The following is a 70360-nucleotide window of genomic DNA, read 5'->3' as shown; positions in this document are numbered from 1 at the left end:
GGTTGACACTTAAAATACTCAATAATACTCACAGCATACCTGAAGCCGGGAAATGGGGGAAATGCGCCTGGGACGGCTTCAGAAGTAGCATCACAAATGAGAGAACATTTAGAAAATTCCAGACGGGGTGCTCTTGAACCCTCTCACCATCTCTGAAAGCATAACTAGTCGATCAGTGGCTCAACAGGTAGATCTATAGTTAGGCTAAACTCATTTTTCAGGCATCTAACCGACCGGGTTGACACTTGACACAGCGTGAGAAATCGGGGGTGTGGCGTGTGAGCGTGTGAAACTAATCAAATGTGTGTGTCTCACGGCCAATGCGTGAGAGTTGGCAGCTATGGCCCCTGATTAACGAAGGAAGTGAGCCACAGGAAGAACAGACGCAAGCAGCAACTACAAACTAAGAGTCCCAAATACTTGAGCCTTTATTTTTCTTACTCTCTATCCAGCTGCCCCCAAGCAGCAGAGGCGGAGCCACGGAGTGGCCCACTCACTGGTCACTCGCTGGCCACTCGCTGGTCACTCACTGGCCACTCACTGGTCACTCGCTGGCCACTCCCACGACCAGGCCATCATTTCGGTGCCGCTTAAATCTCCGGTGTTTTTTTATTTATTTATTTAAATATGAGGCATCACATGTCATGCCACATTCTATACAGTTAGCTAACATAAACACTTCAAGATGGAAGCTTAAAGCAGAGGGGTGCACCACATACTGTAGGCTGGTTGTCTGACAAGCTGTTGTCGAAATCTAGAAATAACGACACACAAGCAAATGGCTATGAAACATCAACAGCCTATTTTACACAAAAAGTTTACTAATGCCCTAACTGCCATCTATTTGAAATGTTATCAGTAAACGTTGTGGCCTAATGACATGACATAATGACATTAATCTTTCATTCGCATGAGGCCCATAGCATCACAATGAATTTGAAGATCATGCCAAAAGTTTGCTTGTAAAAACATAAATATGTAGGTTACAAACATACCTCTGCACTGGTACACACACACACACACACACACACACACACACACACACCATTCTCATCTTCAAACAAATTCTGGCTCCGCCACTGCCAGGCAGATGGGCCCCCCTTACGCGCTCGGTTCTCAGTCTCCCTGTTAGAAGAGAGTACTTTCTTATCTCCACCCAGGCACCTTACTGCTTGCTGTAGGGGATTCTTCTGGCTCTGGGCTCTGTAGAGCTCCTTGAGACTATATACATTTTTATTGGCACTATAAATTGAATTGAATTGAACCAAAGTCATTTTAGGCAAGTCCCTCCACTCGGCGGCCATATAGCAACACTTTTTGGGCACTCATCAGGCATCCTATTCAGCAGAAATGCGCGTGCGCAAGGCTTCACGACACCAATCTTGCTCCAGCGGCTAGTTCACAACACATGATTGGGAAGATATGTCTTCACAACACACCATATGATTGGCTCAGTGTATTCACATCACACCACATTATTGGCTCAATGTATTCACATGTCAACGTTTTGCCGAGGAAGGGGTGTGATATGTGTAGTAATTGGCGTTACAAACTAGCCCCATGCATTTCTATGGAGGGTGTTTTGAGTGCTGTGTCTCCTCATTAGAAAGTCTCTGACTGAACTGAAGTACAAGATTAACAGAATCCACTAAACGCATTTGAACAGGAATTATGGAACACAAGCCCCAAACACACCAAATGAGTCTGAACTGAAGCCACATCGTTGACTAGACTGTCCACTCAGTGCTTCACCATTCCAGTTTATAAATGACCATTACCTGCATAGTACATTACATGTGCACTGGCAAAGCCCCGCCAGGCATTTCTCTAATGTCAGTGTCATGACTGAGTGTTTTACGTCATTACGTTTTATTTCTCTCCTGGTCGTGTCTCACTAATGGAGGACTGAAGTCTGACGAAGTGTCTCCCTGCTCAGGTGGACGCATCCACTCTGACCCTCTCTAAGCAATTGGAGTGCGTCAGGCATGTCAAATGGGAATCTGTCTATTACGGAAGAGAGAGAGAGAGAGAGAGAGAGAGAGAGACATTGCGGGATGCAAGTCATTGAAAAGTAGTGGACATGCCGTGAGCATATTAGTAGCACTTTCCATGTAAATAGTTGATAGTTGATGAAAATATCCATTTCTGTAAATGCTTGCTCTGTACTTGGGGCAAAAGAAATGGAAAAAATGTGCCTGGATTTAGTGTAAATGTGTGAGGGTGTAATCCAGGTCAGTCACTAGGAGGAGAAATAAATAGATAAATAAATAAATAAATAGATAAAGATTGTAATTCTAAGACTTGGTAAAATTGCTCCCACCATTTACGAGAATTAGTTCAAGTGGCGACAGATGACTTCATAGGCAGGACTGACTGATTACATTTTCCCCCACGCCACGACACACACACACACACACACACACACACACACACACACACACACACACACAAGGCTGTTCTCCCTTCACACGGCCGCCTCCAGTAGAGTATCCCTTGGAGCCATCGTCTCCATCAAACATGAACATCACTTCCCCATCCCTTTCCCTTCTCCCTCCATCCATCCATCCTTCCATCCTTCCCTCTCTTCTCTCTCTCTTTTTCTCGTTTGCTCATTAGCGGTCTCTTTTTCACCAGAGGGGCCATGCTGTGTGGAGTGTCGTTTTGTCAGGCTGGGTAAGTGTTCGTGTTATCTGTAGGGGCTTGGTGTCTCTCCACTGTTGTGCATTTGGGACCCCAGGAGCCTTCTGTGATTAACAACACAGAGATGAACTCACCGCTGAGGGGACACTGCAGAGTGTGTGTGTATGTGTGTGTGTGTGTGAGAGAGAGAGAGAGAGAGAGAGAGAGAGAGAGAGAGAGGAGTGTGTTTGTGTGTGTGTGTGTCTATGTCTGAGGAGTAAGTGTGTGTATGTGACTATGTGTGTAAAAGTGAGTGTGTGATTATGATGAGGGTGTGCATTTGATAGTGTGTGTGTGTGTGTGTGTGTGTGTGTGTGTGTGTGTGTGTGTGTGTGGCCATCAAAGGAGAAACAAGGCATGACAGAGCACACACACCATGGCCCCTCCAGGTTGCAAAGCTGATTGGATTTTTTTAATTCTCTTAACACTCAAAAGTACACACATACACACATGCATAAACACACACACACACACGCACACACACACAAACATGTTGCCTGAGTGTAGTGAGGGTCGCCTGATGAAGCCCTTCAAAGCCCGCAGGCTATCTATCGCCTGATGCAAGCGATCCCAGTGGTTATCTCACCTTTAGCTCTCTCTCTCTCTACCTCCCTCACTCTCTTTTTCCCTCCCTCACTCTCTCTCAACCTCATTCTCTCCACTCAATCCCTCTCTCTCTCTCCCTCTCTCTGTCAACCTCTCTCTCACTCCCTCTAGCTCTCTTTCAGCTTCTCTGATGGGGGGCTAGGCTAATCAAGACCCACAACTCACATCTAAAAGATGGAGGGATGGAGAAAGAGAGAGAGAGAGAGAGAGGAAAGGGAGGGGAAACTGTTTTTCTGGAGTGTGTCTGTATCATTTACCAGCCAATTGGGTGCCGGAAAAGGACAGATGTGAAACAGGAAGTACTTTTGTTTCTATAATGTAGGTCAGATGATCAGAGAGACCTATGGGATTTAGGAAGAACTGAGAGATACAGAGAGAGAAAGAGGGAGGGAAAGAGAGAGAGAGAAAAAGAGAGAGGGAATGAGAGTGTAAGAGAGAGGGCTGCTTTGACTCAACCACTGCAATCTGCAGAACGGTTGCAGACTAAAAGCAGGCCATGTATTCAGCATACATTAATGTGAGATGGTCTGTTCGACATCCATAGGGAACTTATGATTTATGTTTCAGGAGAAGAGAGGAACAAAACACAAGATAAATGAATCAATTAAAATTAATATGTAATGACAATATTCTGTATAATTGTGCATATTTTTTCATATAAATACTACAATATCACATATGTAATTAAATATTATACTTATTCATTCATAGTGAAAGCATTAGAAAATCTAAATCAACCTGACGCCAGGTCATCTAAAACATCAAAGCCCCAGCACATGAGGAACATGAGGTCTCCAGAAGGGACCTTGGAGGTGGAAACTGAGTTAATAATTCAGTTCCAAGATGGGCAGTTTCACAAGCCTCCTAATGAAGTACTGAGTGTGTGAGGAGTGAGTGTGTGTATGTGACTATGTGTGTAAAAGTGAGTGTGTGATTATGAGGAGGGTGTGCATATGATAGTATGTGTGAGTGTGTGTGTGTGTGTGTGTGTGTGTGTGTGTGTGTGTGTGTGTGTGTGTGTGTGTGTGTGTGTGTGTGGCCATCGAAGGAGAAAGAAGGCATGACAGAGCACACACACCTGATTAGATTTGCATAGATCATGCATAAACACACACACATGCACACACACACACACACACATACACGTGATTAGATTTGCATAGATCATGCATAAACACACACACATGCACACTCAAATCCATTTTCTGGTCCATCAAAAACAAAGTGCAGTAAAAGAAACATCTTTAACTCACTAAATAAACAGTTGTGAAAAATGTGGAAAAACAGAACCTCACTGATGACAACCTAATACAAAGGCTGGAATGCATAAACATTTCTCAAATATGCTGCGTAAAAAAGTGATGGCAGACTATGTGGCCTCCTGCATTTCCTAATACAAAACACAGAAATGTAAGCACTTTCAATGACCCATATTGATGTCTATTTTCAACAGCTTTCAAAGACCTCTGATTTATTTTTGTCAAACTCTCATACCCTCAAGGATTTCAAGGGCCCATGGGAAACCTCCACCTGTATTGAGCCGCAAGCATCTGCCGGTCAGGGTCTACCTGGAGAGTTCTTTCCGGGATGGTAAATGAGTATCTCCAGGATGGAGTTTGCTTCGAGCCCAACAACTCCATATAAGGGTATTATGTGGTTGTGCAGTCAGGCTAGGTATGGGGATGCTTTTAGGTTTAGTAAGTAATGGACAATGCCCAACATATATGGAGAGATTCTTCTTCTTTTTCTTCTTATAATAATAATAATTTCATACATTGATTATGATGTTTAAATCATTATTTGCCCATTAACTGTAGCCTACATTAGGTTAGGTTTACAAAAACAACACTTACATAACCCTATATATATTGTTTTTACATGATAAAATCCTTTGTGACTTGTATATTACAAGACATAAAACAACACCTATCTCAAAAGTCCCTGAAAGGCTCTGAAAAGTTTTAAGGATATAACTCTCAAACCCCAATCACATCAGGTGTTTGGGAGGTCCACTTCCCTTACTAAGATTAAATGCCTGTCTGCAGTAGGAGTTTTGCTTCCAGCCACACGGCTTCATATTGAGTCAGTGAGTCTACTCGGTGTGTGTGTGTGTGTGTGTGTGTCTGTGTGTTTATGTGTGTGTTTGCATGTGTGTGCCTGAGTGTGTGTGTATGTGCCTGTGTGTCTGTGTTCATGTGTGTGTGTGTGTGTGTGTGTGTGTGTGTGTATGTGCGTCTGTGTTTGTGTGTGCGTGTGTGTATGTGCGTCTGTGTGTGTGTGTTTGTGTGTGTGTGTGTGTGTGTGTGTGTGTGGAAGGGGGGATGAGTGAATGGTGCTGTCACTGTGCCAGAGGATGGCTGCAGGAGGCCTATGGTTGTGACGGTGGTGGTGGTGGTGGTGTATGGAGCCTCCCATGGAGGTGAGAAGGGACCGGAGGAGAGGAGCCTGCCTGAGGGGGCCCTGCTGAATGAAGGCACTCTGCTCCAGACACTCAGCCACTCTGCTCTGATGCGCTGGTAGAGAGCAGCTTTGAATTCCCCAACAGGCTCAGGCACTGCACCAGCACAAAGGTATGGTATTACAGTGAAGAGGAAGGACTTAGAGCTCTCTCTCTCTCTCTCTCTCTCTCTATCTCTCTGTGTGTGTGTGTGTGTGTGTGTGTGTGTGTGTGTGTGTGTGTGTGTGTGTGTGTGTGTGTGCGTGAGCTACCCAAGCAACAACATGTCCAAACACAGAGCTGGGCTGTAGCATATTTATAACTGATGTAATGAAATGCAAATAAGACTTAGATGCACTACTGCTTTCACATTGATGCATGGGGGGGGGTAGCCATCTTGGATTTCGAGGTCAAGTTCGGTGAGGCTTCCCCAACTAGGGGTTGTTCTAGTTAAAAATCCCAACTTGCATGTGTTCTGTTTCTCCCTAGTCTGCAGCAGCTTCTCCATGTGTGCTCTTCGTGCTGCTCTCGCTGTGTTCCGTGGTGTGTCCGCCCAGCCCAGCCTCCCAGCAGTAATGTGTGTGATGTGTCCTTAGAAAGACTCCGAGTCGCTAATGCACTACGACACGAGGACAAGCCAGCGCTCTCCAGCGACCTCATTTTTAGCATACAGACCAAGGCCCACGAAAGAGGCAGCATCTCTCCCTCTCTCCTTCTGTCCAGCATCTCTATCACTTTCTCTCCCTCTCTCTCCTTCTGTCCAGCATCTCTCTCATTACTTTCTCTCTCTCTCCTTCTCTCACTCTCTTTCTGTCCAGTATCTCTCTCTCTCTTTGTCTATGTGTTTGTCTGTGTCTCTCCATCTCTTTGTGTCTCTCATCTCATCTCATCTCTCCATCATCACTGCTGATCAGGCTATCGCACCTCTCCCCCACATGGTGACCATGAGTAGTGTGGCAACAATGGCTTCAGCCAACGCCATCAAGTCAAGTCAAGTCAGTTTTATTTGTATAGCGCATTTAACGTGCACAGAGTGCAACCCAAAGCGCTCCACATATAAAGACATTGTCATTGACACATAGACTAACTAAGACAATAGCGGATTTGGGCGGCGGTAATCAGCCAGCGCACCATTGACACCAAGACATACAAGACAGACAACAAACAAATTAATAAATAAATTAAATAAAAAATAAAAATAAAATGAAAATGTCCAAGGGCAATGATGACTCGCGTGAAACTGCGCACAGCTGTGTCTCCACAACCGATGCATGCAACGCCAACAAAGTTCTTTACACTCACTGGCAGTCTAGAGATAACGTGAATGTTAGGCCTTGTTATAGTCTGGATATCACTGGAAGCATAACAGTCCGAAGTCATGGGCAATCTTGTAGATCAGCAACTTGGTGGACTTTTAACAGCGACCGTTTGTTGGTCCGTAATGCAGAGTTCTTCAACGTTAACGTTAACGTTAGTCTACTCAATCCAGACTCCAGGCAGTTGGCATGGCAGCTCACTGGTCAGAAACAGCTCGGCGGCCTCAGCAGATCTTTCTCAGAGTAGCTCCAGCTGCTGTCCCGAGAAATCCCCTCGACCAGACAGTGAAGTGCAGCACCGGCTCACAGATGGATGGGAAGGATGTAAGAGGCCCAGGACAAAAGCTAGCCATAGCAAGCTCCCAATGGACAGACGTTAACAACATCAGCAGACTTGAAAGCAGTAAAAAGGACTAAGAGAATAACACAAAAACTATCAAAAATAATGTAAATAAAGAGAGAAAACTAGACAAATTAATACAAAAAATAAACGTGACATTACATAAAATTACGAACATTACATAAAAACAAACAAAAACATGATGCCAGACGGAGCGGCGTGTCTCGCCAGCGTCCCCGTAACCTAGCAACATTGTGTGTGTGTCTCAGTCTCTAGCCACACGACAACCCTCACAGAAGCACCCCTCCTCCTCCTCACCCTCCACTCCCCTCATCCCCCCCATCATTTCAGCGGATCAAGTAAGTTATCTTTTAAAAAAAGGCAAGGCAGCCGGGCCTGACAGACTGTGTCCAAGGCTGCTCAAGGCATGTGCTGCTGAACTGGGGAAGTCACTGAAGCACATCTTCAACTGGAGTCTACGTCTCGGACAAGTTCCAACACTGTGGAACACATCATGTCTCACCCCCGTCCCCAAGAAACCACACCCCAGCGAGCTTAATGACTTCAGGCCTGTCGCTCTAACATCACATGTGATGAAAACAATGGAGCGACTGGTCTTAGGTATGCTCAGACCCCAGGTACGCCATGCACTAGACCCTTTACAGTTTGCATACCAGGAGAAAGTGGGCGTGGACAATGCCATCACTTATCTTTTACACAGGACACATTCTCACCTAGACAAGGGGAAAAGTGCTGTGAGAATCATGTTCTTTGATTTCTCAAGTGCTTTTAACACCATCCAACCCCTCAGACTGGGAGACAAGCTCTTGCAGATGGGTGTGGACGCTCACCTGGTAACCTGGATTACAGATTACCTGACCGAGCGACCACAGTTTGTCAGACTGAAGAACTGCCTCTCTGACACTGTGATCAGCAGCACCGGAGCGCCACAGGGAATTGTGCTCTCTCCAGTCCTGTTCACCCTGTACACATCTGACTTCTGCTACAACACTGAGTCATGCCACATGCAGAAGTTGGTAACACTTTATTTTAATGTGTCGCTGTTACAGTGTACTTACCTAATTAGGTACAGTGGTACAACCTGTGTAACAACATGTACTATCAGGTACTATCATTGTACTTGCATTATGTATTTGTGGGTACCTACATATAGTTGTTACATTGTAATACTGAGTGCTTTTACAAAACTTTGCCAATTTGCCTAAATTTTCATCAGAAGCAAAGAGCTGACCTGAGACCTGCTGGATGGGGTAAATCTGGTCATGATAGATTTGATATACAAAGCATTCTTAGCTCCAGTCAAGGCCTCATTGTCTTCAGTGTACATGTAACAGCTGTGCTGCTACAACCTTGTTACTCTTTGATACAATGGAATAAACCTATTAAGTGTACCAGTTAATTACTTACATGTACATATGACATGTATGTTATGTCTTCGATGTCTTGGAACAGGTCTACTAATTCACTACATAGTATATATCAACTGTGTTGGTACACACTTATTGCTCTTTGATACAGTGGCATAAACCCATTAAATGAAGTGTACCAGTTAGGTACTTACAATTACATATTACATGTATGTTGTGTCATTAGTGTCTTGGAACATGGCTGCCATTACCCTACATACTGTAGTACATGTATCAACTGTGTTGGTACACATTTATTACTCTTTTGGTACAGTGGAATAAACCCATTAAAATAAAGTGTACCAGTTAAGTACTTACATCTACATATATACATTCTGTCAATGATGTTATGCATCCTGTAATTGATGTTTTGAAACGTGTCTGCTGTCACACCACACAGTACATGTGAATTAGTAGACCTGTTCCAAGACAAGACCTGTTCCAGTTTATTCCACTGTATCAAAGAGTAACAAGGTTGTAGCAGCACAGCTGTTACATGTACACTGAAGACAATGAGGCCTTGACTGGAGCTAAGCATGCTTTGTATATCAAATTGATCATGACCCGATTTACCCCATCCAGCAGGTCTCAGGTCAGCTCTTTGCCTCTGATGAAAATTTAGGCAAATTGGCAAAGTTTTGTAAAAGCACTCAGTATTACAATGTAACAACTATATGTAGGTACCCACAAATACATTATGCAAGTACAATGATAGTACCTGATAGTACATGTTGTTACACAGGTTGTACCACTGTACCTAATTAGGTAAGTACACTGTAACAGCGACAGATTAAAATAAAGTGTTACCCAGAAGTTTTCTGATGATACTGCAATTGTGGGGTGTATTAGGGACGAGCAAGAGGAGGAGTACAGGAGCCTGGTGGAGGACTTTGTGCAGTGGTGCAAACTCAATCACCTTCAACTAAACACTTCAAAGACCAAGGAGATGGTGGTGGATTTCCGCGGAGTCTAAGCCCGCTCTGCTACCAGTCTCCATTGATGGGGTCAATGTGGAGGTGGTAAGCACCTACAAGTATCTGGGTCTCCACCTGGACAATAAACTGGACTGGTCAGCCAACACTGATGCACTCTACAAGAAAGGACAGAGAAGGCTGTACTTCCTGAGGAGGCTGCGGTCCTTCAATGTGTGCAGCAAGCTCCTTAGAATGTTCTATCAGTCTGTTGTGGCCAGGGCCCTCTTCTATGTAGTGGAATGCTGGGGAAGAAGCACAAAGAAGAAGGATGCTGGGCGACTTGACAGGCTGGTAAGGAAGGCTGGCTCTGTAGTGGGAGCTGAACTGGAGTGCATCACTTCAATATCTGACAAAAGGACCCTAAACAAACTGATCAACATCTTGGACAATGAATGTCATCTGCTCTACAGCACTATCAAAAACCAAAAGAGCTTGATCAGCTGGAGACTTCGCTCACTGCCATGCACAACTGAAAGGCTGAGGAAGTCATTTGTTCCTAGTGCCATTGAACTGTTCAATGCCTCACTAAAGGGAAGATAGGAGGAGATAAACTTCTCTGCTTAGTCTGTCTGCCTCTCCACCCTCTCCATGTCCATGTTTGAGTACTGACTGCCCACTACTGCTTACTACTGTTTTACTAATGTACACAGCCTAATGTTTTCACTACTGTTTTACTGCTACACTGTTTTTCATGCTATATTAGCACACATGATCAATGGCTGCGGTCAGGCTTCTGCTACAATACTGAATGAATGAATGGCTATAACCCTATTACCTCAACCTGTTCTTGCACTGAAATAGTTTTTTATTTTACCTTGTCTACATTATACTTTACTCTCATATTTGTCCATATTATTTATGCTGGTCTCTAGACCTTATACTCTTGCACTGTTGCACTGTTGGACTAATGTTGGACTACTTTTTGCACCTTCACCATGACTCTCACTCTCTTGAGCACCTTGCCATGCACACATAACTAAGGACTATGGTTGGACTACTTTTTGAACCTTCACCATGACACTCACTCCCTTTAGCACCTTACCAGTCCCGGCCCTGTCACTAGAAGCGTCTTATGCTTGATCACCCTCAAGCACATTGGACTTTCTTAATTTAATTTATATAGTGTATTTCGTATTTAGTTTTGTTAGTTTTCTTATCTTTCTTATCTTCTACTGTCTTTATTGTACAGTGGAGTTTAGTTAAATGTTTATACTTATACTTATGTTTACCATTTCTTCTGTAAGTGCATGTTGTGTGTGATGTCTGCATGCTACAGAGACCCTTGAATTTCCCCTTGGGGATCAATAAAGTATCTATCTACTGTATCTATCTATCTATCTATCTATCTATCTATCTATCTCTCATTTTCTCTCTCTCTGTTCCTCTCTCTCCGATACTATTGCTCTGCAGTTTAGGAACAAAAATGTGAACTAAAAGCCAGACATTAAGACAGTATAATTCAGCCTTGTTGGTCAAATGGAGCCTTAACACTAATGTCTGTGGTTGGTCTTTGTCTCTCTATGGAGCGTTTTGCCGCTTACAGGAGACATCTATTCTGGCAGCTTTTCCCCAGAAAGGACCAAACGTTTATAACAGTCTTCTCCACCCCATGCTGTTTGTGTTTATCCTTAATTCATAAGCGTCTGCAATGGGTGATCCATGGTTTTTAAGCAAGACTCGGTTCTATTAAAACCGACACAATCAAGGCTTATTATGGGGGAAATGCATAACCGTAAAGAACACCCCCCCCTCGGTCGAGGCCTTGGCTGCAGTTTTAATTGAAATCAGCGCTGCAAGGAGATGGGTTTGAAATGAGAAACTGTAAAATGGGAGCAGGAGCAGATGTCATATCGGTCTCTTCAAATTAGGTGCCGGCGAAAACAGCCCAATAAAAATCCCCTCACTATGGTGATTCTCGCTCAGGCTATCAGTGGGTCTGCCGCAACCACCCAGCCCCCCACCCCCCCCCCCTCCTCCACACACACACACACACATACACACATTGTACAGCCCTGGCGGGTTTTCCATCAACTGCAGTAGGTGTGTGGGCTGAGACTGAAACATCCACAGCTAAAACCTGCTGCTGTCTCTCTTATTCTTCGCTGTTGATTCATGAAATTCATTTATTTATTTACTCATTTTGCTAATCTAAATCTAAATCTAATTCAGATCTGACATGGATGTCCTGACTCTGATCACGCTCTGAGTAGGGGCTGTGCCAGGATAAGTGCAGTGCCGTGGGAGACGGGCGTTCACAGCTCGGGTTCGGGTCGCTCTGATCTTCAGCCTCCTTTAGTGATCCAGGAGGCTATCACAACAGAGCAGGTGTTATCCTGGTGTGGGTTATACACACACACAAGGACGGACACACACACACACACACACACACACACACAGACACATAAACACACACACACACACACACACACAGAGACGCACAACACACGCACGCACAAACGCATATACACACAAATACACACAGATACATGCTCACACGACACACAGACATGCACAGGACCACATATACAAAGACACAGTGATGCGCACACTCATGAACACACATAAATAAACAAGTACACACGCACACAAGCAAACACGCACAGGCACACGTGTGTAGACACATAAACACACACACACACACACACACACACACACACACACACACACACACAGCCCAGTCTCAACACTGCCCAGCCTCTCCCCATCTGTTCCGTGCATCACAGACTAAACAACAACAGATTAAATGCGATGAGGGGAAATTGTTTAAGAAAGGCTTTTAGGGAAATATTTCACTTGGATTTCTTTAAAGCTTTATGGCCACTCAGATAATTAGCTTTAAGGGCATTTTTAACCCCATCTTGGTTGGTAGCAAACCAACTCTACATTCTTTACTTCACCGATCAAAAGAAGACTAAGACTAAGCTTCCAAGACCTTTCATGTATGCCAGCCCTCTTGTATCCTTGGGATCCGGCACTACCCTTATATACATTGTATATTGTGTATAATGGCACAATATATATTCTGTTATTCAGAGTTATCGGGAGCAATACTTCCTTTCTCACTTCCTTCCCAGAGCGGCAAGCGAGGCACATACATGTCTTTTGAGGTGTTCTGATTGGTTAATACGGCCACATTGTGTTGAAGTGTTAAGGTAGAGAATATGAGGCCCCGGCAGGTCTCCGAGTCATTTACATAATTCTTAGACATATAGACATATCTATTTCTGGACAAATTACAGACCAGGATATATAGCAGAGCAATGACATTTCATTGTGCATGTGTGTCTCATCATCTTTCTGTCTGTTGACATAATGCATCAGAATGGAAAGGCTTGTCACTTCATTATAATCTTTGGGAGATAATCAATTCTTTTGGCTGAAACTCCACAGGGCTTTGGTACAGTCTCTCCCACGGAAAAGAGACTTTTCTGTATTGGAGGTATTGTCAAGAAACGCCCTGACAAGGATAATAAAGAGAAATGCTTGTGTATATTGAAATGGAATAGATGCTGAACACTGCACCATTGAGAGAAAACACATCCACAGAAAAAAAAACATTAGTGCTGTCTCTCTCTCTCTTTTGCAAATGTTGAAAGATGACTATTGAGTTGTTTAAATTCTCAGAGGAAGGTACCTTGTACCATGTGGAAAGGCCAGAAATAGACACACAGTAACTGCTCACCGTGGCAAAAAAAGGCCATACTTATTACATCATGCATAACAGATGGCATTTCTGTTTCCTTGTAACAAACATTATGACCCTTAGGTGCCACCGTAGCACAAGTTTAAAAGGCTGCAGCCAGAAATACAAAACCTGGGCTACAATAATGAGGCACAAGGTACTTTCAGGTTTTATATGACAAAGAAGATGTGGTGATCAAACTGAATCCTCACCTAATCATATCAGCTGACTTGTAAACTAGGGGTCCAATAACTTGTGTTTGGTTTGGGTCTCAGGTAACACACATACCAATAAGCCCATTCCTGCTAGTCACGTTGGATAAGAGTGTTGGATAATAAATAATGTTAAAAACTCAACTTCAGTATAACATAGACACACAGAGGCACACACAGAGAGAGCAAGATAGAGAGAGACAAACACACACACACACACACACACGAAATGTGAGAACAGCAATTCCAAAAGTGCCTGCAGTGAAACCAAAAATGTTAGCGGTAGCACAGTCAATCCGTTTTTGAGTGCCACTGAAAAAGCAGGCTACAAAAACGGTCTTTCTGAACATGGTGACCTGGGTATCAACACTTTTCTTTTCTCCCTTGCCTCTCTCTCTCCTTCCACAAACACTGTCTTTTCTTCCCTGCCTCTTTCTCTCTCTCTCTCTCTCTCTCTCTCTCTCTCCTCCCATCAACACTAACTTTTCCTCCCTGCCTCTCTCTCCTCCCTTCAACACTTCTTTTCTTCCCTGCTTCTCTTCTCTCCTTCCATCCGGCGGCAGGTGCTCTGAAATATCATGAATGTGGCCACAAAGCCGCCCGATTGAGGCTGTCTGAGGAAACTCACACAACAACCCATTTTCTCAGCGGGAAGGCTCCACTGGTGAGCGAGCGGTGGTGGTTGGCAGCCACCGACCGCTCAGTTCCACCAGCAGAGGGAAATAGACGGAGGCGAGTGAAACCTCTCACCAGGACTGCGTTATGCACCATTAATTTTACACGCCGGCCCAAATGAGACGTTGATGGTTGAAATGAGACATGCTAGATGATGGCTTCAATGTTCTGTTCTGGAGTGCCTGAAGGTACCAGGTGTTTAGTGGTTATTAAAAAGACTTCCAGGGGAAGTCCATTAAAGTCTCTCTTTCAAAGTCACTCTTTTTAATTCTGCTCAAAGCTGCATCGACCCACCCACCTCTCTCTCTCTCTCTCTCTCTCTTTCTCTCTCACTGTTTTCTCTCCCTCTCTTTCACTGTTTTTAAAAAGTATGGTACGGTACTCGAAGTATGGTATTGTAGTGTGGAAGCAATGATTTTACTAATAGTATTGTAAATATGGCGAAAAAGGTATTAAATTGTGTGGTGATGGTGATGATCTCCTTATTCTTTGCATGTTGTCATTATTGCTTTTTGAGTAAATGCCAAACCATTGTTATTTGTTTAAATGCCAATGCAAAAATTGTTTGAACATAATGTTCTTCAGGTAAAGTATTCTGTATATCTGTCACGTCGTGGGATGTCATCCTTTAATAAACTTTTGTTAGTGTTACATGGGTTGTGAGATATTTTGAAACCTTACTGGCTTGTATGACCTAAAATATTCCCTCTGTAAAAAAAAGAAAGTGTCGGAGATGCACTTAGCAGTCTTCTCACTGCCTCAGCCTTGGCATATCTGTCTAAAGGCCAGTATACCTGAGTCATATAAATGTGATAATTTGTCTTAAATGTCAGACCAATCATGTATCACGAACGACACGACTTCTGCCTAAACCCCTAGTGAAGCTGTCACCGTGACAGCGCCGTTTCATAACGATGCGTGCAGATTGGGTGCAAGGTGCTTCCGCAGTGGAAGCAGAAATAAACCAACATCCCCCAATTGTTTTTCTTTGGAACTTTTGTTTTTTTTCCGTTGTTGTTTACGCGAGTGTATATATGGGCTTGGATGGGCAGTGCATCACAACCCTGTTCTTGAAGTGCCTCTTTCATCAAGCTGAAAAGGAGGACAAAGTATCCAGCTGAGGGAAACTTGCAAAGACACAAAGAGGCATTTATTTCGGGTAATGGGATTTTTGTCAGTACATAATGTACACAGAGAAGCTTGTCACAGCAATCACTAGATAGTGAATGACAGGGGCCATTATCTGCCAATGCGTTTGCAGTGTGTGGGCCGAAATTCTGTTTATGTGCCTATTCAAAGCACTGCCTCTCTGGAGGTGAGAGCAAATGCTGCTACGCTGACCTGAATTGGCCCAGAGGGGCTGTGTTGGTACGCGTCAGTGTCGGTACCGGCGACAGCACCTGCAGCACCAATCAGAGCGAGCAGGAGATGAAGGAGCCGGCCGCCGCCCCCCCCCGCTTGCGTGCATGGAGATTGACCAAGGTGTCGTTGGCAAAGCACCAGGGACTTTCCAAAAAAAAAAAAAAAATAAAGCGGGTTTCCATGGAGACTGTGGCCTGTCGGCGGCCGCGTGAAGTAGAGGCAGAAGAAATGACAGGTCAATAGGCCTGTGGCGTTGCGTGGCGTTTCCAAGGGCCGACTCGACCCGCAGCGTGACGGTGTGGAGGACCTCACACTCTCGAACCGCGGGAGACAGAGTCGAGGACGAGATAGCAGAGAGGAAGAGCAAGAGAGAGCGGAGATGGAGAGAGGAAGAGAGCAGAGGAAGAGAGAGAGATAGAGAGGTAGAAAGCAGAGGAAGAGAGTGAGAGAGGGAGAGGGAGAGAGCAGAGAGAGAGAGGAAGAGAGCAGAGAGAGAGCAGAAAAAGAGCAGAGAGAGAGAGGAAGAGAGCAGAGATAGAGAGAGAGAGAGAGAGAGGAAGAGAGCAGAGATAGAGAGAGAGATAGAGCAGAGAGAGAGAGATAGAGCAGAAAGGTAGAAAGCACAGAGGAAGAGAGGGAGAGAATAGAGAGGGAGAGAGTGAGGGAGGGGGGGTGGTGGAGCAGCTGCTGGATGTATGCTGCACTGATGAAGGGCCCAGGGCGTCCAGTGGAAAAAATTATTCTGCCAAATCGGACATGTCCCATGTCTCTCGCCAGTTTTGTTTCAGCAAGCTGGAGAAATTAACCTAGTGTGGTGAACAAACGACTGTAAAAAAAACACAGACTGCATGGACGGCGACACGTACTTACTGTGCAGTAATGAGGCCAAAGTTGGTCTAACATCCTGGCAAAACCACCTGAGTCTGCGCAGAATCTGCCTTATTTGGTTGCGTTTCTGTGTTCCTTGCGGTGGGTTCACTTTTGACTGGCTGTATGTTGGCCATGTGTCTAACAGCCAATGGTAATTAGACCCCGGAGAGCCTTGACATTAGCCACATCTGCCTGAAGCCTGGCTCCAATCTGGCCCAGACATGGCATCCTTGATGTAGGCCTGATGTGTTTCATAGTCAACTATTGTCAGGGATGTTGGGTTTCCGCTGTTAAATAGGCCCTATGGCCTATGTTATGTTCTGCATAATTACAGGGAACCCAGGAGAGAAATTAAGCCCATATTATGCAAGACTGGTGTCTACATAAAAGCTCCCTTGGCAATGTGGTGAAACTAAACAAAATGAAAAGCCTAAAATCAAATGCTTCAGAGTACAATTACTTGTTTATTACATTATAATGCCATTAAAGCTTTCTATTATGCTTGTTATGCCTGACTAGATTAATCCACTGGCCTGATAATGCAGTACTTGTAATGGCAGCCTTTTAGAAAGGAGTATCCATCCATCCACTAATCTACCCATCCATCCATCCATCCACATATCCATCCATCCATCCATCCATCCACCCATCCATCCATCCACCCATCCATCCATACACCCATCCATCCATCCATCCATCCATCCACCCATCCATCCATCCATCCATCCATCCACCTATCCATCCATCCATCCATCCATCCATCCACCCATCCTGCCGTGCATCCATCCTGCCCTCCCTCCTGTGAGGTGTTATTTGCGGCTAGTGCAGTTAGGTTGTTGTGTAAGTGCTGAGTGTTAAGAGTTTGTTTCCTCCCAGGCACCTCACAGGATGTGTGGTTGCTTATCACCCTGAAAGTGCAGTGCTGAGCAGGGGATATTTGTTACCATACACGTAATTCACATCAGGAAGAGGCGAGGGGAAAGGGAATCACTTGCACCTGCTCTAAGTAAGTGCTAAGGGTATTACACAACTGCTATCTACTCTCAGGTAACTCATGAGTGCTTATTGTGCTGGCCCATTATGCTCCATTGTGTAACCGACAAGAGACTATTTATGAAGAGAATATTTAATATCTATCTAATGAACCTGCATAGAGGGTGCCTTGTGATTACATGATAACCCAAGGTTATCTAATCCTGATAGTAATCTGACCCCCAAGTCCAAAATATGTCTAAATATGTCCAGATATCTATTCTAAATCTATTTTCTTTTCTCAATTACATGGAACCAACATATTTGGGTAGGTTGTTAGAAGATTAAAGTTGGACCAAAACCAAGACATACTTTTTCAAGGTGAAAAAGATGACTTGGTGTGGTGCAACTGTAGTTCAATCTGTTCATCATCAATATGAACCAACTCCAGACATGTCAAATCTATGATGAAAAATGACTCGGTGAAACCGTGGTTGCACCCTTGATTAATATACATTAAAAAAAAATAAAAAATGGTTTGACGAGAACATTCTGGTTCAGCTTTGAACGCATTCTAAAGTTATGCGATGTTCTCAGTAAATACAGACTGATGACTGTCTACAAGGCTGCTCACTCCCCCCACTCTCTCTTTGATGTTGTTGGCTAATTGGTAAAATATTTATTTATTTCTGGAAGAAAAATCTACAAAATAAATATTTTTTTAAAAGGAGGAAAGAAAAAAAGGACTTAAGATATCCTTCAAGCTTAGCCGGAACGCTTCTGACTCATTAGCGGAGTCATTGAGAATAATAAATATCTGGAGGGATGCACTTCAATTGATATTCAATCACTCGTTAAGGCAGAAGACACCTCAGACATTACTGCTCATTCTCCAGCTCCACAGGTTTCAACCAGGTCTAATTAAACCTGAATTAACGGTGGTCTGCTACTTAGCATTTAAAACGTACACCAGACACTCTGGACGCCACGTCAATGGAGCCGGATTGGGCCGAGATCCGGAGTTGGCCCTGGCGTTGGTTGGAGCTGTTTGGGGCATGCGCTGCCCCCAGTGGGAGGGAGGAGTTACGATTATGCCAACTCAGCAGCGAGTACCTCCATTTGGCTTAAATTAGAAAGCTGTAACTGCCCCGGAGTAATTGATGATTATTTTATTTCCTCGGATTATTGACTTAAGTCGTTAAGAGACGCCGCAGGAGGCGTGTGGTGCGTGGGCAGGGGCAATGTGGGGGTTTACTCGAGATGATTTCCTCAGGATGTGGAAGTGCTCTCCGATTTAATGGAGACCCACTTTAACAGACACATTAGCAATCATTAGAGCCATGAAAACTTGATAGAAGTAGATCTTAACCTGCACTTGACCGCAGCCACAACAAACAGAAAGTGTTTGTTCATGTGTGCATTAATTTATTTATTTATTTATTTATTTATTTATTTATTTATTTACGGCTGTTGTTGTTGTAGTCAGCAAACCCTACCACCATGCCCACCACATCCCCATGTGCAGGGGCTAGGCTAGTGTTCCTCTCAGGGCGCTCACGAGGACCTCCTCTTTAGCAGCGGGGGGGATCTGACGCCCAAGTCAAGGGCACACGCCGCACCGCACCGCACCGCACCACACCACACCAGTGTGTTTCCAGGGGTGGTGGGGGGGAGGGAACATTCCCACCGCCAGATTTTTCACAGCTGGTCAGAGATTCATACCATTGACCTTCAGCCCTGTAAGCTTCTGGGCTACAGTCTCCCAGCTCTCTGCCATGACCTCTTCTGCAGGAACTGCACAAAATGGAGCGTGGGCTAAACCGCAGCGGAACTGTGAGATATGAACATGACTGCAGGACTAGCAGAGCGGCTAGTGTCCGGGGATCATGAGTCATGACCTCCCTTACTCCCCACATTTGACATGCTCAGGTTATGACATACATGCTGACATACCTGTGAGTCACACAGCTGCAGCCTTCACGTTGGGTTTAATCCAAAGTCCACGTACGTGAACCAAAGGCCACATACCACCACCACCTACAATTACCAATGACCAAGTATAACCATTGTGTCCTATGTGAATCTCAATGGAGAGATGGAATTCTACTCTTGTTACAGCCTTGCTCTCAGCAACCTCTGCCTTTCATGGAGAACCAGGACGTGTCATAATTCACCTGAGTGGAATCACATTATACTGTACGTGAATAGCTCAAGTGTGTGTGCTTGTATTTGTGTGTGTGTGTGTGTGTGTGTGTGTGTGTGTGAGTGTGAGTGTGTGTGTGTGTATGTGAGAGTGTGTTTGTGTGTGTGTATGTGAGAGTGTGTTTGTGTGTATGTGTGTGTGTGGTTGTGTGTGTGTGTGTGTGTGTGTGTGTGTGTGGAAGGCGGCTGAAAGTGAATAATCTCCATTGCTTCTCTTTGCAAAAATGCATGCCTGACCTTTCTGTAGTCTTTTGAGAAAAGCTGAAACATCCCACCTAACCCCCCTAGACCCACCACACCCCTGGTGTTAAAACCCAGATAATTGTTCATTGTGGGAAAAGGTTGGGTATTACAAATCAGCTTTTGACAAGACTTACTACCATCCCTCCTTATAACACCAGGATTATTCAGATACAGCCAGTCAAGCCACTAGGCTCGCTAAATCTAATTATGGCTCTACACTGGGTTTTTTAGAGAATAAAAAGACAAAATAAGGTAACACTTTATTTTAATGTGTCACTGTTACAGTGTACCTACCTAATTAGGTACAGTGGTACAACCTGTGTAACAACATGTACTATCATATGGAAGCATATGAGTAGCTTTATTCAAATGAGAATGCAATCTGCAATATGCAATTCAAAAAGACATTACATTATGCAATTGACAATTCATAATGCAATTTAATATTGCAATTTGCAATAATATCCAACAAATTGTATTTTAATCTGCAAAGTGACAATGAAATCCTAAAATCAATTCCAATAATTTTGGTTAAAAAATAGAATAAACATGGATTGAATTGCATTCCATTTTGCCATGGTACTTCAGTCTCAAAATTCAAATGGCAATTCATTTTATTCAAATGGAAAAGAAAAAGCGCCCCCGTGATTGCATTGCACTTTGGTCACGCTCTTTGTGTTGCAAAATTCAAATGGCCATTCAATCTGCCAAACGCATTGCTGTCTGTCAAGTCACTCGTCAAGGTGGGAACTAGGCTATGTCACTTATATGCTTTAATGTGCTGTCAAGGTGGGAACTAGGCTATGTCACTTATATGCTTTAATGTGTCGCTGTTACAGTGTACCTACCTAATTAGGTACAGTGGTACAACCTGTGTAACAACATGTACTATCAGGTACTATAATTGTACTTGCATTATGTATTTGTGGGTACCTACATATAGTTGTTACATTGTAATACTGAGTGCTTTTACAAAACTTTGCCAATTTGTTTAAATTTTCATCAGAGGCAAAGAGCTGACCTGAGACCTGCTGGATGGGGTAAATCTGGTCATGATAGATTTGATATAGAAATCATTCTTAGCTCCAGTCAAGGCCTCTTTGTCTTCAGTGTACATGTAACAGCTGTGTTGCTACAACCTTGTTACTCTTTGATACAGTGGAATAAACCTATTAAGTGTACCAGTTAATTACTTACATGTACATATGACATGTATGTTATGTCTTCGATGTCTTGGAACAGATCTACTAATTCACATGTACTGTGTGGTGTAACTGCAGACATGTTTCAACACATCAATTACAGGATGCATGACATCATTGACAGGATGTATATAATATGTCCATGTAAGTACTTAACTGGTACACTTTATTTTAATGGGTTTATTCCACTGTATCAAAAGAGTAATAAATGTGTACCAACACAGTTGATACATGTACTACAGTATGTAGGGTAATGGCAGACATGTTCCAAGACACCAATGACACAACATACATGTAATATGTAATTGTAAGTACTTAACTGGTACACTTCATTTTAATGGCTTTGTGCCACTGTATCAAAGAGCAATAAGTGTGTACCAACACAGTTGATATATGTACTATGTAGTGAATTGGTAGACCTGTTCCAAGACATCGAAGACACAACACAACATACATGTCATATGTACATGTAAGTAATTAACTGGTACACTTAATAGGTTTATTCCACTGTATCAAAGAGTAACAAGGTTGTAGCAGCACAGGTTGGAGCTAAGAATGGTTTGTATATCAAATCTATCATGACCAGATTTACCCCATCCAGCAGGTCTCAGGTCAGCTCTTTGCCTCTGATGAAAATTTAGACAAATTGGCAAAGTTTTGTAAAAGCACTCAGTATTACAATGTAACAACTAGGTACCCACAAATACATAATGCAAGTACAATGATAGTACCTGATAGTACATGTTGTAACACAGGTTGTACCACTGTACCTAATTAGGTAGGTACACTGTAACAGCGACACATTAAAATAAAGCGTTACCCAAAATAACACAGTAAATCAGCTATTTATAAAAAAGGGTACTCTACTTATTCCTCAAGATGCACAGCTTAATTTCGCACATGACAACACATACTATTCACCATTAAATGTGGCACATTGTCTTAATTGTGAAATCCCTATGATTTTTTCACAACAACTATTTGTCGCATTAAGGGTTCTATTGGTTAATAGGTTATTGTTAGAGTGTCATGTGTGCCCCTGTGTGTGTCTATGTGTGTGAATTGGTTGGGTTTTTATACATTGTGTGTGTGTGTGTGTGTGTGTGTGTGTGTGTGTGTGTGTGTGTGTGTGTGTGTGTGATTCAGTGTCTTGTGCCAGAGAGGATAGGGATGTTTCGTCAGGCAGCCTCATACCATCTTTCCATCAATATTCTCCACAGCCGATTAGGAGCAGCGTTGTGTGCATATTAAACACTCACGTCAGAAGGCTTTTCTCTTGCACAGCAGCCACTCCACGACGCCTTCCACGTGTGTTTGTGTGTGTGTGTTTGTGTTTGTGTGTGTGTGTGTGTGTGTGAATGAGTGAGTGAGTGAGTAAGTGTGTGTGTGTGTGTGTGTGTGTGTGTGTGTGTGTGTGTGTGTGTGTGTGTGTGTGTGTGTGTGTGTGCAGCCTTCCTCTCAAAGGATTTAATTTGACTGTCTCACCTGGTCCTGGGCAGCAGAATACCAAATCGTAAACGTGGGGCTGTGGACATGAGGAGGTGGGGAAGGGGGGCAAGAGTTTACTTCAAAAATCCCATTATTCCACAAACTCATGACGGCTCCCCGCGGACTGATGAGAACCCCCTGGCAACAGCCAAGTGGAAAGTGGTGAAAGGGCAAGAGTGCCCCCTAGTGGAAGAGAGACGCATGACAGGCATGTCTGCATCATTCCAGCCCACCCTCCCATTTTGAAATACAAGATGTCTTCCCACAGTGAGGCTGAGTCGTGTGCTGTGGAGTGTGGAGAATGTGCACTCACTGAGCAGAAATGCTGATAGTCATCAGATAATAATCTGTAACATGGTCAGGACATGGTCATCTGAACTGGCCAGACAGACATGATGTATATTCATGTCTCACTCATTTATGCCCACATGAATCTGTGCAAGGATGAGATAAAAACATAAGTGCTGTATTGTATAGTTTCTCTGTGCAAAAGGAGAGAATAGTATCTGGTGCTAATGTGGCTCATACTTCTTATCATCTTTTGATAGTGTGAAAGCTAAAATACTTCTTAGAGGCACTTTCTTAGAAAACCCTAGGTGTTATTTCACCTTAACATAACGTTTCCAAAATCATTTTGATGGCACATTACCTAATAACATGATGAACAGCACTTTTGCCATTGTCTGAGCAGCCTTCTATAGGTGATTACTGACCTAGCAACTTTCTGTGTTTGGCTAAGAACACTGCCCCCCTCCAAAATTGAAATAGAAATGGGCTGCTATGCTACAGGAATTCGGTGGCATCTTTCTACAGACTGCTGTCAGTGCGTTCCCTCTATATTCTATCGAAGTTAGCCTATGTTGCAAAAAATGCATATTTTGTTTGTTTATAATTGTGCTTCTCAACTGTAGGGGGACCCCGAGAGTAAAGCTTCTTTAGTGCTGCTTTAACATGCATGGATTAGGCTGCAGATAAACATGGATCATAGAGTAAACTTGTACAGAGAGAGAGAGAGAGAGAGAGAGGAAGAGAGAGAGAGGGAGAGAGAGAGAGACAGACAGACAGACACACACACACATAACATGTGAGATGTAACAGACAGACACTTTTTGAGTTTCTAGAACAAATAAAAACAAATGTAGTCATTTTTCACAATGTCATTGTGGATTTGCATTTAAAAACACACACAAGTTTCACCTTATCCTTCATCAAGATCACGCCCATTGGCCATGTTTTGAAATCCGATACGATACCAGGGATTACAAGCACTGGAGCACTGCTCTTGTCCTGAGTTGCTCCTTTCATACTGTGGCATACTGTTTAATACAGTACACTCTAAAACCACATGTTTCTATTCCAGAGAATTAAACAGTTGTCAATAATGTGTCTTTTTACTCTATCCTGCTTTTTTCCTGTCCCCAGGCTCCTCATGTGGGGAAAAAAACATTACGTTTTTATTAAGTGAGGGGGAAAGGCATATTGAATGGAGACATAGGAAATGATCAAACATCACCTGACACACATTCACAAAGACCACACGGTTCCACCTTTTCTAACTGCCCAGCATGTCATGTGTCGCCACATGAGATGAGGAGGGAGGAGGCACGGGGAAGTGTTAGATGACACTAAAGAGCTGAAATGTGCCATTTGACGTGCACTGCTCTATGGCTGGAAGTGTTTTATATAAATTGTCAGTTACTCATGAAAAGTGGACTGTCAAGCGTGGTGTGTTTCCATTCGCTGGGTTGCCAAATGACACCTAAATGGATGCAAATGTAGACATCACCACTTACAGCAGGTCCTATGTCTTCTGTCAGCAGCCTGTGTCCTGCATTCTCATTTACATGTGATGCGACTCTTATCCAAAGTGACTCAGCTGACGTCCGACACAAGCAAAAAACGTTCAAGCGATCAACAAGATAATATTGAGAGAGAAAGTGGTGTGAACATTCCACCTGATTCCACATTCCACTCAGATTCTCCAGAGAGGTAAGGGGCAAGGGGTTTTAATATTCATTTTTTTAATGTCATGAAAGTGCATTAACTCACAATTATTTTTGCAAATACATTCCTGCAGGGTTGCAAGTTATACGTTGAAGTTCTCATTTGTGTAATCAAATGAAATTCCCCAGTGGGAAAGTTAGCTAGTTACCACTGTGTGAAAACAAGGCAAGTAACTGTGAAGCTAAAAAGCTAGAAAGCTAATTCCTGCAGTGGCATCACAGTGGTAGTCAAGGCGATTACACTGTGAAATATGAGGCACATGACATTCAAATACTTTCCAGAGTCACTAAGTCACCAAGGAAAGGCAGCTTAAAGTGATTCACAGTTTTAATGAGATGGATATGTTAATGCACGCTTCTCCCCTTTTATATCTGACTCCACTACCCCTTCCCTGTAAATGTATGCCATGACATTTACAGTTTAAAACATAATTTTTATTCAACTCACCAAAAATTAGTAGAGCTACATAACTAAAGTTGATATATGCGTTTATGCATGTCTGCTGAACATAGCTGAGGTTTCCAAATTACACTAAATTAAAGAAATGGAATAATCCTGTGACAATATAGCTTCCCTTTCCGATAGAGTATGTCCTTGTTCACTTGTTCAACACTTCTCTCCATGCAGTTAGATTTGCACTGACTATACTCCGTACTGTGGCAATGTGTAGCTTTCTACACAAACGTGACCATTTTACAACTACTGTACATCAATATGTGTCTGTAGTAGGTGTGGAAAATAATCTGCCTGGAACGCCCCAAAGATACAAATCAGTGATGTTGATGAAGATATCAAGTGTGACATATACATGTCATGTTGTGAGTACAAACACCATCCATGTTGTTGGTCTGAACAGGAGTTGCTGAGCAGCCGGAGGACTGACTGAGTCTGCTCTGAACATACGTACAGGACATAACACACACAGTCACACCACACGGTAAGAAATAATTTTCTTTTCCACTTTAAATGCACATCAGACACGGCGATCAGGACCCGGGGAGCTGAGAAGGTGGGTGAAGAGATGGCCTTAGCGCCGTTCTTCTGCTGCGCTGATCCTTCTACATTATATGGTTTGAAAGAGATAGCTGTGTGTTTATGTTCAGCTTAGCAAGGCTGCTCATAAGGAACAAGATTTCTTGTCTTATCTGATCTCGAAAGCCAGATAAAATTATAGGGAAGGCAGCATCAAAGATAACCCCAGTGTCCTCAATATCAATATCACAGCTTCTCTTGTGCGGAAAAAATATATATATATATTCTTTTTTTGCACAGTGTGTAATAGCATCTCTTTCATTCAGAGGTCTTTCACTGAAGCTAACTGTGAAGTTAGAAACACGGATTGATAGTGTTCGTTTGCCACTGAATGGCTTTAATTCCCATAATGCAGCAGAATAAATTGGTCCCAAGACAGACATGAGTGAGTGCAGATGGGGATGCACTTGCTTTCTGCTCAGTTCCTCATAATTGGACACAAATGTGTTTCTCCTCTTTCATCGTAAAATGCCTGAACGAGTTCCTTTTGTGTTCAATTTTGCACTTTTGTTTTTGCACATTAGCTCTACGGTTACAGGAAGTGACACACCCAGAAAACCAGAGGAGCCAGTTCTCCAAAATGAACCAAAAAGGTACATAAATATTACAAATATTACTTTCACATTGTTTTGCCTGTATTTATGTATCTGTATTCATTTACATATATGTATTTTTGTTGTTATGTTCATAGACCCTACTCTCTTCAATAATTCCAAAATTAATTCAGCAGTCCACTAGGCTTATGTCCTCCCATTTCAATGACAAAGCACTCACATTTGCATGGATAAAAACATGTTGAAAGAGAAACCCTGGTTTCATCCTGTGTAATTGATCTGTTCACTGAGTTGAAACAGGCTTAATTTCATTGTGTGTAGTGCTACCCTCTGATCAGACCGGCTCTGATGTGCGTCCAGTCATGTCCTCCTGTCTGCCTTCCCTCAGCAGAAACCGTCCTTGATGATGTCTACGCATACAGCCTGTCCAGGGCGCTGATTAAGGTGGCACCACCGGCTACTGTGGGCCTGTTCTCCAACTGCCCGAGCCGGACAGAAACGGTTCTGAAGAAAATCAGGAGTGAGTAATGCTGTTTGAACATCTCTGCTTGTAGCCCCTAGTGGAGTTCCCCAGCCAGCCTCTTTGATATGCCAACATAAAGTGTTTGTCTATGGTCATGCCATCTGTTCTCTCCGCTTGCTTGCTTCAGTAGGCAGATTTCTGTGATCTGTATGACGGCGTTGACTTTAAAGTGACAGCATGATGGTGTTCTTCCTCTTCCCACTCCTTTCTTCTCCTTTCTTCTCTCTTCTGCTCTGCTTCTGGGCATCTTCCCTCGATCTCAAGCTTACATGAACCGAGAGGCGGAATGGCGGGATAAGAAGCACAAAGACGACAGGCCCAATCCAGCTTCCAGAAGTTTCCTCTCCCTCCTCCTCTCCATTGTCTTCTTGCGGCCCATGTGGAGTGAGGAAGAGGAGCGGAGGAGGAAGAGGGTGCGGTGGATATTCGTGCGGTTTAGCGCTTGGCACTTTGCGGGCTGTGACAAGCTCTGGGCAGGCTTGGTGATCCGCCTCTTCAAGGCCCTCCAGAAGGATTTTGGAGTGATCCCGCTGTCTGTGTACCGGTCCAGCCAGCATCCTTACCCTAAGAAGATCCAGAGGGGAGGCAAGGAGACCAGCTGGAAGTTCAGGAAGTTTCTCTTCGTGCCACTTTGGTTAGCTGTTCTATTTGCGATTGTCATAAGCATCGGAGCGAGCGTTGTGCTTATCAAGTCCGGCTTCCAAATGAAACGTGAGATCGCACTGACCTGGACAACGCTAATGGAGTCGGTGGCCATCGGAGCCCTGGCTCTTCCTGCCATGGCAGGCCTGCGCTTTTTCTTACTTACATTCAAAAACCTGTTCTACAACCAAGGCAGGAACATTCTGAAGAAGATGAACAGCACAACAGTCAGTGATCAGCTGGGGTTTATGAACAAAGTGAGGAAAGAGGTAGCTGTGTTGGCCGACTTCATCCACTTCATGGAGATCTTTGAGAAGAGGAAAGTGCGGGTGGTTCTGGAGATCACCAACCTGGATCGCTGCAGCCCTGATAAAATAATTCAGACACTGGAAGCCATCAATATCCTGTTGTCAGGTGACAATGTGCCATTCGTTTCCATTCTAGCTATAGACCCAAGTGTTGTTGTGAAGAGCTTGGAGAACTCTATTTTCTTTGCCAGATCACACTCGAACAGCTATGATTTTCTGAATCAGATTGTTACCCTGCCATTCAACGTGCCTGAAATGTGCATCGAGTCTAAGTGTTCGGCATTCAAAGTGCTTGCCAACAGTCATCTCGAAGTGTGCACAGTGGAAGAGGAAAGTGACGAGTCTAGAGATCTGAACTCAAAAAAATCTATTCAGCTCTCGGTGCTTGGGGACGCTGAGAGCACAGTCCCTTTCATTAGAAAAAACAAATGGGACGAGGGGTCTCTTGAGATGGCACTGACATGGGAGATCTGGGCAAAAAAAGTCAAAACAATGACCAAGGAGGCTTTAGAGTTTACATACGATCAAAGCAAACCACTGCACATGTACCTGTTCGGAAACAGTGTGCACATGCGAAGGATTATCAACTCTGTGCGAGTCTCCATCATAGTCATGGATGCTGCTTATGGCGGTGATGTTGTGGCATCAGACATTGCCACCTGGGTGGTTCTGGCCAATAACTGGCCGTGCCGACTGAGTTGGATTCTGCAATGTGTGGAGGACTGGCATCAGAGGGCAGACATGCACGAGAGCGTCAGTGCGCCGACGCTAACTAAACCGCTTTGGGAGGTCTTCATTGAGTCCAGGCATGAACTACAAGAACTCCAGAGCAGCACTGAATGCATTCTAGAGCAGGACGGAGACCCAGAACTGTTTCAGAGGTTCCTAAAAGTGGATTTTAGATTCACGGTTAGAGAGGTGGTGAGGTTTAAGCCATGCACTGTCAACCTGGACCACTCCATCAAGAAAGAATTAGCTAGGTTTAGAGAGAATAGAAGGAGAAACATCGCTGCAAACAACTCCCGTGTACGTCCCCAGATAGGGAAAATTGCTGACATGAGCACAGACGACATTGGCAATGAGGTACAGTATGTATTGTTTTTGTGTGTTTGTTTGTTTGTTTGTTTATTGTGATTCCAAATGCATTATCCACATGAATGTGCTGTAGTTGATGAGACTATTTGCGTGTTTATTTCTATGTAATTTCTTGCCCTGCGGCCTTCATTTGTGAATTAATGTGTGTTGAATACATAACAACATGAGTCCTCACACATAACATACTTGTATTCTTGACATTCCTGAACCATTCATGAAATCCCACTTGGAAAATGCATCTCTTTCTTTGAAGATGGAGAGGTTGAACCTGCCAGAGAAGTGCCAGCAGTTGCTTATGGCCAGTGGACTTGATGGGGCAGCCTTGGCTTATGGAAATGAAGACGAAATAAGACAAACCCTTCAGATGACTTCACAGGAGTGGAGTATCCTCTACAGACGCCTCATGGGACTGAAAACATGCAGTAAACACTAAATCGTATAGGATACTGATTAAGTTAATATTATGAAATGAGAAAAATGCAGTTTTCCCATTATTGAATTTGAACACAAGTAGTTTACATTTGCTGAATACCTTCTAGTTGTCTTTTTTTCTTACATGGCTTTTTTTCACAACATAAAAGTTAAATTCTGTTGAGAACAAAATGTACATAGAAGATGTATTTTAGCCTTTCTGGGTTCTATAATCAACATTCAACAGTGTGAACAGTGCATCTACATTCTGCATTCACTGATAAGAGACAGCCATGTCCGTCTGCCAATTGTTAGGTAAACTGATGGAATGGAATGGGTTTTATTGGCTAAGTGTAATATGAAACGTGTTTGTTTAATTATCAGTTAATTCTCTGTTCATTTTCAGTTTGCTGATTTAATACTGCCTTCAGTTCAGAAGTTCATAATGTGCATTTGACAGCTGTCAAAACTTGAAGATGCCTAGAGTGACCTCTCCTTCTCCCGACCTATTTGATTATTGAAGTGCTGTGGTGTGGTTTAATTAGAGATCATATGTGTATTGAGTTGCCATGTCAAGGATGCATTTCAGAGAAATAAGACAGGAAAGATTGCTTTGAAGGGTCTCATAAAGCAAATATTAGTTTGTGGTTACAGGTTAAGTTTGGCCAAATAAACTCAATAATTTAACCCTGACTGCATACATTTTCAGGTTTATTAATGTAGATGAATTGTAGACAGACATTTGTAGACAGACACGTGTGTTTGGATTGCCATCAAGTACTCACAGCATGTTAAGTGCTAGTTCAACACTGACATGAACATTGTATAATAATAATAATAATAATAATAATAATAATAATAATAATAATGTCATTTGATAGCATAAATAAATTTCACCCATCATAGACAGTTGGATCTGCCGATATGCATAACTAACATGGTCTAGGCCTATGCAAGATTTATAAATTGTAAACAATCAGATTAATGACATTTAAATCACCTACGCATTGTAGCCTACTATTTGTAATTGTCAGGCACTTTCATTCAAAAGACTTCGTCTAGACTCGCTAGATTAAGTTTTTTAGATTTTGAAAATAATACACTATTGTCCTGGTACGGATGTTGGTATTGTGATATCAGGAAGAAGATTACAACTCGTGATAATTTCAATCTTTTCAGAGACAGATTTGAGATCTTCTAGAATGAGACGGATGTTGTGAGAGGCGTTGATTATGCCACTTTGGGAGTTATTAAGACTTGCCGTGGCCAAACGCACGTCCTTCGTGGCATTCTGGTAAACCTGTCGAAAAGTCTGTGACACATCGGCGCAAAGGCGCCCGTTACTTTCTTGGAGCTTCTGCTGCAGCAGAGTGCTCTCTTGACCGGTCAATTCCGACCTCATCAAGTCTTTCTCAGGAACTGGTACGAACTCAGGTGTGGATCTCATCACAATGAGAGGAGGTAGGTCTGAGCGCAAAGACTGCACATTTTCAGAGCTGACAGCATACGCCACCTTGCAAGCTTTCTCCACTTCCCCTTCGCTATCCGTCTCCGATGCTTCCCCGGGAACTTTCAGACCAGATGTAGACGGGTGTACTGGAGTCAGGGACGTAATGTAAACCTCGTCATCGGAATCTGTTTCAGAAGCTTCTCCTTGTACCACGATCTGGAATTTGTTGCTTGCCATCGCGCAGTCCTGCATGCAAAATGACAGGAAAGTGATATCTTCTCCTGCAGGCTTGCTATCAGCTAATAGAACAGAAATTAGCTATCGGCATAATAACAGAGATGAACAGAAACCATTGGCTCGAAACTATATATATTGCAACTTTACATCGAAAATCAATCAATGCACTTTGTTTAAAAGTTATAAAAATGTTAGTTAGCCTACCTAAACGGGGAGATTGAATCACAACTTCGGTTAACACAAGTCATGTGAATGGCAAATACACTTCCTTGTTGTACGCTGACGTTTGACCAATCACCAGATTGTTTTGTATATCATGTGACCAGAAACCATAGTCACATGATCAAGACGTAAACATGAGCTCCCTGACGCAGGCAACCAAATGCTGCATGAAATGCGGTGAAGAGAAAAGATGTTTGTAATATATTACAGTAAGCTTTCGAATTATTTGACCTAAGTCAGTGCGTAATATTAATTCCTTTTTTCTATCATTTTAAAGATCATGCACAACGTCATTGTTGTATATTTGAAACTGAAGCAGTTAGCAACTGCTAGCTAGCCCAAACCTGTTCAGTGGCAGTGGAGAATTCTAAGTTCCTCTTCATAAATATGAAATAACGGCTGAAACCTGTTGGCACACTGTTAGTTGCATTTGAAGACGGTATTTCACTGTTATGCCACATCATAAATGTAAGGCGAGAGAGATGCCTTTGAAACCACTAAACATATCTGCAGTGTAAGACAACGGGAGCGACAGATCAATAAACTACCCAGCTCCTGTCGCATTCGCTCACTCTTATCACAACAGCTGACTGCTTTGATGTAATTGTTGGTAGTTTTCCTACTGTTTTCAAATCAGATCTGTATAATTTGTAAAACAAATCTCCCACCACAGGCTGTCCTGATATTTGCTGAAGCACCATTGATTACAAATGTGTTCAGTGGGATGACATATCAAATATATTTGTATCATGGTATTATACTGAACTGCATCTGCAGCTCCTTGTATGCTATAGATGCTCACATTATCTCTACAGAAGAAATAGAGACACTCTTATTCCACCTGAATCAATTTAACAGCCATCTGAATCAGTTGTCACCTACTTGTTACTCATCAGATGACTCCTATTTTGTGTTTTTAGTATTGTGGCCCATGGGCTACTAGGCAGCCGGGTGGCACACAGGAAGCAGACCATGAACCTTGGCGAGCGCCGGCCCAACAAGTGGTGGACGGAGTCGGACACGTTCGCCATGCTGACACTAATTGAGCAGCTGGACCTGGTGCACGAGCTGGACAAGAAGCGCCAGCGCAACGACTTGCACTTCCGCCGGCTGCGCCACAGCCTGGCCAAGCGCCACATCCACTTCACCGTCAACCAGATACGCAACCGCTGGAAGAGCCTCAAGCACAAGTACCGCAAGATCAAGACGGCCAGCTACCGCAGCCCTGCCGCACGCCTCTCCGCCATGGAGAGCTTCCGCTACTTCCGGATGCTGGACCGCATGCTGGCCCACAAGCCCAGGGTGGGAGCCCCAGAGGAGGGCTCGACGGTGGGACACGATCTGGTGCTCACCGCCTCTGACCTGGAGGACCACACTGACAGTACTGGTGCCAACTCTTTGTCTGTCATTGTGCTCCATGCATGAAGTAACGTCTCTTAACTCATTCTGATCGGCTATTAGAGTCCCCGTTATGCGTTCTCCTCTCTATCTTATCCAGCTTGCTCCTTATTTATTCATTCCTAAGTATGCATTGCACAAGCTGTTATTTGATTCATAGCATGGGGATCTGCAAGAATCTGTTCAGAGCTTGCTTGTCCATCATGCTTTTAGATGGCATTATCACAGTTAGAACAAAGTAGAGAAATCTCTATAATGACCGCTAATGTAGAACGGATCTGGCATAGATGAGGGCCTGATCGGTTCATGCTTCCTGACATAACATACCTGACGCATAATGACCTAACGCCAGATCCGTTTTGTGTGGCTTTTGATCCGTTTTGTGTGGCTTTTGCTTTTATTTTGAAGAGACATTCCCTTCTCAGCTAATGCAATTTCCTGTCTCCCAGGTGATGTTGCTCAGGCCTGCACCGCTGCCCCCTGGCACGACCCCCTTGTCCCAAAACTGGAGAGCGGCGAGGAGGTGAAGCCGGATCCGGACGAGCCCCCAAACCTGGACCAGGCGGACTGGGCAGTGAACGGGACAGATGAGGTGATGACCCTGGGGCTGTCCGGCGAGTACCTGGGTGCGGTGAAGGCTGAGCCTATCCCCTCCTCTGGCCTGCACAGCCTGGAGGGCGCCAGGGAGCCGACCAGCTGCAGCTCCGAGGAGTTTCAAGGTGAATAGAATTCTTTAATGTCATTGCACAGAATACAACGAAATTGGGTGGCAGTCCTCTTGGTGCTTATAGATTAAAAAACAGTGACAGTGAGATAGAAAGGGAAAAGTGCAGAAGAGAGAGACAGAACCTCCAGCCAGTGGTGGTGTGGTGAGGAAATATACAACACATTGTTATTCATGGCTCTTGCTTCTGTGGCCTTACATTTCATGCTGTCTGTGTAATAGGATTGTCATCAGATTGGTTTTCATTTTGTTTATGATCATGTTCATATGGCCTTGTTCACAAGGTGCCATATAAAAAACAAATTAATCGATTGAAGTGTTTTGGCATTACATTAGTGTCATATTGAATTTATGTTTTATGTTATGGCAGGACACCGACCTGAAACTTGTACACTGCGTTCTTCATCTTGTGTTACGTTCTCCCTCTTGTGTCTTTTCGGGCAGGCACCTGCGAGGACACCAGTAGCCTGATCCTCCAGCAGCTGACCATCCTGAACCACCAGCTGAGCGAGCAGCTGGCCGAGCAGAGGGCCTTCCACTGCAGCATGCTGGGCATGATGGACCGGCAGATCGAGGTGCTGGAGCAGCTGTCCAGCGTCACCCGCAGCCAACAGGAGGCCAAGGTAGCCAGCGCTAACGCTAGCGCCAACGCTAGCGCCAACGTCACCCCTGCTGCCGCCAACGCCTCACTTTCCGACGTGAGCGAAGACTGCCTGAGCAGGAGGGTCCACGAGGTCCTCCTGCGTATGCAGATGAGGGACGCGGAGCAGGCCCTGTCGCCAGCGACGCCACCGTCGTCGCGTTTATCCAAATCCATCCCCTCAGCGGAGCCCGAGCTCGAGCCCGCTCCCACGTCAGCGCCATCCTCCTGGACGGTGTCGCTCCTGGAGACCTCGATCAAGCAGGAACCGTCCCCAGATCCGGCCGACACGGACAGCGCCGTGGACTCTGGAGCTGCCGGAGCCAAAGAGGAAGCGGAGGCTCTGGCCGACAAGGCAGATGTGGACACACCTGGTCTAGCCGAGGATTCCCAGCTAGAGAGGCAGCCCTCCTCCCCGAGGAAAGCGACCTTGGTTAATGGCCTTCTGGACAGCTGCCTGGACCAGTGAGCCGAGCACTTGCTGCATCTGTGATCCTGCAAGTTCCTCTGTGTATGGACACAACGAGATAATGATGGTTATGACTTCAAAGGGAAATTATTTTTTTTCTTTCTTTATTCCAGAGTGGTCTTGTGCTGTTAAGTTAAATTGATTAAAAGAAAAGGTATATAGACATGAAGATGAGATGCTTCTTAACTCATTCGTTTTTAAAAAAACAGTGTTTTTAACATCCTCCCAAACTTTTGAATACGTTCTAGCCCTGATGTTTTAGTCAGTGGCCGCCTGCTGTCTTATGGAGGTTGAAGATTTCTTAGGAAGAGGTGATATGAGGATTTGTTTTGAAGCGGCTTATTAATCTACTTTCACTTTTTAATGAAGAGATGAGGACTACACAAGCATGGGTGGATCAAGCTACTCGCATTACATTGAAGTTAGATATTTTGCACATTTTATTCATCTGTTTACTCACAATAATTAAAAAAAAAAAACTCCCCATGGTCTGTGTTATAGATATCATATGGATTTTCAGGTCATGATACAAAACTCCTGAAACACAAATGTGCAATAATCTATTATTATTATTATTATTATTATTATTATTATTATTATTATTGAAAGGGCTGTCATGAATAAGAAACACTGGTTAACTGGGAGAGATAGAACAAGTTGGTCTGACTGTAATCTGTTTGTATTTTTGTTATGGAGCAGAAAACTGTATGTATGAACTATTGGTTCAGATCATGTGAGTTATTTTGCCTTCGGTTTCAGAAAGAGTGGAGATAACTTTATGGATGATCTTTTTATTATTATTTTAAGGTGTATGTACTCTCCCCAGTCAGACAAATTCAGTATTTGAATGATCATGTGTTTGAGAGTATAGTGTTTGTATCCCTCCTTATGGTAGGAGACAGCTGGTTTCAGTGTGCTAACAGATATGTTTTTTTCTTCTTGTTGGTTTCCTATTTGCCATGGTCATTTATTTAAGCTTTTAGCCTCAAGCAATACCGACATATTATAACCCTCGGAACTACATGTAAAAGGTGCTAAATTGGTATGATTATTTTCAATTTATTATTTTTTGGGTAGATACTGCAATTGAACACCAATATATTTTGCTAGTTTGAAAATATTGCAAGCTTTTTTTGTCTGCTGGTGAATTGAGCTGAAAACCATGCAGTGCTGCAGACAAGTATAATGTAGATGGGGCAAGTCCAGAGGCTTTAAATCTTGTACATGACAAAGAGTGAAATGCATGGGGATCATCAGATTGTGAGGATAGTCTTCAGTTGAGCAAATAACCTAAATGCAAAAACATATGGATTTCTTTGCAGTGCTATAGGCGATGGAAGAGGCATGTGCTTCATGTAAATAGCAGGTTTAATCTTTCATTGGGTGACTACTATTTATCCAATAACTCTTTAACAGATTGTGTTTTGCAATTTGTTTCTCAACAAATGTCATTAATAAATGTCATTATTTTTATACGAATCTATATACTTCTGTGTGTTTTGTTTTATTTGTATTACCTTTGTAAAGGCTGTACTCAGTGCCATACTCTTGATCGGTCAGTAGGTGGCGACAGGTAGGCATGAACAGACATTCTCTAACAGTATTCTAACTAACAACTCCAAAGCAGTAGGCGGCGATCTTGTTATATATCATATCTGTCCGGAAAGACGTAAATTGATTTGTGATTGTGAAAGTGACGTTTAGCCGTTTGCTAGTTGCAAGCACAGTGCAAGGAATCTATTTTTCAGGAAAATCGTGCAATATATCTGTGCATGAATTCGGTGTCATATCAGCATAAGGTGAGTATGAACGTGTTTAGCCTGCTCAGTTTGTAAATATTAATCTCGACATACCAACAAACACTTCCACTTCGCCTTGTAACCAGCTAGCGGTATTTGATCGAGCTGAACTATGCTAGCTAACGTTAGTAAGGCAGTAGTTTGTCAGAGATGATTTGCTTGAAGACGTTAGATTTACAGTTTTAGTAAGGCTTGTATCGTTTGACTTTATTAAACTGACATCAACGCGTGTATGATAATCTCGCCGTGATCATATTTCGAGTAGCTAGCTTGCTGACTTCATAGTTAGCTATCCATGGGTCATGGAGAGAAGTAGGTCCCTGATTGTTTTACTTGCACAACTCATATTAACGATTTCCCCCTTTTAGACATGGCAGATGACTCCCTCTTTGAATTTCTCCACATGGAAATAGTGTCTCATGTTTACAAGGAGCAAGAGTCCCGCGGAGATAACGACAAGGTAAGTTAGCCATACATACCTCTCTCTGATACATACAGATGAGCACTGTGAACACTGAAGTCCTTTCTAAATGGCCCTGTGTTCACCATCCTTACCTTACCACACCACTGTAAAACAATGCATACTTGCATTGTGTGTCATTTTGCGCTTGGTGTGTGACATTAGTATGATAACAAACTGAATATTCTTTTCACAGGAGAGAGGTACCTGTGTCTCCTTGTTAGAATGCATGGGTTTCCGGGTAGGCCAAGGACTTATTGAAAGGTTAGAAAAATGCCTTCTCTGATGTTTCCATATGGTTGTTCAGTTTAGGCCCATTTCTGAATAAAAAATAAAAAAATGATCTAATACGGAAATTTTCCTCTTCCTCATGCATGGCTTTCATGAATGCAACGTACTCAAATTTACCTTAAATTACCCCTGAAAACTACCAAAACCACTTCATTTGAATTAAGTGGTCCTTAATTTGACCTTAAATGGCATTTTAAGGTGTGACACCTTAATATACATTTAAGGTGTCAAGTCAGGGGTTCCCTTTATTTTATATAAGGGGGTAGTTAAGGACAATTTAAGTATATCTTAATTTTATTTTAATGTGTTAATTCAGGGATTCGTTGATTACAGGGGGAAATTAAGGGGAAATTGAAAAAGTAAGGGGTAAATTCGGTAGGCTCTTCTCCTTAATCGACCTTAACCTATGCACATTTCTACTTAAAAACTACTTAATTATAAAAGAGATTTAAGGTCAAGGCATTTATAAGGGGTGAAATGAAGGGCTTTTGTTTGGTAGTGATTGTCAAGCATGCAGTGTATAACACTGTGATATCACTTACCTGCAATATCAGTTACCATGGCCCCTTCATCTAGGTTCACAAAAGACTCACCAGGCTTCAAAGATGAGCTTGACGTCATGAAGTTTCTCTGTAAAGACTTCTGGACAAACATCTTCCGCAAGCAAATTGACAACCTAAGAACCAATCACCAGGTGTGTGTTTGCATTAAAAAACATCAACAGGCAGAAGAAAAATACTCTTCACTGAACAGCAGCACAGCAACGGGAATTGATCTAACCTTTTCCCTCTGATCCTGTGTCTTCACCTAGGGCACATACGTCTTACAAGATAACCGCTTTGCACTCATAACACAGCTCTCCAGTGGCCAACAGTACCTGGAGGATGCTCCTAAAGTACGTGGCCCACCGTTTACGTCATTACCAAGCCCTGGGAATGGATATGTGCATGTGACCTTGTTTGTTCTCTTGTCCTGCAGTACCTAGCCTTCTCCTGTGGGCTGTTGAGGGGAGCCTTGTCCAACCTCGGTCTGGAAAGTGTGGTGACTGCTGAGGTCTCCCTCATGCCTGCCTGTAAGTGGTGTGTGCGTGCGCTTGTAACCGCTTCTGTTGTTGACCATCTCTCAAGGCCTTTTGTAAAAGAATGAAAAAAGGCAGAGAGCTCAGTTATTAGTCATAGTTAGTCTTGCTTGGTGGCATCAGACCTGTATTCATTGTCATTAACATCACAGAGTTTATTTAGTAAACCTGTTTTTTCGTTAGTGCCGCTCTATGACACACACAGGAATCACTTCCTCACTGACTAACTTTATTGTTCCTCGCCACATTAAAGCAACAACTAATGTTGTATGTGCCCTTTGGCATCAATATTCAACACCATTTAGCACTAAGACAGTACCCAGTTAGTCAAAAACGTCTAACTGGGTCATCCTACCTGCTTAGCAATGTTGCATAATGCAATATCATGTGTTCTGTTCAAGCATTGGTAATGCCAGAGGCTTCATTCTCCAAATTAAGTCAGTAGCATCAAAATGAGTTTTAAGCTGTTATTTTAAGGTAAACAAACTGCAAACTGAGTCACAGTTGCCAGTCCCATCCCACCATACTCAGTAACTCTATCCATAGAAACGTCTTTGGATGTGACGTCCTCCTGACTCTACTGTACTGTGATTGGTTCATGCAGGTAAATTCCAGGTGGTGATCCAGAAGGCGTAGACGATTGACCACTGGAAGACGTCCGAACCCTCTCTTCCAGGGCCCTTCCCTGCCATCACCCTTTGATATGAATGTCTACGTGAATGTTTACACACACCAAGGTAGTTTACAGCATATTATTTTTGATAACGAGTACACTCATGGTGGGCACCTCACCTACGATCTATTTAAAATCGGAAAGCCGAGTCATTGCCATTTTTTTTAGTATGACAGTGAAATATGGACAAAGATGAACATTTTTTTAATGTATCTGCAGAAAATCCGTGAGGCCATTGTGAAATCCTGTACAATCAAAGCTAGTGTCAATACTAGATCAAATTGAGTGCGTGAGATGACATGTTTAAAGTTGTTTGATGTAACAATGTGACAGATGTCTATCTATAATCTATTTATTTATTGTAAAGCATTCCCCGCTACCTCTTTTTTATTTAAGATGCAATTTTTATATTGATTTGTTCAACAAACAGTGGGGTCAAATTTCAAATGTATAGGCCTTAATGGCTTAAAACCATTGAGGGGAAAAAAGTTCCTGTCTTTTATCACCAGAGGGCACTGTGGGAAAGTCTCATCACACGGGAACGCTTTTAGATGCTCTCACTGAACTCAAGAATAGTGTTTTGTGCACTAACTTCCAGCTGTTTTTGTAACATCACTTTCCTCACAAGTATAGTAGTAGACAGCAGTTTGTGATAGCTTGTGATAGGAGCACAGTGCAGTGCAGGGCTTTCCCCCGCCTGGATCACCCAGTCTAAAGGGAACGATAAACCGTGTTTAGCACTGCGCAGTGAAAGTCTCGTGTAACGTCCCCCGCCTGGATCACCCAATCTAAACGGCACGTTAAACCGTGTTCAGTACTGCACAGTGAAAGTCTTGTGTAATGTCCCCTGCCTGGATCACCCAGTCTAAAGGGAACGTTAAACCGTGTTTAGCACTGCACAGTGAAAGTCTTGTGTAAACTAAGGTGCTGCCCTTGTAGGTTAGACTCCTTTTTTTTCCCACTTTAAACAGGAAAATAAAAAAAATGCCAACATATTAGAAGTAGAAAAAAAAAAAGCCATGTTTTGTAAAAAAAACAATGACACATACACACACACAGTCAGATTAGTCATTATTACCCATAGTGTGATGTGTAGTCGTGCACTTGTATCCCAGCAGTGCCAAAACAGCTGCTCTATCATGGGAAGGGTCTCCCCTCCCTGTCAACACGCAGTCAGGGCTGGGAAGAAAGTCTAGAGGTCACCACTCCAATGTCTTCCGCATTGCAGCCCTCAACAAAGGTGCTGAGGGAAGGGGAAAAAACAAAACAACATGGAGAGTTAGTAGGCAAAAGGGATTCTATGTGGAGAAGGCTGCCATGGTGTGTGTGTATATATATGTGTGTGTGTGGAGGGGGGTGGTGTTGGTGATTAAGTGAGGGTGTTAGAGTCCCTGTGTGCAGTTCCTATTCAGTGCTGCCTGGTCCTTTGTGGAGGTAAATAACAGCTCGGCCATATCCCCAGCTGGCCTGCTCCTCCTGTGCTGGGCCCTCGGCCTGCCGGCCGGCTGTGCGGGTATCCATAAAAGAGAAGTGCTGGAATGGACCAGGCAGGGTCTGTGTGCAGCTGAGAGTGAACCATGGACAACATCAAACGCTTCATCCCAACGCAGCTTCCCACCCCCACCCCCTCACTCCTTAGCCTTCTACACGTACACCTCCCTCTCTCTCTCTCTCTCTCCGCACCAGGCTGTACATTCAAACAACGGCCCCTTACCAACTTTTTGTCTTCTCCTACTTTCTCATTTCTCTCCTTTTTTTTTTTTTTCTTTATTGAGGGTCCCCCTTTTTTCCTGTTTCGTTAACAACCATCGGCTCAGAGGAGGGACAGAGCTACTTAACCAGCTAATTGTGTGCGTTCCAAAGCCCTCTTCTCTCTCGAGGCCGGTACCTAGTGTGAGCTCTTAGCATCTAGTAGGCTTTTCTTCTGGTGCTTTCTCTCCTTCCTTTATAACTTGGGCTATGCAGTTTTGATACCCACAGCACTCAAAGTTTGTCAAAAGGAGTGACTAACTGTAAGAAGATTGAATGTGTCCATTTGTGAAATGTTTCTTTTTTTGTTTGTTTGTTTTTTTAATAAATAAATGTCTTGTCAGTTGTGTTGTTAAAATTAAATATATGTTTAGTTGGTCATTTATTTGTCTTGCTCAAAAAGGTTAATATTGAGATCGCCGTTTTCAGCCTTCAGTGTAACCATCTACAGTCAGCACGGTCATGCTAATAGCGCTAGTAATAGGGGTTTCAGAAGCTAGTTTTGAAATGTTATGCTTCTGAGCATTCCCGACAAGTCCTTTGTAGTTGAAGTTCAGTCTTTCCCCAAAACTCAAAATATGACCTTTAAATACACATCAAACTTGCAGAACATGTAAATGCGCTGCCTGGCCATCACGGCCCAAAACCCCCTCTCTGCCCACTCGCTGGTTTGGATTGGCCCATGCACGGACGACGCCACAACTGGAGTTGATCGTGATCGTGGCAGAAAAAGTTTCTCGTCATAAGGTCGCATTGATTTCAGTGGAAGATGTTTTTTTTTTTTTATATCAGTGTAATATAAGATCTTTTTAGTTATTTTTCATGGCGTGAGCTTTAAATAGAATATGTGTCGAGCCAGTGTTTCCCACAGAATTTAATTCTTATTTGTGGTGGTAGGTTTGCAGAATTAACTTGAATGCAGCAGTTTTTTTTTTAACAAATTAGCGCAGCGCGGTTATGATGCTAACCAGATTTAAGCACAATTTAGTACAACCAGGAAAATCATTGTGTGGTTGTAATGTTGATATTGCGTTGGGCCTCCACAAATAAGTCAATGTATGGGAAACTGTGTCGCTCTTGGTGTCTTTGCAAAGAGTTGTAGCGTTTGTTTACTTCAGTGAGTTGTAAAGGTTCTTGTCTGTCGGCGTGTCTACAAAGGCAGTGATGGTGTGATGTTGCGCCCTGTTCCTTACGTGTTCAGGTGCTCAACAGGCCGCCATTTAAGCCTGTGATCAGGCTGTGTGTCGGACAGGCCGACCACAGGTTCTGTGTGTGTGTTAACAACAGCCATGAACAGAGGGAGTGTCACGTTACCCAGAGAGTGTGAAAGAGGGGCCGTGTGTGATGTGCGCTATGGTTCTGTTGAAGGAAGAGGGGCAGGAGAGACGGGGTGAGGAGTGGAGGTAGAGAAAGGGAGAGACAGAAGAGAGGGAAAGAGTGCAAGGGAGCTGAAGTTCTCCAGTGTTTTGTGTGTTCGAAGCTGGAGAAGAGAAAGAGGAAGGAAGGATAGAGGGAGTGTAAAAGAGAGCGAGAGCAGGGTCCCAGCTGTTCCTGGCTAGGTCTGCCTTGCATCAGAAAGCCATCAATAAAGGCCAGTTTGTTTGTGTGGGTGGAGAACAGGTCTGTGAACTTGGTCAGATAATGAGTAGTTAATGGCTAATGGCCCTTAGAAGGGGTGGCTAATATGGGCTCTGGTGGCCTTTGTCATATCTTTATCTTGGGCAAACGTTTATTGAAACGGTGTGAGGGGCTGGAGGGTCCTGGTTCCTGAAATATTTCAGGCTGCTTATGACACATTGATGTGGTGTTGTGTGTGTGTGTGTGTGTGTTTCTTTAAGTGGGCTTTTCTGGTAAATGTGTTTGAATGTTCTGGCCTCATTAAGTAGGTATTTCCTATCTTTTGGGTTGCGTCGTGTAATTGTTTCTTTTATTTGTTTTTTTCGCTCATTCTTTCTTGTGGTAGTGCTGTCAAGTGGGCAGATTTACGTCTCGGCGCGGCGCGGAGCGAAGCGTGTTTTCCTGTTGTGATTACACAATTGCGCCGGCCCCGACCGCTCTGACATTTTCCATAAACTTCGTGAAATACTGGATGGGAAACCAAACTTTCCTCTCATTGTTTTTCCAAGGCCCAGTCTTAACCCTTGTGACGCCAGAGATGCAGATCTGGAGGAGGTAAAGGTTGGGCTGGAGGGTTGAGGAAAAAGGTGGCTGATTAAGGCTAAGTCCCAGCCATCAAAAAAAAGTAACAATAACCTCTACCGTGCCTCACCTAGACCCCTGCAATAAACTAAATATGAGTGTTTCTTTGTGGCTAAAAGGGTAATGGGACTACAATGTGCAGACATCTGTGTGGCTTTCTTTCTCTACTTCTCTTTTCTGTGTGTGTGGTTAGTGAAAGGATTAAGATGGAGAATAGAGGGGGAGAAAAAAACTTGAAGCCCAGTACCTAATCACTTCCCCTCGTAAGGCCCCCTCTTGATTAAAAGAGGGAGGGGGGGGACGGTAGTGTCCGAGAGGGATGGGGAAGTTGTGTGTGTGTGGGAGGGGGTTACCTGAAGACAGGGCTTTGCAGGGGGAAGGGTGGAGGAAAATGTTAAGTTACTTTGGCGAATGGGTTGGCCAATCAAAGGGAGTTTTTATCAGCGCTCCCAAGCGTGTCTAGCCAAAGCGCTCCGGGGTCAAAGGTCGGGAGGTGACACGAGTATGATTTGTTAGGGTTACTTAAGAAAAAGTCTGTCTTTGCACTCCAAAAAATTGCCTATAGTTTGTTTGCCAAATGCATAATCTTGAATTCCATCATGCTATATGAAACCCAACCGATAGATTTGCATTAGATGGACAATGTTGTTCATTAGCAGAAATCTACAGAAAACCATTTCGAAACACTTTTGTGTGATAATCAAAAGGAAATGACTAAAGACCTTTTGGAAACTATGTATGACCTAAATGAAAGTCTAAATGTTAAGATAACAGTTAGCTAATTTCCTGGCTTGTTAAGCCTCTATACCGTAGATCAAACAACTGCTGTGTTGTTTTCCCAGATAGATTAATATTAATAAGCCTGAAATGTTTTGCGGAAGGATAAACAGCCGGAGCTGTGTGCCGTTGCCAAACTGCAATCATACCGTAGCTCTCATCACCTGTTCTCTGCCAGGGATATTTCAAAACAAAACTCTGAGAATAGCTGCCAGGACTCGTGAGTTTGCCTGCCAGTAACTATACGCTCTGATTTATTGTGACAAAGTGTAAGATATTCTAAAGGTTTTGCCAGACACGTAGACTATGATAATAAGAAACAGCATTATCTTTCAAAATTGAGGAAACACATCTAGGCCTTGGTGGAATCGATTTTAAGTATTAAAAACACTTACTGAAGAATGGTAAAAGCATAAAAATACAAATGTTAAACTCTGAAATGCTGAACACTGTGAGTACAGAATCACAGATACAAAAAATACAAATGTTAAACTCTGAAATGCTGAACACTGTGAGTACAGAATCACAGATTACATTCACACATAATCCTGCATGTGTTAAGTCACCTTTATCTTTTAATTCAACTTCATCCCTTTAAAACCATATGTACTGCACCTATAGCATATCCTGTTCGGATGCCGTTTGTGACATCCATACTGGCCAAACATCTGGTATGAAACAGGAAGGCACCTTATGATAGACCCATCGAGGCATTTGAAGGTAATTTCATGACAGACAAATCCCCACCCTGTAGACTCAAGACCAGGGAGGAGAACTGGACAATTTTTATTTCTTTCTTTCTTTATTTATTTATTTATTTATTTTAAACTCCCTTATCCAGGTGCTGGAGGACTGTGTAAGCAGCTGTGGATTAGGAAGGAAAGCAGACGTTTCACTCTAATCAACTAGACCCCGTTTTATTTGGTTTTGGTTTGGCTTTGGCTTTACTCTTCTGTGTGGCCTAAACCCACTCTGCTTTCTCTCTTCTCTCTCTTTCTCTCCCTCTCTCTCTGTTTTCTCTCTCTCTCTCAGTCTGCTGGGTAATTGGGGGGCTTATAGTGTTGGATTGCATGGCTCAGCCCACTTAGAGTAAGTTGTTATCAGTCTCGGCCGTCCAAACTTGTTTGCTGTACACAACCAAACAATGGGCTCAGTGCCTGCAGGGAGCACGAGTGTATCTCAGCCGATCTGTTGACCTGATGTGGAGTTAGATGTTATTGATTGGAAGAACAGGCAGAGTTCTAGTCATGTGACCGCAAGTTATCAGTGTTACGCCAATGTGTGACGCACCACACACACACACACACACACACACACAGTTCGCTGTCTTCGAGGGATATGTCTAGACATAACTGCTTTTTTGTTGCTGTTTGGTATTTGTTTATCTTCTCTTGCAAACTCAGCTCCACTTTATTATAAGTGGAGACGAATCTTTAAATTGTTTAAAGTGTGGCTACATTTTATACAGTACATTAACAACAACAATGTTCAATTTTACTCTGCAAAATAGTTGGTAATTGCGAGTGCAAACCTATTAGTCAGAAACGGCTGGTATGTAGTTCATTGTGGTCATTATGAAATGGACTTAGTAGCAAGGTAGTGTAGAGGAGGGGATGAATCCTAAGGAATTTATGCTTTGAAAAGAAATGCAACATACCAGGCCTCAATATCATGTCATTGCAGCTGGGAAAGTTCCAATGTTTGGGAACAAATGCAAAACGTCCTGACCCCACCCCCTATCCCCAACACTTACACAACCACACAACACACACACACACACACAATCTTTCTCAGAGTCGGTCATCGCTTTGAATGGGGAGCCACAACCCCTGATCCAAAAGGAGAGCATTAGTTACTCTTGCTCATCCTTCAGTGTTGACCCAATGAAATGCTGTATCACTGGTAATCCGGCTATTGGAGGTCAGTGGACCTCACCGGGCCCCTCCCAGCTGACTCTCCGCTGGCCGGTGTCACCGTTATTAGGGGCTATTCAGGAATCTCGGCGGAAGAAAAGAGAGCAAGAGAATGAAGGAGCTAGAGAGGAGGAGAAGAAGGAGAGAATGAATGATCCTTTTGTCTCTCCCTCCTCCCCCTCTCCCATTTGGCCGCTTGCTGGTTTCGGCACATTTGTGCGTTTTGTCCCGCTATGGAAGACGGCCCTTTTGCGTCCACTCTGTGCGTCTGGGGTTGGGTTGCCATTACTTCCTCCTGTTGTGTTCTCGCTGCTCTCCTTAACCCTGCGTCCACTCTCTCTCTCTCTCTCTCTCTCTCTCTCTCTCTCTCTCTCTCTCTCTCTCTAAATTCTTTTCCATCTCTCTTATTTCTGTTTTCTCTTCTCTCTGACTCTCTGTCGCTCCAAATCCAACCCTGGTTTTGCCTCGCACTTCTTTCATATCTGTGTGTGCCCTGACTCTCTTGTCTCTCTCTCTCTCTCTCTCTCTCTCTCTCTCTCTCTCTCTCTCTCTCTCTCTCTCTCTCTCTGGTCTCTCTCTCTCTCTCTCTCTCTGGTCTCTCTCTCTCTCTCTCTGTCTCCTGGTACTTGTCGTTCTCTTCATTAATCTCACTATTCATTTTTCTTCTCCTTCCCTCGGACTCCTTCGGTCTTCTCGTCGAGCTCTACTCTCGTGCCCTCTGACTAGTGGGGTTATGGCGAGGACCCTTTTCTGGCGTGTGGTTATGCGGGGGACTGCCCGGCCTCTAATTGAATCAGCAGGATCGCAGGTCGGAGCGCTGCGATGGCGGAGGAGGGCGAGATGGGGGTTGTCCGCCGGGGCCAAAAGGGGAGGTCTCGATCTCTGACCCCCTGAGCAGTACCTGCTGGGCAGCCCCAATGGGGGTGAAGCCACGGGCAGGGGGATGAATTTGGGCTGTGTGATAATGAGGCGCAGCTGGGGGCTCTGACAGTGCTGTGTTGTTTTTATCTTGGATGCTCAGGGGTTAACTGGCAGAGGCCGGCCTCAAGGAGAACGCATAGAACACAGGAAGGGCAGGGCCGAGGACTTAGGCCCCCACTCCCAAGTTGCTGTCGTCATTATTATCATTATTGTTATTACTGACATTAGCCCCTGATAAATGCAAGCACAGGGAGCCTAATTACGGGCACGAATGGTTTGGGTTTGCCACTGTTATTTGAGAGGTTCATGAGAATTTAGATTAGAAGGCTGCTTCTCCAGTTTAGCTTGAACCATCCATCCATTTATTGTCCTGAAGGGACATGTTATGGCTGATTATTTGATCATCTTTAGGCTCTATTTACCTCCATTCCACTGAGGAGATTATATCTCCGGTGTGCCTGACCATCTGTCAGCAGAATTACACAAATACTACCAGGCCAATTTTTCATGAAATTCAAATCACAGCGCAGCTTCACAAATCCCTTTTCACTTTCATTAACACTGTGGCATTTGACATTTGATAAAGGCCTTTGCTCTTCCAGGTAGTAATGTTAATCTTGTGTTACTACTGTGGTAGTCTTGTCAACGCAACAGGATTTTAAACTGTTGCACTTCAGATGACGTTATGTTGATATGGCCCACACAAACATTTGCCCTATTCACACAAGCTGTTTTGCAAATGCTCCGTATCCCAGAAAACACAGTCACGCAAAGAAACACATAAAGAACTCAGAATGCTGATGTCTGACACATGTGCCTGTTCAGATAGCTTAGCAACAGTGAGCCCAGAGAGAGAGAGAGAGAGAGAGAAAGAGACTCATGAACAGCGTATGTTTCTCCCATCCAAGAAGACTGTGCCAGCTAAACAAAAACAAAACAATAGACACAACCCCCACCCACACACACACACACACTCCTCCTCCCTTCATCTTTTGAACATATGCTTTACTGGACAAGCAAGACAGTGGTAAATGGAGAGGACAGAAAGAGAGGGGGATGGAAAAGGAGGACAGAAAGAGAGAGGGATGGGAAAGGAGGACAGAAAGAGAGAGGGATGGAAAAGGAGGACAGAAAGAGAGGGATGGGTGGGCGGGGGAGTGGGGAATGGTATGCGGACTGCAAGTTAGCGCATAATCATTGCCACATGTCCTCATCTGAAGCTCATCTCTGTAGCCTCTGGCTCAGCACTGTAAGGATGAGGAGGGGGACTGTGTGTGTGTGTGTGTGTGTTTAAAAGTAAGTAAGAAAGAGTGTGTGTGTGTGCGCATGTGAGCGAGAGAGAAAGAGAGAGAGATGGAGTGAGACAGAGTGTTTGTGTGTGTGTGTGTGTGTGTCTGACAGAGCTAGAGAGAGTGTGGGTGTCTGTGTGTGGGTGGATGATGGGGGTGGCGTTTTGGGTGTGGTACAGCCTCCCAACCCCCCATACCCTAAGGAAACACAAATCAGCAATAACCAGATTATTTGTCAAGTGTTCTTGGGCAGGAGTAAACAACAGGGCCTGGGGACAGGTCTCCATAGTACACGTCTGTTTTCGATTGTGGAGCTGTTTAAAAGGCAGGCTGTTTAGTCCAAAAGGTGCTGGGGGTGGGGGGGGTCACATGGGGGGGGCTGGGTACAGGACACTGCACAGTTTGCAGCACTTTCACTGTATTTCAGAAATGTAGCGTCCTATTATCTCTTTAGTTTTAGTACTGTAGCGTCTGATTATCACTTTAGTTTTAGAAATGTAGCGTCTCATTATTACTTTAGTTTTAGAAATGTAGCGTCTGATTATCACTTTAGTTTTAGAAATGTAGCGTCTCATTATTACTTTAGTTTTAGAAATGTAGCGTCTGATTATCACTTTAGTTTTAGAAATGTTGCGTCTCATTATTAATTTAGTTTTAGAAATGTAGCGTCTGATTATCACTTTAGTTTTAGAAATGTAGCGCTGGATTAGAAATGTAGCGTCTTGATTATTTGTTGTCAAAATTACTCACCACGAACTCAGTGCACTTTTCTGAAGACAACTCTTGGCAAAGTAGAGATGATTTAAACATCTTAAAGGAGAAGTCATCAACTGAGAGTGAGTGTTGCAATCACTGTTAAAATGTGATAATTAAAAACACCAACACATTAAACCATGATCAACAGTTGGAAAAATGTCAGCTGATCAGGAATGACATGTCAGCGTAATTTTTTTATATAAGTTAAGTTATATAGCCGACATACCACATAAAAATTGAATCTGAAGAAATTGCTATGCTGACATGTTTGTATGTAGCTGTTTCAGACAAATGTTCCGCTGCCAGAATCTGTAATGATATATCGGTGAAGTGAGAGCTGTCTCTACATTAATGACAACCTCTCGTTGGGTTTGCCGCCCCCTCGTCCCCTCAGTCTCTTTCCGCCTGGTGCCTCTCTGACAAAAGTTTTTATCTTCCATGACAGGGAAATTTGATTCCTCTCTCAACCTTAACCTGAGGGGAGAACAAGGAAGATACAATTTCTACAACCCTTACTTGTTCTCCCTCATCTACTCTCTCTCTCCCTCTCTCTCTCTCTGTCTCTCTTTCTTTCTCTCTCTCTGCCTGTCTTTGTCTCTTAGTAATTAAATGTGTTCTGGTTTTCAGTACAATTTAATAACAAAAGGAAACTGCATCCCAGTGTTGATATTTTTGGTCATCACTGCTAGCCAAGTGATGTCACGCATTCCAGACTCTTCAAATCATTCTAGAAACTTTAAATAGCAGCAGGCTAAATGATTCCAGCCCAGCAACAGAGAGGATATTGCAGTAAGGTAACATGGAGGTGAAATTACATGCTTAGACGCATTTGGAGAAATAGCCACGGCCATAGCCTTGTAAAAGCTGCATTCTCACATGCCTATATGTTGTTCACATTGAACTAAGTTACTTTACACTGCATTGCTTTACATTGCCTTACTTTACATTGACTTACTTTACATTGACTTACTTTACATTGACTTACTTTACATTGCCTTACTTTACATTGCCTTACTTTACATTGACTTACTTTACATTGACTTTTTTTCTCTCTCCTCTTTCTTTTTCCCTCCATTCTTCCCTGCTTGTTTTGAAACACGCAGCTGCTGACTCTGGTATGCCTCAGAGGCTTGGTCTGATGCAGACTCGGTTGACTGGTAGCGACTGCATCTTTTTGGTAGTTTAGAATCACAGTATTTTTCCAGAGATTCAGTGGGCTACTGCAGTGTTTCTCAAACTTTTTCAGACCAAGGACCACTTAACCAATAATAATAATAAAACAAACCTCACGGACCACTAGCTAAAAGAAAGAGTAAACCTACTACAACAGTATATTACACAATAGGCCTACTCACCTTCCTTTTTGTGTCAGAGGATTCATATGATTTAAACTGGCGTAGCTTACATAGGCATGTTGCAGAACTGTTTGGATTTACATACAAGTTGGTTCAACATTGCAAGATATTATATTTTACCATGTCTGCTCGCGGACCACTTGGGATAGCTTGCGGACCACCAGTGGTCCCCGGACCAGACTTTGAGAAACACTGGGCTACTGTACCCCATTTACCAGTTGACCCTGGGTCGGTGCTGGCCCAGGTCCGTTCCTGATCCGGCCCAGATTCTCACCAGAAACAGCCTCTCTCTGGGCTGTTGTTTTTTTCTTCCTGAGGGGCTGGGGTGGGGGTGGGGTGTTAAATCCCTCTAGTGTTGCTCAGGCATGCTGTGGGTAAAAGACTGCACAGGGGTTGAATCTCATTATAGTCTCTCTGAAGTTTATTATGATTGGACAACCCCAGCTAAAAGAAGGGAAAAGGAAGGAGCTCAGAGCTGTGGGGGGGGGGGGCAGGGGCGGGGGGCAAGTGTGTGGGGGGGGGATGGGGGCAGGGGCGGGGGGCAAGTGTGTGGGGGGGGGGGGGCTGGGGCTGTGTTATAAGTGCAGTTGGGGGAGGGGTTTGAGTAGTTGAAGAGTCCCATTCCCTCACTCTTTGGTTGGGGAGCAGATGTTTTGTCTCTGGCCAAAACATCTCCTGGCTTTCAGAAAGGGGCAAGGCTCGGCCCGTCCCGGTAACTGCTCTCCCCTCTCTTGTCCCCTGCATGGGGTTTTGTACATCAGGGGTTGCGTGTTTTTATTCTTTCGTGTTTTTCTTTTTTTTTTTTTCTCACTCACTCCCTCCCTCCCTCCCTCCATCCCCCTTTCTCTGCACACATTTACATGCTTTTGAATGGCCATTAAAGGAGGAACCATAAAGGGAGGGGGGCAGTTGAGTAGAGTAGAGTGGGGTTTTGGGGGTATGGTCGTGGTGTGTGTGTGTGGGGGGAGGGTTGTCAGCAGGGGGAGGCTTTGAAAGGGAATCTGGCTGATAGGAAGCCAGATAGGCCGGACTGCGGGGAGTAGAGCGCAGGCCGCTACACAATATGCCGCCGACAGAGGCTTCCTGTGGGGCCAGAGCCGGAAAATGAAAAAAAGAAAAGAAAAAGAGAGAGAAAATGGTCTCGAGGAATAAGAGGGAGAAAAGAAACACACAGCCCACTTCCACCACCCCTTCATACTCTCTCTCTCTCTCTCTCTCTCTCTCTCTCTGTTGTCATAGGGTTCTTTCTCTCCATACATCAGAGAGGATAAGAATAGATGGCCTCTATTTTCTTTGTCACTGTCTAGTTCACTGTCCTCTATAGATATTACAGCCAGGTGGTTCAGGCCTCCATATTAACTGATGGCATGTTTTGAACTCTGGGAATGGGGGAAGGGTAGAATGTAACTCGGCGCATAGTTCATGATGTTGCTCTGGTCCCTTGGCGCTATCAGAAATAAAAATATTTTTGTTTGCTGTAACCCGACCGGCCCTGTCAATTTAGGACCGACATATATTTTTTCCTTTTAGTCCGTCCGACTTGCCAGTTGTGAACTTGTGTTCACAAGTGTGAATATAAATTGCCTACATACAAACGTAGGCTACATTCTTTCTTTTAAATAAAAACCTGTGGCGTCATCTATGATTATTTTTACCCCATTGGTGTACGCATGTCACACTATGGCCTATATGTTCGCTTTTTTTCATTCACTGTCAATGGTTCACACTTGTCCGTAATGATGGCTGTGGCTGCAGTAAAGAATGTTAGTTAATGTTAATGTTAGTGTAATGTTATGTTAATGTTAGTGGTCACCGTTCAAAGTCTTCCGGGTTCGGGCACCATGGTGATACATCTGAAAAAAGCATTAAAACATCTTTGCTTTAACTTGGCACAAAGTTCTGGAAGAACTGTGCCCAGATCTTTTCCCATCCTTTCTCCCCTCTAGTGTAATCGTGACCATGTCGACTGACCCCAAGAAGACCACTAAAGTTTTGGTGGAGGAAACATGTAGAAACTAGTATGTTTTGAACATTAAATGAAGCCACTTTTTTTGTTGAACTACAAAGGCAATAAACAATAAAAAAAAAAGTTATTTTGGTCTATAACCTGCATCAGAATGACGTTTGCAATGGTGCGCCTGAAGGCACGGGTTAATGACCCAGTCAGTGATGTCACAATATGCAAATTTGGATAAATTCATACCTATATAATCACCATGACCAAAATTGTACTTTTTTTTTACTTTGAATCTTGAAAAAAAAATTGACATACCGACCCATTTCTTTTCTCTTTTTTTTTGCCTGTTACTGCAAGCAAAAATATTTTTAAATAAGCATACTTTTTTTTATAAATCTTGATATGAAACAGGTTCAACTTAACAAAGAGTCCAAGCAGACTGAAAGTGTAAAACATGTCAGCACATGTAAGCAAATGTTTTTTCTGTTTGTGTTGTTTTAAGCTTTTTTTTAAGCTTATTTTCCCCCTAACCATCCAAAAGCGATCACAAGTGCTTTGAGAATGAAAAATGCTTCTGAGTCTCTCAAGGGTGCTGTTATTTTGCGCCTGATTGTCCTGCCAGTTGCTTTCCATGTGCACAACACATTGGCAGGAGAGGGCTGGTGGAAGTCTTGAAAAGTATCAAGAAATGATCATGGATTACCCTTTTCTAACCTGGACTATAAGCAAGCTTCTGCCTGTTTGCAGAATTTTCACAAGGTTAAATATACGTGCCGCCTACGTAATGACACATTCATTTATTTTATAGTCTTTGTACTCTAGTTTTTTCTGCTCTGAAGTTAAACATCATTCATTTGAGAGTTAAATTTGTGCCGTTCATGGACAGCAAACCTGGAACATTCACGTGTTACGGGGAGTACACCCCAGGTGCAAAGTCTCAAACGGCCAGTAAAAAAAAAAAAAGGCCCCGTTTCCAGCGTTGACTGCGGGGAAGATTGAGAAGCTTTCATTGATAAGGCAGGAAAGCTTGGAAGAGAATGGTGCTTCTTCTGACCACCCCATAGTGCATATGGCCCACACCCGGGGTTCAGCCAATCCCCTCACTATGCAATTGACCCTTGGACTCGGGTTACGGCTTAGTTTGGACACCTCTGAGAAATGACTTGTCATTATGCGCTGTTCAGCGTCATCGCGAGCACAGGGCCCTTCTTTACACGCACAAACGCACACACACACACACACACACACACATGTTATCTTTTCCTCAGGACTGCCTGCGCTCTAGGATTGACCTTGTGATGTATGAGTTCTTCAGCTGACAGATGTTCAGGAAGTCCAGTGCATGGTTAAGTTGGGTAGGTAGTCATAGTTAAGTTAAGGTGGGTAGGTAGTCATAGAAGTTAGTTAGGTAGTCGTGGTCTTGGGTATGATATGGATTTATGTTTTTTCATGAGCCATTCACTACACATGCACAGGCATAGGCTGGAGTCTGCATATTTATTTGTAGTTGTAGTAAGTTGTTTATGTTGGATTTACAGTAGTGAGCTACATTATTCTTCATCCTTCAGATGTATGTCACTGCTTTACCTGGAAGCATTTAGCAGCATTTCATAATCCAAATCATTGACAGTACGTTGTACAACAACACACTGCACAGAGTTTGTATTATTGCCAGTGAACATATAGAAAATACTGTGTCATTGGTTTTACTGCCTGGGAAACTCACAGCCGCATAGCACGGTTTCTATTGTCAGAGAAATGGGAACACTGGAGTAAAGCCATGTTGGAGTACTTAATACCGCGCAGCTAACGCTGCGAAACATCCACCTAAATTCTTGACGCAGACTTCAGATGTAGCAGATTGCTCTCTGGCCTAGCATCCAAAGCTGTGGCCATGTGGTTAGACCATCAGCCAAGCCTCGTGAGACCTCAGACTCTATAAATCACCCGTCGCACCTCACTGTCAGGCCTCTCCTTTTGCCCGACCACAGCAGCCCTGTTTATCGTTTACCTGTGGCCAGGGGGACAGGGGGTGCATCTTTTGTGGGCGACAGACGGACGGGCAGGATTAGCTAACAGTCCCTCTGCAACTCGTCCGTAACACTCTGACAGTCCCTAAGTGCTTCCTTTTGTCTCTCCGTTTCCTTCTTGTGGCTGTCACTGTTGTGGCTTTTTTTTTTTTTTTTTTTTTTTTGGTTCCCACCTTTTTGCAGACCTGGAGTTCTTGTCCTGCTGTTCGGTCAGTTTGTTTTTCTTTTGGGTAATCGGACACCTTGTCCACCTCTGGGGGAATTGTGCTGAAGAGAAATGCCTCCCCATATCACCCCCTCAAACACACACACACATACACATATACACACGCTCTCCGGCATACAGCGACACACATCCACAATCTCACACACACAAGGGAATGCATACAATGTATCTCCTGTACACAATTGACATTCAGACACTTCAACACAGACATTCAGATACCCTTATAATAAGTCATCCATTGTGTCACAAACACATATCAGAGCTCCATACACAGTGACTTATACTGGAAACCAAATACCCAGGTGGCTATGATCACCCACCCCCCCCACCCCCAAGTCCCTTCTCAAACACACACATACACACACTCATCTGCACGCGGTGTACTTTTCCATCTTGCTTGACAGGCTGAATGTCTGTGTTGAGAGCTGGGTTGTTTTGGCTTGTCCAGAATGACTGGAGCTCCATCACCTGCTGTAGGATCCACCTCAGGAAACCACTCTTCTGCGGGCTACTCAGCTACGGCATTCTGGTGTTGAAAGTGGGGATTCGGGGAAGTCTGTATGAGTGTGTGTGTGTGTGTGTGTGTGTGTGTGTACGTGTTGAGCTGTTGTGTTGAAAGAAGGTGTTGGGGTTTAGACAGACTTGACATGGATGCCGAAAATGACAAAGGATATGCAAAATGACAAATGTCCGAGTTTTGGAAAATAGTTTAGTTATGTCAAACCAAACCTTTGGCACTAAATTGAATGATGGCCAATGTAAAATGTTTGCTAGCTAGCTATATAACATCAATTTGCTAATTAAACAGCTAATTGCTCTGTAGCTTAAATGTTATTCTATTGCTGTAAGTCGCTTTGGATAAAAGTGTCTGCCAAATGAATAAATGTAAATGTAAACACTTTGGGCAAGATCTTAACCAAGATCTTAACCGCAAACATTAATTAGTCAGTGCTCTCACAAACCAATAGATAGCTATTGTTCATGCACAAGAACTTCACTTGTTGATAGACCTTGTACTTTGTACGCCATTTAAATGAGGGCCACTTGTGTCAGAAAAAGAATACTCTTATTGGCCAAGACTATAACCCACCTGCTCCACAGATGATAGAATGTGGCTGGGTGTTCTGTCTTAGTCTTATTGTTTGTGTTATCCAGTTATCCAACCTTTTGGCCCTGTAGTTGCTTATTAATATTGCACTGTTTTAGCCAAATGTTCAAAACGTATTCTGCCTGCCAGTATGCTTCCAAGCACTTTCTAAAGCTGCTTTCACTATGTTTCAGTATATAACATGTAACTTATCTGAGCATTTGCTGGAGAGAGGGGTGGACATTTTTATCCCCCCCCCACCACCACCACCCAGGGCAACCCCTGCACCCCCACCAAAGTTCCCTGCGGTGGACAATTGCAAAAGGCTACGTACCACCTCAGCTGCAAATGAAATCAAAACAGCCTCGTTGTGGAGAGGCCAAACGGGAGTTGGCAGGGCCCTCGGCCGCCCCCATACCCCATCGGGCCCCCTCCGCAAATGGTCGACGGCAGTACTGTAGAATCTGACCTTTGACCTCTCAACTTTCCGGCTCTTCTCAGGGATCAACTGGCAAGCGCATGGGGTGGGCACTCCGTCTGACATGATGAACGAGTCTGCAGTTCACAGCAAGGGGACTGCCTCATACCATAAAAGCCTGGCTTACACAACCAAAACCCCTGAAACGTTTTTTTTTTTTTTTTTGTCTTCACCCTCAAAGAGAAGAATTTGTCCTCAATTTTCCACTTTTCTCCCAAGCCCACTACTCTTCTCTTCTCTCGAAACTGAATCTACATCAGTTTTTCTTTTATTCGTCCTTTTTTACTCATGCATAGTGCATAGTTTGTTGCTTATGTTAATGTTTCTTTCCAGAGAGTGATTCTGGCATATTGAGGCGATCTATCGATACAAAATCAAAATGTATTGTAAATTGCACAAAGTGTGCTTATTAAAACTGCAGAAAAGAGTTTGGATATAAGAGTTGTGACCTAACAACCTAAAAATGCTAACAAAGTCTAACAAACAAATAAAGCACCAGCCATGCTGATAAAAGCTTGCTAGCATGATAACTGGGGACTCTTGTCATTTAGTTTGTAAATGCTTTCCTCTTGTCCTGCACAGCAGACCTACATTACATTTCCTGGTCAAACAGTGGCAACAACAGGCGTGTTTTCCTGGCCGTCATATGATCATTTACCATCAAAAATCCTTTTAAGATTTGTTATGAAAAAAAAATAAAATGCACATTCCAGCATACTGTTGCTTTAACTCTGATTAGCTGACATATGGTTTCCGGACTATTATCTGGAACAGGTAAGAGCCTCTGTGAAGACAAGTTTGACATTTCTCTGTGCAAAAGAGCAGTGTCAAACACTCACACACACACACATGTGCACACTACTGACAGGTCTGTCATCATAGCCGAGTCTTGTTTCCCATGTGTGCGTGGCCCTCACCCCCTCCACATTAGCATCCGTATGCGAAGGGCTCGCTGAGAGGGTGTGAAATGGGCTTTTCATGCGATGCACAAGAACGCAAATCCCTGTCAACTCAAGCCCATGTTTATTGTTTGCCATTGTCAGGCTGGCTCTTTTTCTTTTAGCAGGCCAGGGAGTCTCCGCTGTCAGTCTTGACTACGCTTTAGCCATTAGCAGAGCCTCTAAAGCATTAAGACTGCTGGTCATGTGATCGAGGCATGGGGGAGTTTGTTTGTTATTGCGTTCTGTTGCTAGGGTTTGGGGCTCAGGGACTAATTTACGGAAATTACTTCAGAAACAGATATACCAGTATGTCAAATTCCACATATTTTGGATGCTTGTGCAATAGTGACATTGTGTGTAATTTCTTCCTGTTCATATAGGTTCACATCAACACACTCTCAAAATCATGTCTGAAGGTATGGAGTCTGCAGATTTATGTCCTTTATCACTCAGGGTTGTCACTCAAGTACATTACAGCTGATTAAAAGTGGTTATATGATAAAATAAGCTGTATGTTTTGTATGTTTGTTTGATGTTTGGGTCATGCAACAATTTTTTTCTGGTCATATAGGCACACATCAACATACATACAAAATCCAGTCTAATGATAAAAGAGTCTGAGATTGATTCTTGATTCAGGTGGTTCTGCCATTGTATGTCTCTGGTGTGAATGCTTGCGCTCATAGGCATATTTGTGACTGTGTGTAATGTGTAAATGTTGTCAATGTCATCTCATGTGTCTGTGTATACAAGTGCATATTTGAGAGTGTGTGCATGTGCATGCATGAGTGAGGCAGTCCGTGAGTGTTTTTCTGGCCAGCACTCTTCCAGCGCCTCCTGAATCCTGACACTGTTGTGATTAAGGATTAAAGGCATCCCTCCGCTCTCTCTCTTTCTCTCCCTCTCTCCATCCCTCCCACCCTCCTCTTTCAGCTCTCTCTCCCCCATCCCCCCCCTTTTTAGGCCACTCCCTCCACCCTGCCTGCTGGATGGGGGAAGAGACCATTGTTAGTCCAAGAACTTTTTTACTCATTATACTCCCCCATACCCCACCCCCACCTCCAGTGCCCTACACACACACACACACACACAAATGCACGCCCTTCACAAACACACACACACTATACACAAACACACATTTCCCCCTCCGAACCACACACACACACAGAGGCTATCTTTGCCCCTCCTACCTGTAAAGATGGCATTGTATCAAAACTTAGAAGTTAGTTAATGTTCCCCACTACTCACCCAAAACAAACTCCCAGATGTCTGTTTGCTACTCCCTAATGGCTTCAAGATAAACAGTTCTTGAGGTGTGGGGTGTGACGTGCTTCAGCTTTTGTCCCAAACCTCAAAGGTCACTGATGGCACTTCTCCAGGTCTCCAGAAGAAGCCGTCAGCTTTGCCTCAGGTCGCCATGGACAACAATAAGGATACTAAAAATAATTCAGGAATGAATAAACTGTCTGGCTGGAGTCTCACTGTGCATTAGTCATCATGTCAACGGAATTTGAAAATGTTCTTTAACTTTCATCATTCAGAGTGTACTTTGTCTTGAATGATTTCTTTTTCTTCCCCTATTGGTGTCCTCTAATTAAGTTCCACTCCAGTTCACTTGACAGAAGATGGGCATGCCGGCTAATTCAACCAATCCCAATATGTGGGGATTGAAGTGCAGCAGGAGAAAATGAAAAAGCTTCCCCCAGAGAAGCTTTCCCGGTCACCTCACAATGGTGCGTTTTTAAATCTACTCTTTCTGTGTTGTGGGTGCTCAGCCTCCTGGACAATGGGCTTAGTCTAGGAGTAGTTTCTCTTCCTGGCTTTACGCAAAAGCTGAGGTTACGTCGCTCCTGAAAGTTAGAGAGCACGGACATGAGCCTTTAAGTCAGCTAGCTCACAAGAGCCCTTGTGTCTGAACAAGCCTCCTTAGCGAGCTGACATTTTGGCCCGGCCAGGCCCAAGGCCCCTCCCTCCCACTCCTCCTCCTCCTCATCCCTCTTGGTCTTTTTTTCTCTTTCATTCGAACAAAGGCAGCAAAACCTTGTTAGTGCACAGCTCAACGTGACGACTGGCCGAGTGAAAGCCACAGGCTTGAAAAATCCACTAACAAGCAGGCTCCGCCAGTAATTGATGGAATCCTGGGCAGAGACAGCAGCTGACACTCTGCTGAGATACGGGCCACGTGCGGCCCAGTTAAGGTCCATCACAGGGTGCTGTCACTGATGACTCCCCACAGGGTTAGAATGGAAGATTAACCCTTAAAGGTGTAGGTTTTTGAACATTCTAAGTTCCGCAACAATTGAAGGTTCTAAAATTCTATGTTGAATTCAATGAACCCAGATATTCTTTAGAATGTTAATTTCCCAACATTCCCGTCACACTGTACTCCTTTAATGGAAGATTAAGCAGGTTAACATACAATGTCTGTTTCATTACAGTTTGTCCCACAGTTTCATTACAGTTTAGCCCTGGGTGTAGTTGCACTCTGTGAGACGAGGATTTCCTGAGTGAAGGTCAAATTGTGGTACGACACACATAGACTGACTTTTTTTTTTAGGTTACGTCAAAGAGATTAACTGTCTTATTTACATTAAACTACACAAAAGGCTACTTTCAGAAATAGTATGTCAACTGTTCGCAACATCTCAACATTGCTTAGGCCTACATTTTAATATTCTATTCTTGTTATCAAAAACCACTGTGCCTCCCCCGTGATGTGGGTAAAATAGCAGTGGTTTCACACGTCCTCAACGTCTCCTCTACACCGTCTCCATACTGTGCCTTGCGAGACGGAACATCATCAAGGCAGACTGCTCTCCATGTGTGACCACAGGTCACCCCAGTTTTCTGTCACCAGCAAGGAGGGGGGCTGTCAGAAAAGCTTTAATGTCTGCATTTGAACTTTTGAGTGAAAGCCCCACTATTTGGCCTGCTCTAATTAAAGGTGTTTATGGGTCAGGTCTGTCTGCAGTCTCTGGACCGGCTGCTGGGGTCTGGCGAGGCTATGCATGCACATACAAGATGTGTTTTTGTGTTTTAAACTGCTACTTTAAGTACAGTTTGCGGCCTGGCATAACTGAGTGTTGGTCCATTAATGAATTTTATTGACATATGCTTTGAGCCTATGCATCTCAGACCATATTAGTGGTTGATTAGCCCTGTTGTAGAATTATGGAGACCATTTCGCAGTTGAGTTGACAACTATGGTGGTTTATAATCCATCCTAAAGTCAAATAACATGATGATCATGGTGGACATGTCACACACAACATAGGCCTACAACCAATATTGGTAAACCCTCCTTCCCCTTGTTTTTTGTGTACAGTCACATTTTCACATTAAAAAAAAGTTTTATTTCCCACGTTTGTGCTTAATGTGAACGTTCTATTCCGAATGTCTTGGTCTAATGTCTCTGAACCGTGGGAGCTCGTGTTATCAGAGATGTAGCGCTATGCTCGTGCGAAAATAAGCAATACTTAGCATTTGCTAACAGCATACTGTTGCGAAAAGAACACAGCAAATGCGGCTAAGTACAAAAGCCAGTTCTCCGTTAAATGTGGCGGTTCCAGGCTACAACATCTACAGTAATCCATGGCAAATGCACTGACAATTAAAACTTGCAACAAGTGATGCACTAGCATGCATTTGTAAGGGAGTCACTGTTGCACATGAACAGTTGAGTCAAAATTGTTGAGAGTCACGTAGGAGGCGCAAACCAACTAGCTACTCAACTTTTGTTACGAGGAGGTGTGGCTATGTTACAGTGCAGCTTTAAAACCACACGTGGGTCGACGGAAAAGTTTTGAAGTCCAACACAGAGAAGTTTGCAAGGATCGTCAAGGAAGAGAGAAGTTTATCTGTCGAAAAGCTTTATACAACCTACGCCTTTGCAAGAAGGTGAAATGCCGTCGTACGCTCTAAATCAGTTTATTGATTTGGATGAAGTTCTGTGCAAGGTAAATCGGGGGTTTCTTTGCAGTACTGCTACAACTAGTTGTCCACACAACATTGGCTAACTAGCTGGGAGTTATACAGCATAGCCATTTGTATTTAAGTTAGTTGAAAGTTTTCCTGAGAATAATTCCGATGCCGGAATTGTGTTAAGTTACAAGGCTGGTGGGAAAATAGCGAAGTTGCCCGAAAGTTCTCGGTAACGTTATGCAGCGCTAGCTAGGTTATGGCCAAATAGCTAGCAAACAAGTGGTATTCGCTCTAAAAGCTTGACATTTAAAACGTATGATATGGCCTAATCGTTCAATATACAGACTGGTGTGTGTAAACATGTCAAGATGTAAATCTTATCAATCCATTAAAATCGTGGTAAATGCAAATGCCTCACAAACAGTTTGACCAACTGAAATGGCAAAATTATAACCTTTCTTTTGCTAACGTTAGCCAGTATGCAGATTGCGCCTTTTGTTTTGCATAGAATCTAGTGTTGCAACATGTTTGATAGCGGTTAGGTCAAGTCTGCAATTTGCTGACTGTACACAAGGTTGCATTATTTGTATATACCGTGTGTTTTTGTAAATGTTGCATCGATTTCTCTATTAAAGTGAGTGGTGACACGTTTCCATGTACCCCATTTTGAACGTAAACAAGTGGGATTTGCCAAGTCAGAAATTCTAACGTAGCTGGCTAGTTAGCGTTAGCGCACTGACACTCGGCGCAGCATTTACAACCTGTTGTCCCAAGTTTTATGTCTTTGTTTACGCGATGTTACCTACTTTTACGTAAGTCATTGCAAACTTACTACCTCTAAACGGGCCTATGTAGTATTATTACAAGCAGGTTGAAATTTTTGACAGCTTTGTTCGATTTTCCACGTTAGTTTTACATAGGGCGAGGGAACATTAGTAACGTTACTGTAAACGTTACTCCGCTTAAGTTGTCCTAGCTGATTAGCCAGTGTTACGCCAAATGACAGACGTTGACCTGGTTGGTCCTTGGAACGTGCAGGTCTGTCTTTTGCAGCGTTTCGGAACACATGGCATCGTTAACGTTTCTATTTGTTAGCATGTCGTTTATGTCAAGCGAAAAGCCACTATGATGATTCGTCGGCGTTTAGAATGGCACGTTTGACTCGGTTCTTGGCAGCCAGAGAACAGCGTTGTGGTCCGTTATCTTGTGCACGTTTCAGTTAACATTAGTTCAAAGGACCAGGTGTAAGTTAACGGGAGTTAAAAGTACAACAGTCACTTTACACGCAGATAAAGTAAGATGCCTGATATTAACACGACTATGCAACTTCAACGCTGTGGATTTGTTAATCAAAAAAACTTTACTTCTTAGTTGGGCTGTGGAGTTTGCAGTCAGCTGGTGCCTATCTGACATATTGAATTGTCCTTGGAAGTTGTACCATTAGTTGAAAAATGTTGTGTGATTATGTAGGCAGTACATTAATAGCACTGTTTATTTTTTTCCTCTTGCAGCAGCTTCTCAGTCTTGACCTCCGGGAACCTCCAAAGATGTCTGCCTTGCCAGTTTCACCAGTCGGACACAAAAAAATCAGACCCTCCTGTTCCTTCTCCTCCTCCTCGTGCTTGAGCGACTCCAAAGTCAACGCTGCGGGGACCACTGGCCATTGGGGGCAGCCCGCCGACATCCCTCTTCCCTCAAACTGGAACAAGATGTCATTCTGGGCCGAGCGTTCTGTCAGCATGGTGGAGGGCAGCACCAGCAGCCTGGGATGGGCCTCCACAGAGCCCGGCAGCTGCAAGCCGGCCTCAGCCAGCTCCTGCACTTCCCTGCCGTCCGTGTCGATGGCGACATCCACAGCCACGTCCACCACTTCGTCGCGCTACAAGACAGAGCTGTGCCGCACGTATGCCGAACGCGGCATGTGCAAGTACGGCAGCAAGTGCCAGTTCGCTCACGGCCTCGAGGAGCTGCGCGACCTCAACCGGCACCCCAAGTACAAGACGGAGCCGTGCCGCACGTTCCACTCAGTGGGCTTCTGTCCGTACGGCATCCGCTGCCACTTTGTACACAACAACGAGGACGACGACCACGCGCACGCACACACTCGCCCGAAGCAGTTTTCCTCTTCCTCCTCAACAGGCCGTGTCCCATCCCAGCGTCCCCCTCTCCTCAAACAGAGCTTCAGCTTCGCTGGCTTCCCCTCCAACCATCCGCCGCCACCGCCCGCCATGGACCCCACCCTGCCCCACGCCTACCTGCGCGCCCCATCCCTCTCGCCGCCGGCTTCGTCCGACCTCTCCGAACTGCTCTCGCTCGCCTTCCACGACGTGGACGTGGCCTCTGCCTCCCTGGTAGCCGCAGCGGCGGCAGCCACCGCCGCGGCCTTGGAGGCCAGCGTCTGCGATCCCCAGCCTCAGTTCCTGCCCTCGCCTGACTCTGGCTGCTCCTCCTGCAGCCTGGCCTCCTCCTCGGCGCTCCTCCCCCCCACACACAGCCTGCTGGAGCCAGCCGAGAGGTGCCTGCAGCAGAGCCCAACCGGAGGCCCCGGGGCCATGCTGACCGCCGCCTCCTCCTCCTCCACTGCCATGGGGGTGCGGAGCCTCTCCCACACGTCACTCTCCGACCATGAGGGCGGGTGTGGTAGCTCTGCCAGCAGCCTGAGCGGCTCGGATTCCTGCGCCTCGGGGTTCGAGGGCGTCGGCAAACGGCTGCCCATCTTCAGCCAGCTGTCCGTGCCGGACGACGGCTTCTTCAGTGAGGGCAGCAGCACAGGCTTCTTCCTGTAGATTGGTGGACTCCAGCCTTCCCACCCCCCAACCCCCCGTTTTTTTCTATTTGACATGAAAGATCTAGCATATACTGTGGTATATCTACTGTATTGTACAGGCAGGTGCCTTGACATTTTTTTTTTTTTTTTTTTTTTTTTCTTTCTTTTGTCTAAAGAAGGAAATATAATCGACAGGTTGGAAAGCGAATCAGAGTGGTGTAAAGCATATTGTACTTTTGTTTTGCTGAAAGAATATGAAAGAATGACCATCTCTAAATAGTGTGGCCTTAAAAACAGGCTGTTAAAAATGACCTGCAGTATTGCTGGAAAAAAAAACAAACCAACATTTGAGTAAACAAATGTTATTGTTCCCAGAACTAGAAATTTCATTGTGAAAAGCCAAAGACCAGGGTTTAAGAGTTATCAAGTTTGTTGAATGAATTCAGTGTTTGTGTCGTTTTATACTTTTTGGATAAAGGCGCTTTTTCCAATGCACACAGTGTTCAGACGTGCCTAAGAGCAGACCTCTTCCAAACTGGCTGCAGTTTTAAAATGCTAAAGTGCCTGTAAGTTGTTTTAACAGGTTTTTGTTAAGCTGCAATATCATTGTGTGTTGAAGGGACCTTTCTCCTTTTTTTTCCTCTCCCTTGTCTAACTTTTTGTACTGATCAATGCTTCATGGTTCTCTAACTAGATTTTGAGACGATGGCTTGACTTTGTTTTTTTCCCACAACTTTAACTACTACATAGAAACTGGGTGGCTTAATGTAAAAAAAGAAAGCATTTGGGTTACTGATTTGAAGGACGGGAGGGTTATTGTGGGACGCTCAAGCCCCAGGTGTAGTGAATTGTATTGTGTATATTTTAGTGTCTAGGAAAAAAGTAGTGTAATTTTCTTTTTGTTTCTGACCTTTTTTATAGCTGTTCACAATGATGGGTCCCGTATTTCTTTTGATTGTATGAAATGCCTTTTGGTGGCTGTCATGTTACACACCGTAGTGTTTAAGGAGAATCTTTAGTAAATTAATTTTTATTTATTTTATTGTATTTATAGAGAACATGCATTGTGTTTCCTTAATGTTTAAGTTTAATATATTGGTTTCCTTTTTGTACTGAAAAATAAACCTTTTTTAAGCGCATATTTGTGATTTTGTTCTTGGGATTTGCATGGTCAGTCCAAACTATTGTGGTATCTACCACAGTTCAAAAACTTCAGCAGTGGTGAACATTTATCCTGTCAAATATTCCATAGATCAGTGCTGCTCGAGTCCTTGGAGTCTGTGGGATTACTATAATTTTTCTGAACTCAAATTCAGTTCGGGTTTACACTATGCACGCCTCAAAACAGTTGAAATGTTCCCATTGTGCCTAAGTTGTACGTACAGAGGGATTTCTTAACTTTACGCTGTATATGCATTTCTGTTAACACTGGAACATAGTGGATCAGTACCAACAGTGTCACTTCTGACGACATCAAAATGGAGAGCTCTATACTACTACCACAGGGTGAGGGCCTGTGCACTGGTATTTGGATGCAGAATCACATATCTCCCATGCTGCACGGCTTCTTAAAGCCAGTGATCCACCCCTTCCCAATTGTTTCCAGCTTTTCTCTTTCCTATGAGAACTCTGTTTATCTGCATAGAGCATAGGCTATCTTTAGGCCAAGAAGCTTTGATTCTGCCTTTTGTTATTCAGTGTGGAGATATGGGGGTGGTTAGGAGAAGGGGTGTTGAACAGTTCCGATCTTGTATGCTAATGTTATGGTAGCTTTTGTTTCACTGTTTTTGACACGAGCAACATAGCCACTCTTGCTGTAACACTTCAGTTTCTCACCAGAGGTGTACTACTAGCACTTTTATATGGGATTAGGAATAAGGGAAGTCCCTGAGATAGTAATAGCCAAGAATAAGAAAATCTTAGATGGAGACTGCATGACATTGGGGTTTAGATCTGTTATACCTCCTTTTTTTTTTTCCCAGTCTGCGGTGCGAGTTGTCTCGTACTCCATGGTTTTCATGTACTCCACGGGCTAGTTATTTTTTTCTGGTGATGACCTCTTGTCCCTGATCTCTCAATAATTAGACAAGGAGGTCAGTGTATGAATTGAAAAGGAGGTGGGGGGGAGGGTGGTCAAATCTGATTTTTTTTCCCTGTCTGCTGCTTTTGTGTGTCAGACAACAGTGCAGTGAATGGAGGAACCGATACAGTTCATCCCTCACTTGTCAGCCTGGCAACAATGCCAGTGGGTGAGGGTGGCCATTGAGCGTGCGACGGGAGGGAAAGGGTTAAACTTGTCTTACTGTCGCCCTTTGTAAGGCGGCATTCTCCCACATCGCCCAGCGAGCTTGCACAAAGGCACGGCGCATTCTCACACAGAGCGCAGGTCTGGAGGAATCTCTGGCAGATGGCCGCATTCACTGGAGCTACGGGTCAAACATATGCTCCCTCACAGAAAGGAATCCCTCCAAAAGAAGGAGGGAGAGAGAGGAGGAGGAGGAGGAGGGAGGGAGTGGAGAGGGCTGGGGTGTGGGCGAGAAAGGTGTTTGTCTGAGTTTCTCAGTACTGTATGTGCGAATGGGCAGGAAGAGAATTAAACAGGAGCTGAATAAAGAGTGGGGGAAAAAGAAAGGGAGAAAAGAACAAAGCAAAACAAAAAGTTCTCACGATAGAATAAAAAGCAGAGTAAATTAAAGAAAGGAAAAACACAGCTTTACGTTTGGTAAAACGTCAGTCTCTCTCTCTCTCTAAAAAAAATCTTGGTCTCTCTCTCTCTCTCTCTCTCTCTCTCTCTCTCTCTCTCTCTCTCTCTCTCTCTCTCTCTCTCTCTCTCTCTCTCTCTCTCTCTCTCTCTCTCTCTGTGTGTGTCTTCTGAGAAGGAGAAACCCAGGGAATATGATGTTCTGTACTTGCCCAGTTTTGGTGACTTGGAGGTTTCCGGTGAGGCCTTTCCACCTCGGCTGAGGAGTAACAGAGGTGTGCTTCCACCAGCAGGTGGCACTACACACAAACACTTTTCTAGTCAAAGACTAGGCATGAATGGCCTCCCTTTCAGAAATGTGTAGGCCAAGGCACAGTGAACTCTGTCATTATGAGCGAAAGTACAGCTTTCCTAACTTAAGCTTTACTGTGTTATTTTCAGAACGTGACTGTTTGCTATGTCCAAAAGTCGTGACCTCAAGTGCTAGTATTATGTAGGCCTAATGGTCATTAGGACATCAAACAGATGCATGTTTTTATTATTTTTTTATTTCTTTATTGCACCACTATATAATTATAGTCAAGGTATTACTCGAAACATTAACAAGATTAAGCAATGAATAACACACCAAAGGGAAAACATATCACTGCAAAGTTCTAGAAGGCATCTGTGAACTCAAAATGCAAACAAGATATCAACATGACCCATTAAAAAAAAACACGCCAATAGTTTATCAGTGTTTCTATGTGGAAAAGATCTTGTTGTGTTGCATGTCTACCAGTAGGTTGGCGGTACAGTTTAGCCATGAATAGCCAGTGCTTGTGTAATGCACTGCCACTGACGTCCCTGTCTAGATGAGAATGTGACGGCTGTATGCAGGCCAAACCACTATGCGGTCTGTTTTTTGCAGTTAATTTCTGGGCATTTGTAAATGTTTATTATTTTCTTCTTTCTGGTTTTAGTAAATCACTAATTTCACTGGTATATCCATCTGTCCATGTAAGCTAAATGTATGTAAAACCTTTGCGTTTGTTATGATATTTTTTTAAAGATTGAGGTACAAACAAACAGCGTTCTGACTAATAGTTCCCATCCCATCCCTACTGTCTTTATTTCCAGTCGTTAAAAGCACCTTGTGTGTGTGTAATGTAAAGGCTCTGGAAAAGCCAGAATGAGTCAGGACCTTGGGTGCCGTGCACACAGGTGAGGTAGGGTTACACTCCTGTGGCTAACCTGTTTATGTGCCTTACTCACACACACACACACACACACACACACACACACACACACACACACACACACACACACAGAGACACGCGTGCATCAGTCTGATTAACTGCCTGGTCTGGACGACTCGATGGGTGGACCTTGCCTGAAGCACACGTTCTCCAGTCTCCGCGGCGACGTGTAACATCTGTTTTCGTGGCGCTGCCCCCTGTGACGCAGTGCGGACAGTAATCTTCACGCTGCTCGTCCCCTCTCATCTGCCGACAGATGAAGGCCTTGTGTCTGCGGCTGTAGACACTGTGGCGTGGAGTGGCTCGGCGTGGCGCGGTGTGTAGCGGTCACCCCCACACACACACACACACACACACACACCCTCGCTTCACCTCACACACTCTTTCCTCCACATGTACTTCCACTGTTTTGCCCCCCCTTTTCTAAATCTATTCTTCCCTCTCTCACTCCTTTTCTACAGCTCTCTCTCTCTCTCTCTCTCTCTCTCTCTCACTCTGAGGCCCCCCCCCGGTCACCTTGCCCTCTGAACTCCATCCTGCCCCAGCCGCCACCCTCCTACTTCCTCTTCCTGTTCCTTCTTTCCTGCACACACCACATCACTTCCTGTCCATACTATGGACGATACAAAACAGCAGGCCTGTAGCGGCCACTGGGCGCCCCCTGGGTCCCCCTCCGTCCTCCTCGGTAATTTCCCCATTAGAAAGGAATTTGTTTCTGTAGTGAAAAGCAGCTAATTTTGTACAGTGGACAAGTTATGCCTCAGGGCCAGTAAACTGTTAAACAGAACTGTAGCGTGACCACTGTTTGCCTGTGAGGTAAAGGATGTGGAAAATATGAAGAATCTTTGTCGTTCTTTGTTGTGGGTCAGGTGGCCCCCCATTGGACGCCCTGCCAATGGCCCATTGTTTGGGATGTTGATCCAAAATGTCACATCCAAGGACAACCTTTCCTTTTTCTACCCACTCAAGCCTAGAGTGTGTTCCTCAGAACACAAACAGATCAGACCAGGTCACCTAGGAATGCTTCATAAATAAAGATTTGGATATTCAATTCAGTTAAATTTAAAAAAATGATCTCCAAGGGGCAATGTCTTCATGCAGGCATAGTGACCCATAAGACACAACACAACATATAAGACAGGACAAAATGAAAGAACAGGACAGTAAATACGTGTGGGGGATTAGTCCCAGGAGAGGGAGGAGGAGGGAAGCATATTCAAGTTCAAAAGGCGAATAGGCTCAAAAGTAAAGGTAGCCTTCCTCCTGTTAATCCTAGCCAGATGAGAGAGCCGGAGAGCAGCCATTCAAAAGCTCTGTGTGTATTACATTTGAACCACTCGGACAACTACACGGGCAGGCTTTTCATATGACCCCTTACCCACATCACACATGCAGGACTTATTCACAGCACTGTGGACCATATCCCACTTAGCACTGTGGACCATATCCCACTTAGCACTGTGGACCATATCACTTTCCTGGCCCTGCTCACGTTATATCAGTGGCAGAGGAGTTTTTTAAGGAAGTCATCGAAGGCATACTGTTTTTTTTTTTTCATGTTTCCTCTAAAATGTTTGTATCTTTACAGAACTCCTTCCTAGGCTATTTCTCTGTTGGGATTCCGTGTATGTTGTTTTAGGAAGAGTATGTGTGTCTTCCCTTTCAAACACATACATCCCTCTTTTAAGGTTAAAAGGTTATGGGTCTTCCCAGTCTTACATGCATGCACTGGATGTTCATCATGTTTAGCAACCCCCTCCCCCTCGTGCGTTGCTAAGTGTTGAGAAAGGCAGTGCATGCAGAGGCCAAGTTAGAGTCGGCTTGTGACTTCCCATAAGTATGAGTTGGGCACATCCATCCAGTGTGGTCGGAAAAGGCCTGGGTTTAGCACCCCACTCAAAACCACACTGAGTCACCAGATCTGTTTCTGGATCTTCATTCACATCCATGCAATCTTTTCATCGCATCACTAGTAATGCAATGCAGTATTACATTGTGTTTTGTGTGTGTGTGCGTGTGCATGTGCGTGCTTGCTTGTGTTTGTGTATGGGTGTGTGTGTACTGCATAGTTAGGGAGTTAAAGCATTGTGTGCAGCCTTCCTAAAATATTATCCTGGTTTCCTGTACATGGATGAAGCCTAGTCCAAGACTAAATGCTTTGGTAACACTTTACGGTAAGGGTACCTGAATTATCATGAATTCATGCCTGAATTAATTCATGATTTATCCTTAATATCTCATGAGTCATCAGGAATTGACATGAGTTCATAGTTTGTCATTTCTGACCGCATGAACCGCACTTCACCTAAAGCATTAGGTGCGGTGGGCACATCATTATGAATTATAATTTATTAAGCATGATCATGATTATTTATTTTTCTGGCAAAAATGCTCATATTCTGATTTGAACACTGCTCATATTCTGACTCTGCAGTTCTCTAAAAACATGTCATTATTCACAACTTTAGTTGAGCAGCCACAGACATGATGTACTCATGAGCAATTAACCTTAAATTCATGTAATCATGAAGATCATGCTTAAGAAATCATAATTCATAATGATGTGCCCACCTAATGATTCATAAGATTTTAAGGAATTAAGTAATGCATAAAACATGAATTAATTCATGCATGAATTCATGATAATTCATACCCTTACAGTAAAGTGTTACCAATAGAAGTTCTCTTTTAGTCTAGCATTAGTTGTAAGTCATGAGTAGGAAACCAGGCCAAAATATATACAAACAAACAATGCAATAGCAAAATAACACACCAGTATGACTCCTCAGAAGAGTTTGCTGACCCTCCCCCTACATAATAACATCGACCAAAACAGCCATTTATAGGTCTACAAAATTATGTCAGTTCGGCTTGAGTTTCCTGTCTTGGCTCCAGGCCACATATGACGTTCCATTGGGACAGCTTTAGTGTAAAATCAGTGATCACTGTGCTCAAAGGCCACATATGACAGCTTTAGTGTAAAATCAGTGGTCAGTGTGCTTTAGTGTAAAAACAGTGGTCAGTGTGCTTTAGTGTAAAATCAGTGGTCAGTGTGCTTTAGTGTAAAATCAGTGGTCAGTGTGCTCGAAGGCCCTTCCCTCCTTCTGTCTCTAGGGCACAGCAGCAGCAGCAGAAGCAGTAGAGCAAACGCACGGCATTCCACGCACGGCTTGTTTATTGTCAAACATTACTAGTGCGCCAGGCTTTGGACACGATGTTCCAGTCGGCAGCCGTAAAAGCAGCCTGCAGTGCATAGCCAACCAGCGGCTCGGAGCACATGCATGCGTGTGTGGAGAGTTGCGCCGTGGGGCCCGCCACATCACGACTGAAAATGACTCTAATTGCAGGGTACGCTCAC

General features: G+C 43.9%; 5 protein-coding genes across 11 annotated transcripts; 4 read left to right on the top strand and 1 right to left on the bottom strand.

Moving 5' to 3' along the window:
• The first annotated feature begins 25525 nt into the window (after window positions 1-25525).
• LOC125308527 (NTPase KAP family P-loop domain-containing protein 1-like) lies at window positions 25526-29475 on the top strand. Its single transcript, XM_048265086.1, has 5 exons — window positions 25526-25628; window positions 26248-26316; window positions 26666-26797; window positions 27065-28833; window positions 29099-29475. The coding sequence occupies exons 2-5, from the start codon at window positions 26304-26306 to the stop codon at window positions 29276-29278; spliced, it is 2094 nt and encodes a 697-aa protein (XP_048121043.1). The 5' UTR covers window positions 25526-25628; window positions 26248-26303; the 3' UTR covers window positions 29279-29475.
• Window positions 29375-31230, bottom strand: bloc1s3 (biogenesis of lysosomal organelles complex-1, subunit 3). 2 transcript variants are annotated; one of them, XM_048265085.1, is made up of 2 exons: window positions 31148-31230; window positions 29375-30952 (listed from the first exon to the last, which is right to left on the bottom strand). In XM_048265085.1, exon 2 carries the CDS (start codon window positions 30941-30943, stop codon window positions 30359-30361), a length of 585 nt encoding a protein of 194 aa, XP_048121042.1. In that variant the 5' UTR covers window positions 30944-30952; window positions 31148-31230; the 3' UTR covers window positions 29375-30358. The 2 variants fall into 2 exon arrangements, with proteins under 2 accessions (XP_048121042.1, XP_048121041.1); XM_048265084.1 differs by having other exon boundaries at window positions 29375-31005; window positions 31148-31206.
• A 53-nt stretch (window positions 31231-31283) lies between these two features.
• si:ch211-116o3.5 (uncharacterized protein LOC325902 homolog) lies at window positions 31284-35875 on the top strand. 3 transcript variants are annotated; one of them, XM_048265083.1, is made up of 4 exons: window positions 31284-31374; window positions 32086-32546; window positions 33013-33282; window positions 33732-35875. In XM_048265083.1, exons 2-4 carry the CDS (start codon window positions 32138-32140, stop codon window positions 34394-34396), a joined length of 1344 nt encoding a protein of 447 aa, XP_048121040.1. In that variant the 5' UTR covers window positions 31284-31374; window positions 32086-32137; the 3' UTR covers window positions 34397-35875. The 3 variants fall into 3 exon arrangements, with proteins under 3 accessions (XP_048121040.1, XP_048121038.1, XP_048121039.1); XM_048265081.1 differs by having other exon boundaries at window positions 32086-32552; XM_048265082.1 differs by having other exon boundaries at window positions 31288-31357; window positions 32086-32552.
• Window positions 35876-36045: 170 nt separating this feature from the next.
• Window positions 36046-56850, top strand: trappc6bl (trafficking protein particle complex subunit 6B, like). Of its 2 annotated transcripts, XR_007195995.1 has the most exons (8): window positions 36046-36195; window positions 36564-36655; window positions 36852-36919; window positions 37523-37640; window positions 37758-37841; window positions 37925-38018; window positions 38629-38761; window positions 56756-56850. XR_007195995.1 is itself a non-coding variant. In XM_048265463.1 (7 exons), the coding sequence occupies exons 2-7, from the start codon at window positions 36566-36568 to the stop codon at window positions 38658-38660; spliced, it is 486 nt and encodes a 161-aa protein (XP_048121420.1). In that variant the 5' UTR covers window positions 36046-36195; window positions 36564-36565; the 3' UTR covers window positions 38661-40332. The 2 variants fall into 2 exon arrangements, 1 of the variants encoding a protein (XP_048121420.1); XM_048265463.1 differs by lacking the exon at window positions 56756-56850 and having other exon boundaries at window positions 38629-40332.
• A 3269-nt stretch (window positions 56851-60119) lies between these two features.
• Window positions 60120-64202, top strand: zgc:114130 (uncharacterized protein LOC570332 homolog). Of its 3 annotated transcripts, none has more exons than XM_048265611.1 (2): window positions 60120-60331; window positions 61808-64202. In XM_048265611.1, exons 1-2 carry the CDS (start codon window positions 60278-60280, stop codon window positions 63080-63082), a joined length of 1329 nt encoding a protein of 442 aa, XP_048121568.1. In that variant the 5' UTR covers window positions 60120-60277; the 3' UTR covers window positions 63083-64202. The 3 variants fall into 3 exon arrangements, with proteins under 3 accessions (XP_048121568.1, XP_048121570.1, XP_048121569.1); XM_048265613.1 differs by lacking the exon at window positions 60120-60331 and adding an exon at window positions 60906-61108 and having other exon boundaries at window positions 61811-64202; XM_048265612.1 differs by lacking the exon at window positions 60120-60331 and adding an exon at window positions 60908-61108.
• Window positions 64203-70360: the final 6158 nt, after the last annotated feature.

Source organism: Alosa alosa, chromosome 15, assembly GCF_017589495.1.
Source record: "Alosa alosa isolate M-15738 ecotype Scorff River chromosome 15, AALO_Geno_1.1, whole genome shotgun sequence".
In the NCBI taxonomy this organism is placed as follows: Eukaryota; Metazoa; Chordata; class Actinopteri; order Clupeiformes; family Clupeidae; genus Alosa; species Alosa alosa.
This window is presented reverse-complemented; position numbering and strand designations above follow the sequence as displayed.

Coding starts and splice junctions, on each gene's coding strand:
- LOC125308527 (XM_048265086.1), top strand. Junction 26,798..27,064: donor GGTTCTGAAGAAAATCAGGA/GTGAGTAATGCT, acceptor CTCGATCTCAAG/CTTACATGAACCGAGAGGCG. Junction 28,834..29,098: donor CAGACGACATTGGCAATGAG/GTACAGTATGTA, acceptor CTTTCTTTGAAG/ATGGAGAGGTTGAACCTGCC.
- bloc1s3 (XM_048265084.1), bottom strand. CDS start 30,958: ATGCAGGACTGCGCGATGGCAAGCAACAAATTCCAGATCGTGGTACAA.
- si:ch211-116o3.5 (XM_048265081.1), top strand. CDS start 32,138: ATGAACCTTGGCGAGCGCCGGCCCAACAAGTGGTGGACGGAGTCGGAC. Junction 32,553..33,012: donor GGACCACACTGACAGTACTG/GTGCCAACTCTT, acceptor CCTGTCTCCCAG/GTGATGTTGCTCAGGCCTGC. Junction 33,283..33,731: donor CAGCTCCGAGGAGTTTCAAG/GTGAATAGAATT, acceptor CTTTTCGGGCAG/GCACCTGCGAGGACACCAGT.
- trappc6bl (XM_048265463.1), top strand. CDS start 36,566: ATGGCAGATGACTCCCTCTTTGAATTTCTCCACATGGAAATAGTGTCT. Junction 37,842..37,924: donor ACCTGGAGGATGCTCCTAAA/GTACGTGGCCCA, acceptor CTTGTCCTGCAG/TACCTAGCCTTCTCCTGTGG. Junction 38,019..38,628: donor GGTCTCCCTCATGCCTGCCT/GTAAGTGGTGTG, acceptor TGGTTCATGCAG/GTAAATTCCAGGTGGTGATC.
- zgc:114130 (XM_048265611.1), top strand. CDS start 60,278: ATGCCGTCGTACGCTCTAAATCAGTTTATTGATTTGGATGAAGTTCTG. Junction 60,332..61,807: donor TGGATGAAGTTCTGTGCAAG/GTAAATCGGGGG, acceptor TTCCTCTTGCAG/CAGCTTCTCAGTCTTGACCT.